This window comes from Barbus barbus (assembly GCF_936440315.1).
Source record: "Barbus barbus genome assembly, chromosome: 29".
NCBI lineage: Eukaryota > Metazoa > Chordata > Actinopteri > Cypriniformes > Cyprinidae > Barbus > Barbus barbus.
The window spans coordinates 8984116-9056204 of record NC_136757.1 but is presented as its reverse complement, the minus strand read 5'-3'; the positions used below and the strand labels follow the sequence as shown (position 1 = coordinate 9056204).

General features: G+C 36.4%; 2 protein-coding genes across 2 annotated transcripts in view; both read left to right on the top strand.

Moving 5' to 3' along the window:
- The first annotated feature begins 38959 nt into the window (after positions 1–38959).
- On the top strand, positions 38960–60868 carry LOC306849499 (beta-1 adrenergic receptor-like). The gene is made up of 2 exons (XM_079384578.1): positions 38960–40993; positions 58374–60868. Exons 1-2 carry the CDS (start codon positions 39669–39671, stop codon positions 58399–58401), a joined length of 1353 nt encoding a protein of 450 aa, XP_079240704.1. The 5' UTR covers positions 38960–39668; the 3' UTR covers positions 58402–60868.
- Positions 60869–64193: 3325 nt separating this feature from the next.
- LOC306848923 (aspartate aminotransferase, cytoplasmic-like) overlaps positions 64194–72089 on the top strand; it is a gene marked incomplete at its 5' end in the record, with an annotated part of 13265 nt that continues 5369 nt past the window's right edge. Inside the window, 7 exons of the mRNA XM_079383713.1 lie at positions 64194–64305; positions 64384–64466; positions 65054–65164; positions 65247–65340; positions 65866–65922; positions 66418–66498; positions 68933–69114. Coding sequence (XP_079239839.1) covers positions 64194–64305; positions 64384–64466; positions 65054–65164; positions 65247–65340; positions 65866–65922; positions 66418–66498; positions 68933–69114 — 720 coding nt within the window. The remainder of the gene's footprint in view (positions 64306–64383; positions 64467–65053; positions 65165–65246; positions 65341–65865; positions 65923–66417; positions 66499–68932; positions 69115–72089) is intronic.

Sequence of the window (72089 nt, the reverse complement as noted above, 5' to 3'; positions counted from 1 at the left end):
TTTAGATGAGCTCACAGTAATAGATGGATGGCAACTATTAAATGTTTTATAACTACCTGATTTAATCATGAATTACAGCAGGAATATGTCTTAATAAAGCATTTATTAACACAATGAGCAACTCTTATCATGTGTCTAAATAATAAGATTTAAAAAGTTTATTAATAATTTACTTACACTTTCTAAATGATCTTATGATCCACTGAAAACTCCTAAATAACTGGTTTGTAAATAACATAATAATTTAGAAATGATAAATTGATCATTAATAAAGTATGAAAATACAATTATTAAACATTATAGATATGCTCAAGAACAAAACATTTATAGCTGCATTTATAGACTGCTTACTAATGCCTATCAATGTTGGAACAATGCTTTATAAAAGATGAATTGACTATTTAGTACTGCTTAACTAATGATTCATAGTGTGTAGTTAATATAAAGTGTTACCCAATTTGATCACACTTTATTTTAAGGTACAATTCTCGCCAGTAACAAACCATTAACTATGACTTTTGCCTCAATAAACTCCTAATTTGCTGCTTATTAATAGTTAGTAAGTTAGTTGTTAAGTTTAGGTCATAGGTAGGATTAAGAATGCTGAAAATGATCATGGAGAATACTTGCTTTATAAGTACTAATAAACAGGAAAAAAGATTTAATCATAGGTATGCTAATAAGCAACTAGTTAATAGTGAGAATTGGTCCCTATACTAAAGTGTTACCAATAATTTTACTCTGAACATTTCAAAGGACCATCTAGCGCCTCGCTGGATCCCAGTTTGAAAACTCTTAGACTGGCATGAGAACAAATTGTGAAGCATACTGTAAAGTCACAATTACAAGAAATAAGTGGCTGATGCTTTTGATGTCAGCTGGACATCCCATTATGTTGGTTTGGGAGGCTATTTAAAGTTTCACAAGTGATATGAATAGAATGTAACTGTGCTTTTCAAAGTGCCACCGCTGACAAAGGTCTTACTGTAATCCTTCCAGGACCCCTTTTAAAGATCAACTTCATTGAGAGATGAGTTGTGTCCAGACAAGAGTTCAATATCATATTGCCATAAGTGCTCATTAGAGTGAAACATTAGCTTGTTCTTGGCTGGCTATATGGACATCTCTTGTTTGATTTGTGCGCACAGCTAATTGCCGACCTCCAACAGCAAGGTCATCTTAAGCGGACAGCCAACAGGGTTTTGACGGAATTTATGCACATTCATTTATGGCAACATGAATCTTCACAACACCTCCAAACGTCTTCACCTGTCGGCGAAGCACACAGAGACTGAAGACTGACCCTGGCGATAAGGGGACAATTAGCTTCAGTGATAAACATCTCATTAACACTCAATCTGAAGATGTCCTGCCTAATGAACACGGAGTAATCCAAGCTACTACACTAATTATCTGTGTCCCACCGGCAGCTGACATCACTGGATGGACTGAAAAATGGTCTGAAGAGACACTGTATATCTAGATACAGGAAATAAGAAGATGTTGGCTTTAATTCGTGTAATTATGATATTGATGAGGAAACATGAGTAAGTCATTAGACAAATTTGAACTGTTAGGTCAAAGTTCAAGAAGTCCACAGTCTGAATGTGTTTGGATTCAGGAGGGAATTATAAGGTATGACATCACTGCTGCTCCACCAACACCAGTTTTATATCTGCCAAATAAATAAATAAACTTTAATGACAAATGATTCTGCATGTTGCAATGTCTATTGATGTTTCTCTGACACAACAATCCCATTTATTTTGTAACTTATTTCAAAAAGTGAAACTTTCATATATTCTAGATTCATGTAAAGTAAAAAAAATTCAAAGGTTTTTCATTTTAATTTTGATGATTAGATCTTACAGCTTATGAAAGTCAAAAATTCAGTATCTCAAAATATTAGAATATTTCCTCAGATCAATATAAAAAAAAAAGGATTTGCAAAACAGAAAAGTTCAAGTTCTTTAAAATATGTTCATTTATGCACTCAATACTTGGTCGAATCTCCTTTAGCACAAATTCCAGCATCAGTGAGGTGTGGCATTGGAAGCGGTCAGCCTGTGGCACTGTTGAGGCACTATTGTATTGAGCCTTCAGCTCATCTGTATTGTTGGATCAACTGTTTCTCATCTTCCTCATGAAAATATCCCATAGATTCCATACGGGGTTCAGGTCAGGCATGTTGGCAGGCCAATCAAGCACAGTAATACAATGGTCAGCAAACCACTTGGAAGTGGTTTTGGCACTGTGGACAGGTGCTAAAGTCCTGCTGAAAAAGGAAATCAGCATCTCCATAAAGGTTGTCAGCAGATGGAAGCATAAAGTGCTCCAAAATCTCCTGGTAGACGGCTGCATTGACTTTGGACTTGATAAAACACAATGGACCAACACCAGCAGACGTCACGGCACCCCAAGTCATATCTGACTTCAGAAACTTCACACTGGTCTTAAAGCAGCTTGAATTATGTGCCTCTGCAGTCTTCCTCCAGACTCCAGACCTTGATTTCCAAATGAAATGCAAAATGTACTTTTATCTGAAATGAGGACTTTGGACCACTGAGCAACAGTCCAGTTCTTTTTCTCCTTAGCCCAGGTAAGTTGCTTCTGACGTTGTTTCTGTTTCAGAAGTGGCTTGGTAGCCCTTTTCCTGAAGACGTCTGAGCCTGGTGACTCCAGCTTCAGTCCAGTCAGTCCACTCTCCCAAGTGTTTGACTCAGCTTTACTTGTCAGTATTCTCAAGCTTTTGTTCATCCCTGTTGCTTGTGCGCCTTTTCCTTCCCAAGTTCTTCATTCCAGTCAACTTTGCATTTAATATGCTTTGATACAGCACTCTGTGAACACCTTCTGTGACTTACCCTCTTTGTGGAGGGTGTCAATGATTGTCTTCTGGATCATTGCCAAGTCAGCAGTCTTCCCCATTATTGTGGTTTCAAAGAACAAGAGATACCCAGAATTTATACTGTAGGGATTGTCATTTAACACTAGAACACTGATTTTCAAATGCACATAACAGGTTTTTAATAAAACATTCAAGTCCCCCAGTCTCTGACTTTTATTAAAATTGTGTAATTTACGATCCCCTGTTGTTAAAGTTTTTTTTAGATAAAACCAGATAAAAAAAAAAAAAAAAAAAAAAAAAAAAAACAGGGAATCAGTTTCATAAATAAAGTTAAAATGAGTAAAAGGCGGCGATTTATGGATGCTGAAGATGTTGGTAGAACTTTGGTAAAACTGTCTTTAGGTTTGCATGGTTGAAGTCACCGGCTATGATGAAAAAGCCGTCAGGGTTATTTGTTTGTTGTCCGCTGATGGCGCTGAACAGTTCACGAAGCGCGTCCTTAACGTTTGCACATGGGGGAATGTAAACCGCAACAATAACAATGGACGTGAACTCCCGCGGCAGATAGAACGGTTGACGCTTCACAAACATAAACTCCACCAGCGATGAACAGTGTTTTGATAACACCGCAGCATTGTTACACCAGTCTTTGTTGATATACACACAAAAGCCACCTCCGTGGGTCTTACCAGATAGTGATGAATCTCTATCCACTCGGAAGCTGGTTAGCCCGTGCTGCTGAATGGCGGAGTCCGGGATGTTGTCGTTTAGCCATGTTTCAGTGAAAAAAAAACACACAACAATCCCTTACCTCATGCTGTGTAGACCGACTGAGTTTAATTAGGTCCAGTTTGTTTTCCAGAGAGCGAACGTTTGAGAGCATGACTGTTGGAAGAGCCGGTCTTGTGGGGTTAGCTCTTAGCCTAGCTTGTATACCTCCGCGCTTACCGCGCTTCCGTCCTCTCTCACACCACTTGAGACGCTGCCTTGTGCGGGTAGCGTCAGTAGGCGAGGCCGCGGTCTCAAGGTCCAGCTTGAGCAGTAAACAAAGGCCTCGTAGCTTCTCAGTAGCCGCCGGCGAGAGTTGGTGTTTGTATGCGTTGCCGATATCCAAAAGACTTTGGCGATCATAGATGAGTTTTGGAGTGATTTCCTTATGAATTAGCGGTAAACTAACACTATTTGGAGACAAACAGACGACATTAAAAGACATAAAAGCACGGTCTTTGGGATCCGGAGTAGCCGCAAGCGTCTGACCGTGCCGCCATTTTGAATCTTAATTATGAAGAAAAAAATCTGATCTGATGTAATGAATAAAACAATTTTTTTATTACCCAAAGTTTATTGGTGTTGTTCTCTTATTCAAATTATGAATGATATAACTAAACAAATTAATAATTAATTAGGTGAAGCTGTGCTTGATTTTTTCATTGCACCATCCTATGCAATGTGGTGAATAATTATTGCTCATTATTGTCTATAGTTTTTTTTTTTTTGTAAATTAAATAACATATGTTATATTAAAATATTGATTAATGACATTGTATTATAATATTACACCACCCAAATATGTATTTACGTACTTCTAATTCTTGTTGTCAGTGCAGGCTTGTTTAGCTTAATATTGACCATTATGAAAAGTGACTAGTGTAGCCTGTATACAAAAGCCTTGAACATAAACAGCAGGACAAATATATAGTTGATGACTAGACACAATCATTTCATGACTCTAGGACATTTGTTTAAGACAGTGGCATAATACAGTGAAATAATGTTCTTTAGCCATACAAAAACAGTTGTCTTATATCATATATATATATATGTATATAATTTATAAAAAGTAGCATACACACACACACACACACACAATACAAAATATTACATACAAAAATATATGACATCTTTGTTTTAAATTAAATTAAATTATAATTTTTTTAGTTTTTTATTATATTAATAATATATTTTAAAACATTTTTTTAACTTTTTATTTATTAATTTATAGTGTAAATTATAGATTCAAATATTTTATTCTAGAATTTATACAAATTCTTTACTGTTTATAGTTCATGTGCTAACTAATGTCAAAATATAGACCATTTCAATGCGAAAAAGTATTAAAATATGTAGAAATCAAAAAGGTGTGGTTTGTTATCACAAAGAAAAGAAAAGAAAAAAGAAGAAAATTAAATAAATTTTGATTTGGAGATTTGGACAAACCATTACAAACCATTAAATTGGATTCATTCAAGAAATTCATAGCCGGAAATGAAAAATTCAACAAACAATTTATTCTAATTTACGAATACTGTCTGGCAATGGTTTAGTTTACACAGAACAAATGTCAGTGTCCTGAGAGACATTTCATACTTGATATCATACTTGATAAAGAGAGCTAGTCAGAAGCAAAGACAGACAGCGCTAAACAAATAATCTAAAAATACAGTACAAGTTGTGTGGTTTAGCCTTAAAGAGGATTAGCAGAAAACTACAATTCCATTTTTAACAACAGAAGCACACAGACATGTCCATGCTTGTGTGTTGCGCCTGCATCTACTGTTTAGAAATGTGAGCAATGTACCGCTGCAAAGTAAGCGGGCAGATGCAATCAATCAAACTTGCTGTCTCTTGTTCTTTTTTGCCCTTCTGTCTAAACAGAGCTATTGCCATGCTGTCCTTCAACTTGACATGGGTTTTTAACTCTCCCTTTTTTCACCTTTCCCATCTCTTCTTCACTGTCTCCTGGATGCTGCTGAAGCGTTAACCAGCAGGGCTGCATTCCTGTGGCTGCAGGTTCAAATCTTTTCAAGCAAAACACAGCAAGCCATGCAAAGGAGTTCCCATGGGCCTATTATTGGCACGTATTGTAGTTAGCTGTAAAAACACTTGCGAGTATTAGGAGACCACAGGCCATGAGAAGACACACTACAACTTTAGAGTCTCTTGCACTAGAGATGCACACTAGCGAGTCCACTTGAATGTAGTCTGGGTTACGGTATAAACACAAACCATCCGATGAATGGCAGAACTAGAATATGTGTAGTTTACCAACAATTCTGAAAGGCCAAAACAGTTGTTGTGCAACTAACTTAACATACAAATTATTTGATTTGATTTGATAAAATAAAATAAAATAAAATAAAATAAATTAAAATATGTATTTGGGGAAATCTGGTCCTCATGTCAGGAAAAAAAACATGCATTCTTTTTTTGTTTTTTTGCCTCTCTGTTTTTTTTTTGTTTTTTGTTTTTTTGGAAGCTTATCTGCAATCAGCAACTCTGAAAGCTCATTACAGCATGCAGGAGCCGGCGCCAGATATCAGCGCTGTTCACCAAAACTGTATTCCCACCAAAAACAGCTCCACACTAGTCTATGTGCACGCTTGACCGAATTACTATACATGCGGTGTTGATTAACAGTCTTACGATTTCAATAAAATAAACAGGTTGAGAAGGAGCCAGGGATAACATGCTGATTCTGTTGAAGGGACCTCACACTCTGATTCAAACAATCAAAACAAACCAGACAAAACCTACAATGGAGAGTAAACCAGACCGAAGGTGAAGCAAAGACAACAAACCCTGCTCTGTCCGCAAAACGCTGGACAAATATAGCACAAATAATCCCAGGGAAACTGCGCCAGAGTTTCCAATGCTTTCTGAGAATAATCTTGTTCTCTGAATGTAAATATATATATATATATATATATATATATATGACAAATAATTTACGCACATACACACGCACACATATAATATATAAAAGTCTTAAAGTCTTTACCTTCACTTTTACAAATTTAATGCATCTGAATAAAAGTATTTTTTATGTATCTATATGTATACATAATATTTGATAATAATAATTGTATTTACATTAGAGTTGCAATACTAATGTTCTAACACTCAAGCTTTAAACGTTTTAAACAAGGTTATTATCGTTAACTAAAACCAGAAAAATTTTGTTACTTGAAATTAAATAAACTGAAATAATACTGTCACGCTGCAATGCGATAAACACAAAGGCGGCGACCTTTAAAAACAGACACACAATCAGATGATCTAATATCCACTGGCAAACTATTCCATAGTTTTGGAGCCCTCACTGCAAATGCCCTGTCTCCTTTTGTTTTATATCTAGTTCTTGGAACTGCCAGCAATTAATTCAAAGAGGATCTAAGACATCTCCCTGTTTCGTACGGTTTCAGAAGCTCAGTTGAATACAAAGGTGCCAAGCCGTTTAAAGCTTTACTTGTCAAAAAAATAATCTTGAAATCAATCCTAAAATAAACAGGTAACCAATGTAAAGAAGCTAAAACAGGTGTAATATGATGATACGACTTTGTTCGTGTCAATAGTCTAGCTGCAGCATTCTGCAATAATTTTAAATGCAATAAATTACGAAGGTTCAGTCGACGACTGACCAAGGTGGAGCCAGAGGGACGAGGGAGGCTGGCCGAGCTGGTGGACTGACGGGCCACAGTGGAGATGAGGGAGCTTGGAGCCATGGTAGAGCAACTGGGTCGACGGGCCGAGATGGGGGCTCAGGGGGCTTAGGAACGGTGTGTGCTGCCCACACACACCACAAGGCCATTCCCAACACCGGGAGCACCAGTGGCAGGGGCAACGACCTTGGATAGCTTGGGGTAGATAGACAGTTCAGGGCAGACAGACAGTTTACACACGACCTCTGTGGTCATGATGGGACAGACAGAAGATGATGGCAGGAGAAGACAAGGCATGTCTGCATATAAATCTACGTTATGATCTACAGAGCTCGGCTCACCCTCAGCCATGGTGCGGTGGTAGGAGCTTACCTCCACGCTCTTGCTGTTCATGGCCAACTCCCTCCCGGTGAGTGCTGTTGCCGGCACACACAATTGCTCAGATGGCCCGAGAGGCTTGGGCTACGGGACGATCTCTAGCTCTGTCGCACTCCTCAGTGATGGCTCGTTGATCGTGGCAGGCATGCAGGGCTCTCAGTCTGCGGTGGGTTCGGGCTTTGGCTCCGTGCAGCAGGATGATTGTGGGCTGGGCTCTGGGTCTGGACAGGTTCTGGATCAGGGGTAGACGGTCTCCAGACACCTGATAATGGCTCCCTCTAGCTCAGTCCAGTGGTGTCTAGGAGGTCAGCGGGCCGATGGTGATTAGCCCCGATCCAGAAGAGTGAGTTCAGCATTGCGTTGTTGAACGCCATTAGGATAGCGAGCTGGCTGAACTCATCTGCATACTTGAGTATGCTACATACTTATTATCACGTTTCTCTCGGTTCGGTCTTCTGTCACGCTGTGGTGAGATAAACACTCGAAGAAGGCTAAGATAGATGCAAACAGTTTTTAATAATCCACAAGAGGGTGAAAACAGGACGGACAGGCAGTGTGCACACGTAGGGACATAGTAGACCGGACAAGGGAGCACAGGACTGAACACAACTTAAATACATAGGCAACTGAAGATAATTAACAAGACACGCCTGAACCAAATGACAATCATCAGACATAGACGGAAAACTAGGTCACACAGAGCACATGGGGATACAAATACAATATATAAAAAAAACAAAATCAGGTAGTTGACAAAGCATATTTCATTTTTATTTAGTTTAACCTGGTGTATTAAAATTATTTAAACCAAATAAAAAATAAAAAAAAGACAAAACTACAAACATTATTTAAAAAATACATTAAGTAATAGAAAAACATACAACATTACTAAAACTTTAAATGAAATTAAAATGAAAACTTTTTTCAGGATTCTTTGATTAACGGGAAGTTAAAAATAACAGCATTTGTTTGAAATATACATTTCTGTCACTCTAAATCAGTTTAATGCATCTTTACTGAATCAAAGCATTACTGACCCCAAACGTTTCAACAATAGAGTGTATTTTCATTTATAAAGTTTTTTTGTTTTTGTTTTTTTTGTGTTTTTTTTCCACAAACCTATATGCCAAGTTGGTTTTTAATGTGTCAGTAAATGATTGTATTGCATTGCAACATATTTAATTAATATGAAAATTAATTAATTAAACAGATAAACTTTGACAGCCATAAAAAAATCAACTTCCCTCCGCTCTCATAATCTTATCTGGAATGCCGCAAACATGGCCAAACAGTGAAATGTCTAAATATCAGCACTCATGCAACAGCCAATCGGATTAGAGAACCGGAACTACATGTTGCTTTATTGTACTTAGTATACTGAGAAAATGAAGGGGATTGTAAGCTCTACAAACTAAATGTTGGAAAAATGTACAAGTCTGAGTGTGTGAGCATACAGTATCAGTGTATATTTTCATAAGGGACTCGTATTCATTTGGGGCTTGTAATAGGAAAAGACTGAGGAAATAATTCAGCAGTGCAAGTGCAGCCCATAAAAGGGCACGTTTGTAAAACAAACAATGCGGCTACACAGAGGGCTATCAGGTTAGAGCACGGGACACCAAAATCATCTTAAGCAGGATGTGGTCGATTCATTGACAATTTATTTTTCCCACAGCTTAATAGCCTAGTTCTATAGTTGTGCTTCAAAGTGCCATTGACTACCTTACACTCACATGCTGTACTGCAATGAGACGCAACCGACACACTGGTCTGAGGTGGGACTCGTTTGGTCTCTGTTTGGTAGATAATTATCACGGCTGAACCACAGGCGGAGTTAGAGTCCGGAGAACCCGACAAGCTGTCAGACACTCTGCTAATCGCCTCCCACACAGAGCGAGATAAGAGTGCTCTGCCCTTCTACAGGGCCTCCATCACAGGGGAATACCCACAACACTTGCCTCGGTTAACCTAGCGATCCTCAAAAGTACTTTACAGCAGTGCTGAGGAAAACAACTGAGGAGAATTATAGTATTTAGTCACTGGTGGCTGGTGAAACCACTAAAGAAGATCTGTGGGATTAACCCATTTGGTACATAATTTCTAAGGCATGGTCAAAACTTTGCTGAAAACCTGTTGTACACAATCTACTACATGAGAGTTTATACGATATAAGGCCCTTTAGTATAATTGTAAAAACATCCACCTTCAAGTTGTGGTTCACGTGTCTTTTTGCTGTTAAAATGTAAAATGTTTTATCAAGTAAAATTGAGAATAATATTGTTAGTAATATTTCAAGGTGAACACTTACTGGACTGAAGCAATTTAGGTTTACTGGATTATCCATACATTATTTATTAGGAAAATTGTGTTAAAATGTGAGTATCAAATATAATACTTAAGGTTTTCGAGGAACATTTATTTGTCAATTTCCCATCCATTATTGTATTGCATTGCATTATATGTTTTGCCTCAACAATAAAAACTACTGAGCTTTAATCGGGGACTCACTCAAACTGAAATAGCTCTGTGTCTGTCAGTGATTGACGACTTACACATAAGTGTTCAACACTTGAGAAGGAGGCTGTCGGGTCTGCAACTTTATCGTCGAACACAATATAGCGACCCTGATTTTCTCACGATAGCTACAATTATGTCGTGAGAAAACGTTTTTTACGTTGAGATCAACAACTTTCGTTATGTCGAGATAACGACAAAACAACTTTCGTTATGTCGAGATAACGACAAAACAACTTTCGTTATGTCGAGATAACGACAAAACAACTTTCGTTATGTCGAGATCACGAGAAAATTAAGTCATGATCACAAGAAAACAAGACAGAAAAATTATAATAATGCATGGCCGCTTAGAACTTCCGTATAAATCAGGGTTTTTTATAAATCATCCAAGCACCCATTCCTGGCCATTTCTAATATACATTTGATATGACTAAATAGTATTAAATTGTAGAGAAATTCCAGGATCAGTTCCCTCTTCACGTAGGCTTAGTATTAGGGTCAGTCGTAGAAAAATCTGATTAGTTAATAACTTTTGACGTTTAATCCAGGTGTGAAAATAATTAATATCTAGTGCAACAGCACGGAGAGATGTGCGAGTGCACAGGACAAAGTTTGAGCGTGCACACGCACACTTGAACGAGAGGAGAGACATGTTTTAAGTGCGCTCACTCTCTCTGCACGAGAGCAGCGTATATCCGAGATATGTGTGTGCAGTTTTGTGCATAAATTATGTGAGATTAAGGCCTGGATTCACAGACGGAGTTTAGACTAAACCAGGACTAGGCCATAGTTCAATTAGGACATTTAAGTCATTTTTATAAATGTGCCCTTAGAGAAAACATTAATGGGGTGCATCTTGAGACAAAACAAAGGCACTGATATATTTTAAGATCAGTCAGTGCAAGTTTCTTTCAGTTGAAACAGCTCAGATTTACATTTTAGTCTGGGACTAGGTTTAAACCTTGTATATGAAACTGGGGGTAAGAGTGTAAGAGATTGAGACTGATATTTATATGCAATTTATGTAAGTAATCAGTTATACTGATATAAAGATCTCATTACGAGCTATCAGAATTTTGTTTCATCTTTCATTTTCACACAAAATGTACTGAAATCTTTATTTCTGTCTTTGTTTAGATTATCTTTTGTATTTTATTTAATTTAATTAATTTTTTTTTAAATATGATTCACGTGTATTGATTTTTTATGTTAGTATGATGTATGAAAGCGAAATACTTTGGTTACAATTCTTCAATGGTCGTGTAAAACAGAACCCTTGTTAGGTGACGCGTTACCATCAAAAACAAACCTATGTGTCCTCTGTAGCTGTAATGTCGGGAGAAAATAAAGACGCTTGTGTTTTGTAGTCGAATGTAAATGTTAACATAAGTACTGTTTACAAGACATTGCTGTTGCTAAAGCTGCTCGAGCGCAGAGAAAATGGCAGACAGCACACAACTGTCTGAGGGTGGAGATATGCTAATATGGAAAAATGGGCGGGGCTTGAACAGTACGACATCATATTGCTAAGAAAATCAAAACAGCTTGATAATTAAGATGGTTTAGGTTTTGGGGGATAAAAAAAAAAAAGCAGTGAATGGATTTGTATCATTGTAGGGAGGTTGTGTCCAAACACCTCTCACACATTTATATGCAAACACCATGTAAAATGAATTTTACATCTGATTTCGCCTTTAATAACAATTGCCCGCCTGTGGTTCTGACACACAGAATCAATGCTGCATCAAGACCATCTCTAGCATGGCTGAAGATTACATATTTTAGTACAAACACTGTTATGGAACTGAAGTGTATCAACACTGAACTGACCTGAGCTGAATAACAACTGTTGATTTCTATAGCTGTTTTTCGCTGAACAGAAATTGTCTAACAATTGATGAACTTTACACTGTTATTAAACTGGACTGAACAAACACCGAACTGACTGGAGCTGAATAATCACACTATTGTCTTTACATCAGAATTTGAATTTGTCTCATATTTGAAGTTTGCATCATTTATCCTGTTTATATCAAAACTACTATTATGTACTTAATTGTTTTAGTCTCTGTTAACAGCAAACATGCTGTTTCTGGCACGCACTTTCGAATGATCTGACAAAGAGGCTTTACTTTATGTGATCCTTCAACGGGACATTTGAGCTCAGTCACTCATAGTTATTTTAAACTGCATCATGTTAGTTTAATAAGTGCCACGATTAATAACTATCTAGGCAAATATATGTCACTGGAGAGAGTTTATGCTTGCTTTGTAGACCGTACACAAGGTTGGTCCACATTGCTGAAGTAAATAAAGAGACCACTTTGATGGAGAAACGCACCTCACCCTCACACACACAAATATTACACCATCCTCGGTCCACTCAAAGAGACCTCATGTCCTCACATCCCACAGGAGTGGACATTTAAACGAAGGTTTGGCCAATCAAAGAAACCTCTGTCTTTGACCAATAAAGGCATGTTTTGTCGGTGTGACTTAAATGCATTATTAACGGTTTATCACGTCTGAAGGCTGGCTCACGGATGAATTCAGACAAACAAACGGGGTGGGATCTGAGGGCCCAGGGACAGAGGTAAACAGTTTGTGTACATGTGTGTATGCGTCTAATAAGGGTGGAGCTGGTCTGGCTGATGGACAGGAATGATGCCGGAGCCAGACATTTCTGATGATGGCATCAGCTTTTTGACGGCAGACTGGAAAGTAAACACATCTTTCTCCTCCGTCCATCCCGGCCCAGCTCGCTAATGCAAGCCTTGATCACTAGCCTAGGTAACGTCTGCAGGGTATGAAAAAGAGGCCGTCCAGTAAAGCCCTGTGCGAAAACATTCAGGCTTATTTTGACAGCTCAGACAGTACATAAAGTCTCACCGAGGCTGTAAAAATAAAAAATATTTGGTGTTAATTTCAATCAAACTTCTTGACTGTAACAGCTACCAAAAGTTTGCTAATGCTGACAGGTCAGAATAAAATGCTTTTTTTGCTTTTCCTTGCTTTTTTCCACTTCTTGTTTGGTGCCTCGATTGATTAGCAGGACTCAAAGAAATTTGGGTGTTTAGGGAATTAACATTAGGGAGGCACTTTAGCTGCATGAATGAAGAGATAGAACAAGCTGTTTACTTCGGGTGCTAGAACCAGCACAAACCAGACCAAGGTGGTTAGCTGTAATGTGTTGATGGTTTAAAAGAGGGGTTTGGGAACTTAAGCTTCAGGTGGCTGACTAGATTAAAAACAACTTGGTTAGGCTGGTGAAATATTGTGTGAGATGATAGGAATGAAGCAACAAACCAGTGGAATCTTTTGTAAGTAGATGGACAGTATTATACTATTCTATACTATACTATACCATACTATTCTATACTATACCATACTCTACTCTACTATACTTTACTATACTATACTAGTACTAAATATATACAGTAAATTAATATTTATATATGAAATAAGAAAAATATATATTCTCTACACAATAAAGACAAAAAAAACAAAAAACAAAAAAAAATTTAACCTAACATTTATTGGAGAATAAGAATTTGAAATGGGAAAAATCTCATTAAAATACTTTTTACCTTTTATTCAATACTTTTTGCAACCTTTATTTGCCAAGATAACAGCTCTGAGTCTTCACCGGTAATGCTTGAAGAGTTTGAAGAACATCTGACAAGAGATCAAAGATCAATCTTTCAACCAGAATCTCTCCAGACCCTTTAGTTTTCCAGGTCCACGTTGGTGCTTCTCCTTTTCAATTCACCCCACTACTTTTCTGTAGGGTTCAAGTCAGAGAACTAGAACAGCCATGGCAGAAGCTTGGTTTTGTTCCCAGTGACCCAGTTTTGTTTTGATTAAGATTTTTGTTTGTGGATTAGTGTCCTTTCTAATGGGCTGTGCGTATTAATTTAGTTTTTTTTTGTTTTTTATCTGTTGGTATTTAATAGAATCCATGATGCTATCTATCTATTAGATATGGATAGATATTCAGGATCTCTGGCAGAAAAGAATAGGCCCTTAACATTAAATATACAGCCGTATATTACATGGGGTGCTTTTTATCCCTGTGTGCACAAACCCATCTTGAGTGTTTGCTGTTAAAATGCTCTTTTTTTTTTTTTTTTGGTTTCATCGGACCATAAAATTAAAGGAAACCCATTTGACGTTCCAGTAGTGTCTAGCAAATTAATATGCTGCAGTTTGTTTTTGGATGAGTGAATTTTCTTTTCTAGATTTTTCTTGAAACATTCCCAAACAACACTGTAAATAAATGCAACTGCATATTTTCCAGTTTTCCACTTTTGATACTAAATACTAAAAAAATGCTATTTTCTTGAAACTACATAAAACCCTTGTCAGACATTACCCCAACAAAATTACCCCAAATGTTGTCCCAACTAGTCAAACACAGTTGTCTGAACAAATAATTTCATATTGTTGAAATTGTGAGTTCCCAGCATACATTTCAGCATGAATAAATGATGCTATAGGATTATTGTTTTGCTCTTTGCTGAACTTTTTTGCTGCTGTTTTGTCATTAGTTTTAGTTATTTGTTGTACTGTGTTGTAAGGAGCTCATCTTTTAAACCGTTCTTGAGGTTTGTATGTCTAGTTTTGAGGCCTAAAGTATGTTCAACCACTTATATCCATTTCCTGGATATCTTAGTCTTGCAATATGTTTTATAAACAAAGACAATATTGTCTACACATTAGACTAAGTTATCCATTAAGGTTTCTATAACAATTCACTGTTTGTCATTTGTAAATATAAAACTGATAATATGGTGACTTTTTATATTATTATTTTTTTTTTATCCAGGAAACAGAAAAGAAATACCTCAACGACAGTAACTGTTTCAGTTGTATATATGACTTTTTTGTCATTACTAAATCTTTATGTAAATTAAGGCTAAACATTGAAAAACACATTAAAAATTATGTATAAATATAAGGATAATAAAGTAATTCATAATTTCTCACCAACAAACTAAACATTCTCTCTATGCTCAGAAAGTTGTTTGCACTAAATAGCCTAAAATGTTAATTGTCTAACAAAATGAGGTGAATGTGGACTGATAGAACACTGAGAAATGCTGACTTCCAGAGTTTGCAGCCAGTCAGTGGGATCCGACCTGATGGACTCTGTCTGTCTCAGCATCAATCTGTGTGGCTCGTCTGAGGCTGAGCATAGGTGTTCAGTGATAGAAACAATAGATTGCCTCTACACACTTGTCAAGACTGTTCTTTAAAATGGTTTTGTTTGGCAATATATTTTACTTGTTTCCCCAAAAAAATTCCAGATATTTCTCCTCTTGCTACCGCAGGAACTTCACAGTCCCATCTTAGCCAATAAACCGGATCTCTTTGAGCGGACATGCACTGACCACAACAACTTTAATCACAAAGCCAGCTGCACCCTCACATGAGCAGCTTCAGCTCCAGCAGGGTCATATCACATACGGAAATCATATTCAGGACTCCTCACGTTACCATCCAAAACATTCTCACACACATCATTTATCATCATCAACAAGCACTGCAACCTGGCTATTACAATATGTCATTACAAACATTATGCCCTATACCACTAAAAAGCAGTCTTTAATATTCCAGAACAACCCAAGCACGCACAAAAAATAGTTTGCATATGGTATGCTTGAAGGTTTCTTCAGACGTTAAAATGCAGAGAAGCACAGCAGAAGCATTCTCCATCTCTGATTTTCACTGTATTAAACACGGTCCAACATCTACACAGTGTGATCTTTTTTGCCTTTATTCAGTCTTGTGCTCAATTTGAACAGGCTTGCCACCATTTTGGACGCCATTTGCAGAGACACCACATTTACATCATGATACTCGTTGTGGCCCGTATTCAAACGACTCTCAGCAACGTGCAACTCCTGCATGTACCATAGCAGCTATCTCCTAAATTACTTCCACACACCAAATATCCAAGAGTGATGAGTGCTCTTCCCTGCCATACAATTGCATTTTGAGGGGAAAAAAAGATTTATTTTCAGATTTTCTTTCAGGGTGTTTTTATTATTATTATTATTAATTTCCATTTGTTTATAAAGCTATTAATTGTTAAGTACCTGAATGCACTAAACTCTCAAAATATGCATATAAAACAGTTCAAAATCAACATGTTCAAAGCAGTTGTAAAATGATTATAAATGCACACCTATGACTGCACATCCTATCAGTAGGCCAATTTGCTACATTGTCTAAATTAATTTTGGTCACACTTTAGTTTGGGGTCCAGTTCTCGCTATAAACTACAACTTTTACCTCAATACACTCCTAATTTACTGCTTATTAATAGTTAGTAAAGTATTTGTTATTTGTAGGATTAAAAAGTATGTAAAATAAGGTCATGCAGAATAAGGTATTAATATGTTTTATAAGTAGTAATAAACAGCCAATATGCTATTTGTTATGGATTCGTGACACTAGTAAGCAGCTGGTTAATAGTAAAAATTGGTCCTGAAGAAGTGGAACCTGAATTTTTTATAAATGTATTAATAAATAATAAATAGAAATTTATGAATGAATGAGAGATAGAATGTAATATTGTTATAAAATATTTATTAAATAGTTGTATAATTTAAGTTTATTTTAATCATTATTTTAATGTTATTAATCATCATCATTTTAATAATAATTTCATTGTTTTAATAATCGTTTAACAATTTTGATTTAATAACAATAATATGAATATTTTATACATATAAAATTACATATTCTAATATATACAGTATATAATTTTCTTATAAAATATTTATTATATAATTTATATGCTTTTAGAATTATTATTAAACGTCATTTTAATAAATTTAATAATGTCAATATTTTGATTTAATAACAACACTAGTAATACTAATATTTAATGCATATTATAAACATATTCTAATATATGTAATACTCTTTTTGTATAAAATATGTATTATATAATTCATTATTATTATTATTAATATTACTTGAGATCCATAGCAATTCATAATATGGCCTCTATAATCATATCCAACATTATCAAAAGCATCATGTTCACAGGACAGTGTGTTGTTATTACAGTGTGTTCTTACTTTGAGTAAGCAGTCAGTCAGTGTTATGATGAATGTGTACGAGGAAACAGAGCTCAGTTCATTCAGTCAGCTGCAGACTTTATGAATATATTTGCCATTTTAACACTATAACTCTGTGTTCAATTTTTTTTCTTTCTTTCTTTTTTCCCCTGTACTTCCCTAATTATCCACGTTTTTCTTCCACTTGATTTTGAAAGTTTTCCCTTCTTTCCACTGTGCTTTCTTTCATCTCAATTTACAACCTCGTTCTCTTTGTTTTTACACTATTTTGCTTTCTGTCTCTTTCTCTCATGTCTGTGCCACACCATAGCATTATTCCCAGCACTCCTGTTTCCTCTCCACCGGTGACACTTCAGAGGAAGGGCAGGGAGGCTACACATTCCCTCTGAGCTTTCTGAAACCTCTTGGGTATCTATTAAAATGTCATTCTAAGACAGGGGTTCTCAGCCATTTAGACTCCATGGCCCACCTCTGTCCACAGACATTTGTAGTTTGTATAATTTCACTTTCAGGATTCTAGAAGAGCTGAACCTGCTCTTTTCCATACAATGGGATTCAATGGTGACCAGTGGATGTCAAGCTCCAAAAGTGATAAAAAGCTGAATATAAGTATCATGAAAAGTGAAAGTGAAAGTGAAGTGACATACGGCCAAGTATGGTGACCCATAACGGAATTCGTGCTCTGCATTTATCCCATCCAACGTGCACACACACACCGTGAACACACACCTGGAGCAGTGGGCAGCCATTTATGCTGCGGCGCCCGGGGAGCAGTTGGGAGTTCGGTGCCTTGCTCAAGGGCACCTTAGTCGTGGTATTGAGGGTGGAGAGAGCGCTGGACATTCACTCCCCCCACCTACAATCCCTGCCGGCCGGGGACTCGAACCCGCAACCTTTTGATTACGAGTCCGACTCTCTAAGCCACGACTTCCCCTGTGGACCATATGATACCAAATACCTCTATATCTCTTTTGCAGAAGAAAATAAAATCATTGATGTTTGAAACAACATAAGGTTAAGTAAATAATGCCAATGTTTATTTTTGGGAGACCTGCATCCCTTTAACCACAATAAAACAGGAGGCAGGAAACACAAACCAACTTTACAAGCAAGACCCATTTTCATAGACCATGGCTGTGTTTCCCCAAAAGCATTGTAAATCTAAGTAGATTGAAACCATTTGCACCAATGCTTTCTATTTACTCTTATGATGCTTTTGGGGAAACGCAGCCCTGGTCTGTGAAAATGGGTCTTGCTTGTAAAGTTGGTTTGTATTTCCTGCCTAAAATTTGGCTAGTGATGAAATATTACTGCAATGTCATTCTGAAAATACCCCACTGTCCTGTTTAGTCCCCAAAGTGTTGCACATTCTTGTGAATCCAGGACTAATAAATAGACTCTGCTCCGTCAGCCTGCTGGAAGGCTACAGGGAAGACAAGCTGCATAAATAAATATCACTGCTCAAAGAAATCAAAACCAACGCTATGCACCATGTGAACTGATCAAAGAGACTGCCGCCTTCAGCTCTTGTTGGCCAAATAAAGAACATTTAGAATGTGAGGGTCATACACACATAAAAATGATGGTGGCATTCCCATATATCACATTACGCTTCTTTAGAGCCTTATCTCAGATTCATTTACCGTTTAGGTATTTGAATACAACTTGTTTTTAGACAGTTACTTCAACCAGTGTGTCATTTTCCAGGCTTTTTTTCAAATATGGTTCCAGACCACAAAATGACTGAGGAACAATTAGCTACTAAAATGAAACATTTAGGCCATCTTTACAGTGCTGCATCTGTAGTGACATTTAGTTGTGTCTAACTGTTTAAGTCTGTTTAATGCAGCTTAGAGGTGGCATGAATGCATTTACAGACCAATTACAATTACATAAATAATGCTGTGATATTAAGGGTTTATGTATAAAATGAAGTATATATAAATATTAAATCAATAAGAAATGAAAGTATATTTTTAAATATAAAACTCAATTATAAATTACATGCTCTTTCAGGCTGCTCTAATTCTGTATTTCATTTACAAAGAACCAAAGCAGCATCAGAACTGCCTTTGATACCAGAAGTTGAGGTGGGACAAAGCAGGCAAAGTTTAGTCTGTCTTTACATACAGTTTTGTGTAGAGCAATCTTAACTAAGCTGTGTAAATACACATATCTTAGCTGAAAAATTACAGAATCGCTCATGATGGTGAGCAGCACTATTGTCCATCAATTTCTTGACTTGGTAGAAGATTTCTTCAAATTTGGGCACTTAACTTCTATTTAAATTTTCTGTTAAAGATCAGACCTACATTTCACTGCTGGTTATACTCTGTATAACTGTGTATGTGACGAATAAAAAACTCTTGAATCTTGACTTGTGCACTTATGTGTGAAAAAACAAAGTGTGAATTTTTTATTGTTTTACTCATGTTTCAATTTCAATCTTTAAATGTTTAATGAATTTTAATAAATAAATAAATACATAAATACATACGTACATACATACATAAATAATATTCAGTTGTTTTTTTCCTTGTGTTTGTTCTATAGAAATCAATATACATTTCATTGTTTTATTGTTTTACTTTTGTCTCCAGGGAAATTGTACGTTTGAAACAATGACAATCTAAATTCACTCATATCATTTTAATGTTCATTTTAATGCCATTTGAAATTAAACTGTAATAATGTCAAAAAACTAAAAAACTGTGAAAATACTGTTTGGCAAGTGTGAAAAAAATGACAACATTCTGCAATGATGCATGTATGTCAGTGGACAAAATAAATATTGAGAGTGTGAAAATAATGAAATTAATTTTCATATTTTATGAGAGCTTATTTCCTAAAGTTAGGGCCATAACTGAAGAAACACATATTAAAGGGATAGTTCACCCAAAAATGAATATTCTGTCAAAAATTACTTTTTGAATGTGGTAGTTACGTTTCTGTCAGAAAGCTCTCGGATTTCATCAAAAATATCTTAATTTGTGTTCCGAAGATGAACGAAAGCCTTACGGATTTGGAACGACATGATGGTGAGTAATTAATGACAGTATTTCCATTTTTGGGTGAACTATCCCTTTAAACTTTATGTTTTTGGTTTAATATAAGCTTTAATATATGGAACAGCTTGTGTGTGTGTGTGCGTGTGGCACTAGAGCGTATTTACATGTGAATTTTGTATGCGTTTCAGTTCATTGAGTGCACAGCTTTTCAGCTCCTCATTCTACCTCATACCCAACAGTCAGTGCTGTGTGCCGTGATGAAGGGCCTTTCATATAAACTACGACTATGAGGATTTAAGTACATAAACTACAGCGTTTCTCACTATATTTCATATAAAGACTGATTGTTGTTTTTACTGGACTGGTGGCTATTTTATTCACTGTCCTTAGACCTCTTTAGAATTACACACATTTTAAACCCATTTGAAACTAATCATGAGCTGGAAGCAAACATGAAGCACACATAACCAAGCAGCACTTATGGAGTGAACATATGCAAAGGGCCTCATTTCTATAAGCATTTCCCCTTGGCAAGACTCAGGTGTGGGGGAACTTATCACTACTCAAGGGCTTTTAACATGCAGAGAGGAACCATATGAAGCCACTTACGAATTTATCAACGCACTTGAAATTTAGTCTCTTGCGTTCTTACATTAGGTTTCCACAATTACACAAGCTCATCAGTGTGATTCTGGAATAAAAGTGAAAAAACAAAGTGCAAAAACTAACATGTGTTTCCACTCTTTGCATAATGACAGCGATTTCCCCCGCATACTGATAGTTGCACTGCTCCAACCTGCAGAGTGTGTGTTAAACATTTGCTTTATGATCTCATTCTTTCTTCTACAGAAAAGAAGAAACGCTGGTGGGATTTCATAGGATGATTCCACCCTTTTCTCCACATATCTTAAGTTTTTTTTTTTTTTTTCTCATTTATTAGGTTATTGATTTTCTAAATGGTAACTGGGAGTTAAGAAATGGAGCCTAGCCCTCAAAACAATGTAATCCAACATACCAAGAAAAAAAAAATGATGAAGAAAACATCTTTTGGCTCAGGAGACACAATAGCAAAAGTACGAAAGGATCTAAAGTACACAGCAAGAACAGGATCATAAAATTATGAAAGGCTCAACTACAAAAATGCCATTTCTTAAGCATCCTGTATAAATATAATTAGTGCTGTCAAACAATTAATCACGATTAATCGCATCCAAAACTTTTCTTGCATCCAAAATAAAAGTTTTTGTTTACATAATATATGTGTGTATTGTGTATATTTATGTATTTCTAAATACACACACACAATAAAAAATATTTAATATTTAAAAATATTTACATTATTACATAGATTTATATTCGTATAATTTATTTTATATATAAATATACGTAATATATAACCATAACATATTTTTGTTAAATATATACAGTATCTCACAGAAGTGAGTACACCCCTCACATTTTTGTAAATATTTTATTATATCTTTTCATGTGACAACACTGAAGAAATGACACTTTGCTACAATGTAAAGTAGTGAGTGTACAGCTTGTATAACAGTGTAAATTTGCTTTCTTCTCAAAATAACTCAACACACAGCCATTAATGTCACAAAAGTGAGTACACCCCTAAGTGAAAATGTCCAAATTGGGCCCAATTAGCCATTTTCTCTCCCCCGGTGTCCATGTGATTCGTTAGTGTTACAAGGTCTCAGGTGTGAATGGGGAGAAGGTGTGTTAAATTTGGTGTTATCACACTCACTCTCTCATACTGGTCACTGGAAGTTCAACATTGCACCTCATGGCAAAGAACTCTCTGAGGATCTGAAAAAAGCATTGTTGCTCTACATAAAGATGGCGTCAGCCTGTCAGTGCTCAGACCATATGCTACACACTGCATCAAATTGGTCTGCATGGCTGTCATCCCAGAAGGAAGCCTCTTCCAAAGATGATGCACAAGAAAGCCCACAAACAGCTTGTTGAAGACAACCAGACTAAGGACATGGATCACTGTAACGATGTCCTGTGGTCTGATGAAACCAAGATAAACTTATTTGGTTCAGATGGTGTCAAGCGTGTGTGCCGGCAACCAGGTGAGGAGTACAAAAACAAGTGTGTCTTGCCTACAGTCAAGCATGATGGTGGGAGTGTCATGGTCTGGGGCTGCATGAGTGCTGCCGGCACTGGGGAGCTACAGTTCATTGAGGGAACCATGAATGCCAACATGTACTGTGACATACTGAAGCAGAGACTGGGCCGCAGGGCAGTATTCCAACATGAAGCTTCTTTAGCACTGCCTTTGCTAAAGAAGCTGAGGGTAAAGGTGACGGACTGGCCAAGCATGTCTCCAGACCTAAACCCTATTGAGCATCTGTGGGGCATCCTCAAACGGAAGGTGGAGGAGCGCAAGGTTTCTAACATCCACCAGCTCCGTGATGTTGTCATGGAGGAGTGGAAGAGGACTCCAGTGGCAACCTGTGAAGCTCTGGTGAACTCCATGCCCAAGAGGGTTAAGGCAGTGCTGGAAATTAATGGTGCGCCACACAAAATATTAACACTTTGGGCCCAATTTGGACATTTTCACTTAGGGGTGTACTCACTTTTGTGGCCAGCGGTTTAGACATTAATGGCTGCAAATTTTACACTGTTATACAAGCTGTGCACTCACTACTTTGTAGCAAAGTGTCATTTCTTCAGTGTTGTCACATGAAAAGATATAATAAAATATTTACAAAAATGTGAGGGGTGTACTCACTCCTGTGAGATACTGTACATGCATGTATATATTTATATATACGTAAAAAAAATATACACAGTACACACACATATAGTATGTAAACAAAAACCTTTATTTTGGATGCAAGAAAAAAAATACCCCATCTAAATATTCACAACAAACACCCTTTCAAAATTAAACCAAGAAATAAGACCTACACTTTCACTGCTTCTCCTCACAGCTTCTCAAATGTTTGTATTCCCCAGGATACGTTGCCTCTTTTAGGGTTAAGCATAAACATGCCAAACTTTTGTAAGATTTATGCTTAAAGGGATAGTACACCCCAAAATTTTAATTCTATCATCATTTACTTTCTTTTTTTGTTCTTTTTTTATTATGGGGGTAACTATCCCCAAAATAAATAAATAAGAAAGATATAAAGAATATATTGCTAATAGGTTTATAAAAAATACTAAAAGTAATGAACATTAGTTATAAGGACATTGGCGATGTGTGTGAAGGCGGCTGTTATTGTCATACCCTTTGCAACCTTCAGTGTTTTTACCATTTTTCTTGAGAAGACAGTGAAACATGAGAGGAGAGGAGGGGAATTGGATCAGGAAATGACACGAGCCAGGTTTGAACTCAGGTTGCTCGCAAAAGTGTCATCCAAGCTCTCAAGATCTGGCTAGTAAATATCACACCTACACCATCTGGATGCAAAAAATCTCTATTCAGCTGCATTCAACTGGCTATTCAACATGTAATTATATTATAGCAGATGTTATACCAGTTTCTGATTATTATTATTTTTTTTTTTTTTGAGGCTCTTGAAAGTGTGAAATGCACTTTTCCTTGTCTGCTGCCTTTGATGTCAAAGTAATGAAATTAGTGAAGTCATTTCCGCACAACTCCAAAGTAATACTTTACATGGCATTTAGAGCTTAGGTGACTGGCTCACAATAAGTGGGCGGCAGAACTGAACACCATGGCAGGTTTCAAATCACTTACCTTTGGGGTCCTGCACCAGCCAAACAATTGGCATTGACACAAATAGCAATGCAAACCGAGAGCTTTCTCCAGGTATTTTTCTTGGTGCAGCTACATGTAGACCACATCTCTGATATATAAACAAACAAACAAACAAAAGCAATACAAATATTTGGGAAATGAACGCAAATGCACTTTCGGTGCACTTCTGTGAATTATTACATAATAGAATGGACAACATCCTGAACAATGGTTTGGTTTTCTTTCAAAACTGAATGCAAGTGTACAGTCGAGACCGGAAAGCTTTTGCACTTTTCTAAGTGTGTTTCCTTGTTTTTAGAGGGGAATGTTACTGTAGGTAACATGACATAATGGTTTATACAGTTAAACTGTGGTCTTTTCTGAAGAGTGAACCACAAACTCATTTGACTCTGGTGTTGAAACTGCATTTCTCCCTGCTGTTTTGAAATGCGCAGACGGATTGACCAACTGAGCTCCACAAATCAGATTTTGACTCTAGCACGTCTCTGAGCAATTACTGGATAGATCTGCTTGAGTGCTTATAGATAGTTTGGCCATAATTCCCAAAGCTCCATTATGCAACGAGGGGAGAGGTGCGCTCCTGAACTTTGATACATTGACATGTTTCTTGCCAAGCTACAGTGGTTGGATCAGTCATGACGAAAACAAGGGTGAAACAAACGGTCTCATAATACCCTGTAGCGCACGTACATGTCCTTACTCTTATTTCAGGTCAAATTGTCCATGGACTTTGATTTCATGACTAAAGCATTTGTCCCCACATTTCAACCCATGAGTGTGCATCTTCACATAAATGCTTTTTTTGTGCTTTTCATTGATTAAGAAATAATAATATTCAAAATATATCATGAATATATGCAAAGTTTTGAATCAGTAAGTTTTTTTTTTTTTTTTTTTGTGTACATTTATTCAGTAAGGACACTTTTAATGGATCAAGTGATGGTTAATGCTACAAAAGATTTGTACATAATTTATCCCTCAGTTTGAAATAATTTATATTCTATTTATCAAAAAACCCTGCATGTTGAAAAATGTGTATCGTGGTTTCCACAAAGATATTAATAAGAAATGTGATTTGCGCAGAAAATCAGTATATTAGAATGATTTCTGAAGGACCATGTAACACTGAAGGTTGGAGTAATGATGCTGAAAATTCAGCTTTGCATCACAGGAATAAATTACATTTTAAAATATATTACAATAGAAAACCACTATTTTAAATTGTATTAGTAATTTACAATATTACAGTTTTTTCTGTATTTTTTATTAAATAAATGCAGCCATGGTAAGCATAAGAGACTTATTTTAAAAGCATTAAAAATGTTTATTATTATTATTATAAAACATATTATAGTAAAAACAGTTATTTTAAATTGCAATATTATTATTCACAATTCAGAATAATAGTGAATTAAAACCAATGAAATAACAAAGCTGGAATTATGGGAATTTCCATAGATACTTGTTGGCTTTGAATGAATGAATGAATGAATGAATGAATGAATGAATGAATGAGCAAGTGTGACTAAACTTTCAACTTATGTATGTTTCAGAAAGTAAAATGTTAATTCATGAATTAAATTTTTTTTTTCACAAATTCAAAATATCTCCTACTTTATTTACAAACAGTCCCTGCACTGCTCAGATTTAGAAAAGTTTAATAGTATTAAAGTATAAAATAATAATAATAAAGAAAAGTTACTGGAATAGCCGAGGCAGAGTGGGAGGGACACGCTGTTTTGCTCTGAACGTTTCCTATTTCCTTCAGCGCTCTTGATTAGCCTCCCATGCTAATGGAGAATTTCCTGTGTTAAGAAAATGCCACTCAAACAAACCGAGACAGGGCTATACGAAATTACACACAAACAGGCTAGTCACGACATGCAGCCTTGAAATATCAAAAAGAGAGAGATATCAAAATAGCATGCAACGTTTCAAGCCGACATTCTTTTGGACATATGGAAACATTGACTTTTCAGCTATTGAAGAAAAACTTTTTAATGTTTGACATGGATTAATAGACATTATTTATCTAGGTACTGTATCCGACTGATTTTGAGAGGAGCAATTTGGAAATATTAGCAAAGGTTTTATGCAAACAAACTTCAAAATCACCTGCCGCCGAGCTTCTTTTGATTCGAACTTTAGAAGTGATTCTCCAGATTATATAGTATTTTCTGTTCTGTTTACTTTGTAATATGCGGCTCACTGGTTTTGAGCAATCACCTGACTGACATATTTTAGATAAATCTGACACCGTTTCTGTTACATTTGCCATATATGATCATAGTATGTTGATTTTCATAGTATGTGCATTCCCAGAGAAGCTAAATGCCAATCATCCCTGAGAGGCCAATCAGAAGAGCTTAGTTGCGATATAATTTACCATGTCCTTCTCTCATCTATTTTTAACTTCTGTCCCTTCATTTTACCCCATTTGCAGTTTCCACTCCATAGTACTTTTTTCTCAGATGTCCTCTCTTGACCACATGCCACACATTCAAGTTAAGAAATCTCGCTCTCTAAATTGGATTTGAACTTTCCTTTCATCCCTAATTCCACTTTTCTCACTCTGCTTTTCCCCCTCAAGGAACGGGATCATGTCGCTGTTCCGCAAAGAGGGCCGTCTCTAATTTGATCCCGACGTGCGCAGATGTTTCCATGGCAATTAATTAAACAATCCCGAAACAAATTGGTGGCGGCTGTATGATAAACAGGCAGACTAAGGCATTCTGACTGTGCTCATAACTTACAGCCGAGCTTGATAGCATCTAGCAAATTCAAGGAGGCCTGCTCTTTGTAAACGGCATTTTCACCCTTTGAAGGACAGAGTTGCAGTCTTATAAACTTCTTACAATCCAGCTAGGCTCTTCTCAGGCAATGCTGAGGGATACCGGAAGCGGACAGCTGTGGGAAGGGTCAAGGAAATGGATCAAAACTAATTTACAAAGCATCAGGACTATGTGGATACTGAAGAGATTATAGCTTTGAGTTTGCCTGCAGTGATAAAGAGCTTTTCCTGAGTCATTACTGGAACGATGTGAATGTTCTAGAAGGGCGGTTCTCAAGTGCTTCTCGACTAATAATCAAGGCCCTTTTTGCTGGTGTCTTTGTGTTGAATTACAATAAAAATAGGCTTTTGTGGGAGTACCGTGATCAAGCGCACCACTTGAGGTTCACTACATGACCACAAGAATGTGGACACCTGGACACCACACTGAAATTCACTTGCTGAACATTTAATTTCTATAGCACTGGCATTAATATTTTACTCTATATAAAGCATTGGACTGAAACCGTTCACCCAAAAATGAACATTCTGTCATTCTTTACATTTTTCACCCTGATGTTGTTTCAAACGTTTCATGTACATTCAAAACATAAATGACGATATTTTTAATGAAACCTGAGAGAATTCTGTCCCGACATTGGAATACCATTCCACCAACACTTTCTGGCTTCAAAGAGTAATCCAAATAAATTGTGTGTTCTAATCCAAGTCTTCTGAAAAGACAATCATTTTACATGATGAACAGATTTCATTTAGGCTTTTATTCACATATAAATAATGATCAACATGCATACATAGAGAACATAAAATATGAAGCTCAACATATTTGCTTGATGAGCGAAAACAAACACTAAAAGCATGACTTTTAATGGAGGGACAGAAATCTTTGAGGTTTCATTAAAATGATCTTATTATTATTTGTATTTTAAAGATGAACAAAAATCCAGCTGGTTTGTAACAAGTGCACAAGTACACTGGCAGCGTTAAAAAATTAAAGGTTACACCTGTGATTTACACCTGTTGAGGGAGATGACATGAAGGCTATATCACTGCAACTCCGAAATCAGAGCACAGTTAAATTATTTAATCAAAATCTATTTATATCTATACAATCCTTTCTTTTATGTTTTAAACGGTCCAGATTGGTATATCCTTTAAAGATGCTGGACTTGGTAGTTTTGACTGTGCAAAATTCTATATTATGTTCAATATGAACTTCACGAAAGACTTAGTTCTGTGTGAAATTATAGAGCAACATGAAAGTAAGAGCATTATTGTTGTTGTTGAATTTTTTTATTGTCATATTATCATACAGAATGACACAGTTTTGACTGTCATGGTGTGTGCACGAACAAGTGTGAAATACCTATAATTACGTTGCTTATTCTGATCCCTTATATTGGGCACTTTTTTGCATTTAAATTCTGACTGTTGACATTGAAAATGATGCATGAGTTTTTCGAGGGTATCCATTCATTTCTTGATTGCCGATTTGACAGTGTCTGCTTGCATATTTATTTGGTAGTTCTCTTTAATGTATTTGCTCTGATTTGATCCATGGGAAATGTATCTAGCATTATATTTATATTATTTTGTCGTCATTATTTTGTTATAAGGAGTTAAAAATGGCTCTTATCAACCTTGATTTACATGCTATCACATTATTTTGACAGTTAAAGTTTTGGGCGGGTTTTTGTGAGCTTTTGGGCTGGAAATCGTCCATCCAATCTGGCAACACTGCTTTTCACAGTGATGCCATTAAAGGGGTCATCGGACTTTTACATGTTGTTTGAACTGAAATGTGTGCTGGCAGTGTGTGTACACAACCACCCTAATGATAAAAATCCACCCGTGGTCTCCCTAAAATCCCTATAAATAATATCCCCTTTCTCAAATCAAGCCGTTCTCAGCTTCTTGGCTGTGGGTCCGCCATTGTTTCGACGCCGGAGCAGCAGTGAACAAGAATGTCTCCTAAGCGATTGAAGTGCTTTGTTGTTGGATAATGAACACAGCAGTCGTCATTTACTCAGCTGAAGACGCAGAGGATTACATTTGTTTTTGAAGGGAATGCGCCTTCCGATCTACCTAAATGCGTCGATGTTCACGCGAATCATTCGTGATTCAGCCTCACCTACAAAAGAAGTGAGTATAAGGGTATTTTATGAATCTTTGCAAATCGCCTTTAGCGTGCTAGTTAGCAAGTTCCGTGGCTAGAGTAAACAGTAACATTCCGTCACCCCACAGAAGAGAGGGGCGGGGTGAGCAGAGCTCATTAGCATTTAAAGAAACATGCACTAAAATGGGTTACTGTGTGCAGAGCTGTTTTTGGCAAGGTAAAAAAAACGTTGTTTTACACTACCTTTGAGAAATTTTAAACAAAGTATGTTATAGACTTTTCATTAAGACCCTAAAGAACCATATCAACTTGTGCTAAAATGGGCATCCGATGACCCCATTTTCTGTGTTCCTTTAAAGAACCTTTTGTGGAACGGAAAGGATCCATGGATGTCAAAGGGATAGTTCACCCAAAAATGAAAATTCTGTCCTTAATTACTCACCCTCATATCGTTCCCAACCTGTAAGACCTTTGTTTATCTTCAAAACACAAATTAAGATGTTTTTGATGAAATGCAAGAGCTTTCTGACCCTGCATAGTCCACATCAGTGGTTCAACTGTAATTTTATGAGGCAATGTGAATGCTTTTTGTGCACAAAGAAAACAAAAATAACTTTATTTAACGATTTCTTCTTTTCTGGGTCAGTAAGGCACACTATTTTAACAATATGCTTACTACTTTTCTGGGCCTTAAACTTGGTAGTTGTGTTGTTGTCTATGATGGGTCAGAAAGCTCTCAGATTTCATTAAAAATATCTTAATTTGTGTTCTGAAGATGAATGAAGGTCTTGCGGGTTTGGAACGACAAGGTAATTAACAGAATTAAAAAAAAAAATTGGTTAACTATCCCTTTAAAGCATTGGTCTCAAACTCAATTCCTGGAGGGCCACAGGTCTGCACAGTTTAGCCCCAACCCTAATCAAATACACCTGATCCAGATAATCAAGGTCTTCAGGATTATTAGAAAATTCCAAGCAGGTGTGTGTTGGAGCTGGTTAGAGCTAAACTCTGCCGAGCTGTGGCCCTCCAAGAATTGAGTTTGAGCCCACTGCTTTAAAGGTTCTTCATGCGATCATCAATCCCAAAAAATAACCTTTATCTTTAAGAGAGTGCACTAAATTTTGGAACATGACTCTTAGGATTGAATCTTATTCAGACTCAAGAGTTTTAATGGTATTATATATATGTGTTCTCTTTCATTGTGTTTATTGCTTTGACAATGAAACTTGGATACAGTGGTGAAATTCCTACCTTTAGAGTTTCCTATCTATTGAATGATTATAATCTATATGTATTTCCATTTAAGTTTTTATCATCAGATACTACACTGCATGTTCAAAGAACATCAAAGAGGTCAGACACTGATGTTGAGTGAAGGCTTGCTGTTCAAATTCATACCAAAGTCGTTCAATAAGGGTTCCGGACTGGGTTTTGTTCAGATCAGTCAAGTTCTTCCCTGAGTGAACCATTTCTTCATGAATGTTGGTGTGCCCTGTTCCAGTATGTTTGATTTTACGCATTGTTAGTTAAGGGTGTAGCTAAAACAGCTGAAATGGATAGCTAAAAGTAGTAGTGTTCACATACTTTTGATCATGTAGTCAAATATTTGATGATAAAACTTAAATAGAAATATATAGATTACAATCATTCAATAGATGAAAAACTCTAAATGCAGGAAGTTCACCACTGCATACAACTTTCTCTGTCAAAGTGATAAACACAATGTAAGTGAACAAATATTGGCTCATTTAAACAGTTACAATTACCAAGACCAATAAAAGTGAAGGAATCTGACTGCAAAAGATTATCAGATGTTTGCACCAAATATATTCTGGTTTCCAACGATTACTGTGCTTATCAGTCATTGGCTCAGAAACCCAAACACAACCCAACTAATGGCTAGATTATTTTGGTCACTGTTATCCAATCAAGAATAAGTTGTGTCAGTCAGTGCCTCAATGTATTCAAAACTTTAATTTAGCCGACTTGATCAAAGGCTCATTTGATCAATGGACAAAGACTAACTAAATTAAAATGTAATTTTTCCAATATCTGTCAGGAGCCGTATCTATTGACTGTTATTTGACAAGCCAAGCATGCCGCTTCTAAAAGTTTATTTGGGCATAAAAGCAGCGAGGTGAACTTTTTAAAGGACCACTGGCCGTCAACACCTCAAACTGTGCCAGTCTTCACCCCAGCCCTCTGGACTACTACCACAGCCAGCTATGGCACGTTCTCACGCACAGACTAATGAACATCTGCCAAGTCTGTCAGCTCCGACACTTACTGCTGCAGTTCCCATTGACAACCCTAAAACATACACAGAACAAGAAAACACTCAGATGAATGAGAACACAATTGCAAATATGTGCTGTTTCTATATACAGCGAAAAAGCAATATGCCCTTTATATGTGGTCTCAAAGGATATCCCCTCAAACGCTCCCGTTGGAGAAATACTGCCCCTCCTCCCTTTTCACTGTTTCCTTCCAAGGGAGTGTCCACCGTCGTCCAAAAAAAGGTGTAACGAGTGCTGACAGAAGCTTTCCAATTTACATAGTGTTCGCTGCTGCCTGCACACTGAGCAGGGGACAACTGTACATTTGGTGACTCACTTCACTTATCTTGCTACATCAAACACTGCTAGTTATGCAGATTAGTGAATACGAGTATAATGAAATAACACAGATTAACATATTTTCCTGAATTAATAAGTCATTTTTTAAATTTTATTTTCAATAAAAACCAAGGTAAAAAAAAAAAAGTATTATGCCACAGTAAGTTATTATTTTTATAGAATTTATATTTATATATTTCATCAGAATATTTAAAAAAATCATTATTTTAAATAAAGGTCTACATTTTATTCGAAAATTCCATCGCTGTCATTTCCTTTACAGAAAGAATGGTTCTCAAAAAATCCATCCAGTAATAAAGGGCTTTCTGACAATCGAATTGCTGCAATCATTTCATGAGCATTTATGTAATAAGGTACACATTTTAAAGAAATATAACTAGTGAACAGAATACTTGTATTTTTGTGTGTATATATATTTTATTTTTATTTTTTATTTTTTCAAAAACAGTATTTTAAATAAAACTGTAATTTGTTCAAATAATATTAAAAAGTGTGAAAATATTATTTAGTTCATTATTACTTTATTCAAAATGGCTTTCTAAAAATCCACCCAGTAAGATGTTGTCCACTGTAAACTCGTTTGGTAATTTTTACTAATTTCTGCAATTGTTTAATGTTAGTGACAGCATGGATAATTAAATAATAATAAACACTGCATATCTGATAAAAAAAATTGAATAGTACGTTTTGATTCAATGGTGACTTTACACTAAAAAAAATAATAAATCCAGACCCTTGACTACCTTTTTCGTGTTTATTTTTGGTATATATGCTTGTAATGATGTTATTTCGACATTCGCAGTGCCCTTCAAACATAAACACTCCCTACAAATTGAAATCTCACCTAAGAGAAAAAAGTGGAGCGAGAGAGAGACAGAGGAGAGGGGGCACCTGTGCATTGTCATCAATCAAAATAAGAGACTGTAGAAGAGCTTTTATTGCTCAATCCAATTAAGCCCTTAACAAGTTCAGATGAGCCTCTCGTTAATGAGTCACTCCAATTCGCATTCATCACCCCGCTTGCTAATGGACTCGGAGCCAGCAGTGACCATTCAAACCCACATGCCCCGTGCCACATTGTGAATATTGTGTGAGAAAAGTGATATATAATGAATTCTACAAACTTTGTGTCAAGCTTTTTTCTGTGTTCTAGTTTTAAAGTTTATTATTAACTCTATACATTTCCTTGAGGTGATTCAGTATGCAATGGCATCACTGTTGGTTAGATTGTAAATGCCAAATATACCATAATAATAAAATAACTATTATAACTATAATTAAAATATATTTATGTCATACTAAGTATATTTCAAATCTGTTAACATATTTACTGACATATCGCTCGAGACTTACTGATATTAAAAAAATATAATTCAACTTTATTTGGAGTACTACTTTTACTATTAAGCCTAAAATGGGTTTTAAAGTCAGTATCGATGAGGACTGATTGATCTTTGAATAATTTCAGTCTTTAAATGAAAGATATTTAAGTGTACCTGAAGTATACTTGCAATAGTCCCACTTTAGCACAATCAAATATACTTCAATATATCTTCAGTTGGACTTCAGCACTACTTCCACACAGTTAAAGTGTATTAAGTACAAAACTAGATGTTCCAGTTTAGCAGACTTTAAGTATACCAGTTTAATAAATATATTTTTAACTAGAGTTCTTTTTAAATCTTAAAAGTAATCTTATATGGAGTCTTAAAGGGATAGTTCACCTAAAAATGAAAATTCTGTCATTTACTCATCTCATGACATTCCAAAACTGTATGAGGGTTTGTTTTTTTTCTTCTGATAAACACAAAAGAAGATATTTGAAGAATGCGTGTAACCAAAAAAAAAAAAAAAAGTAAATGGTAAAATCAACAGGGAACAATAGTCAACAGGGTTTTGCTTTTACACATTCTTCAAAATATCTTCTTTTTCTTCAAAATAAGAAGAAATTCATACAGATTTGGAACAACTTTAGGGTGAGTAAATGATGACAAAATTGTCTCGAGGTGAAAACTTTTCACTGAGGAAAAAAAACACACAAAAAAACACAATCATCATAATAAACCATAATGCAAACATACTGAATTTAACTCTCATGACTGCAGGTATGAATGATGTATCTGAGAACTAACCAATAGGTTTCAGTCGAAGTCTAAGCTAACATGAAGCAGAATCTTCTGACTTAGGACATCAGTGTTTAGCAGTTTATATGAAGCCTCTGCCCAAACTTATTTAGAATGGCATGAAGCTTGTGGGTCAGTGATCATTCTGAAAGCTAATATAATACTTAAATCACATCAGGGTTTACAGAAGAATTTCTCTGAAGATAATTAGCACTGACAAACTTTCATAGTGCTCAGATGGAGACACAATACACTTCAGGTCGTCTGAGTTGTCTGGTGTATACACCTTTAGCTGCATTTGACCACTTTCAAATACCTTTATGTCAATAAAATCTTTAACAAAATTTATTAGACTGTCAATCCCATAATTTCGCCAAGTACTTCATTGCTTAAAGGTCCCAAGAGAACAACAAAAGCAATAAAACCTCACTTAACTGAAAAGAGAATAATGCTGCCAAGTCTTTATGGGGAAAGAGAGGAAATACAGTTTGTTTTTATCTGTGTTCATCTATATTCAGCACCGTGTGACCGAAACTAATTGTGAGCCTTGTTTTCAATATTAGACTGTACTCTGGCAATTTCTTTGACAAAAGTTAATATAACATGATTCGGTTAAGACAATCTGGGAGGAAATATTCTTGTCATATGAACACATTTTTCAGAATCAAATATAATGTGATCCCTGGGTCTAAATATTCAATTATTCTATCTATATGTGTGATGCAACCACTAACATGCAGTTTGTCAGGCCACACTAAATGTGCAACAAAACACTAGTCAGTGGAAGACAGTTAATGTTTAAAACAGCCAATTAGATTTCTGTGAACCAATGAGATTTCACCTTGAACCCAGCTGTCGCACCCAGTTAGGAAAAAATCTCAGATATATATGGAACATGTAGCTTTAAATGTCATTTTATAGCCTCACACCTAGTTAAGACAACAGTGTTAGTCAACACTTCCCTTTTCAAAATGAAGTGCCCTTATTTGTATTGACCATGCACTTTAGTGTACTTATAAAATTTTAACTTAAAACTGTACTTGTATATAACATAAAATTAAAGGCAAATTAAGTGTACTAAAAGAGCAATTATGAAATTACTTATAAAGACGTATTAAGTCCTACTTAAGTGTGTCAAAAACACTCTAAAATTCAACTAATTGCATTTAATATATTTAATCTATCCTATATTTTATTTTAATTGCAGTTTGCACCTCAGTATATTCTTCTAAAGTGCAATAATGAGCACTCTATTTAAAGGAGAAAAAACGACTTATTTTTACAAGGGTTTGCAACCGAGAGCACACGCTAACGTATTGAGTGGTGTGAACAAAATAAGATAATGTCAAGCAGAAAGACAGAGTGGAGGAAAAGAGACAGAGGAGGGAAGGAAGTACTTGATGACAAAGACCTTGGTGACTACTCTGCCCAGATTTTCGCAGCTGAATGGCATGCCAGGCATTTGTCTTGATTGTTCTTCCTGGTTGTGGCCGGGTTGGCGTGAGTCGCAGGCCAGATAAGCATCTATTATTTTTAGTGCTGAACAACGGCCTCAAGGGAGCTAGTATCCTGTTCTGTTCATATCGCGAAAAATTGCAACAGAACACAGCAGAATGTGATCGTAGAAGATACGCCACAACAGGTTCGGATGTAACATGACAGATTTTCCAGCGGTTCTCGCAAAAATTGGATTTGTGCTTTTGTTTAAAGTACAGTAGTTAACTGAGCTACTGCAATAATTTTCTTATATATAAAATAGGTTTTATTGCATGGTAATTTCATTATAATAATACTTATTATTATTTTATGTAATTTTGTAAATGTGTAACATTGTAAATTTTGGAATATAAATTATTTATCACATAAATTATAACATTATTATTTTGGGGGTTACAAACTACTTCCAATTAAAGCCAGACTATAACAGAATCCACAATTAGCAGACATGCACTATCAGCCATCAGTTTGACTCTAACTAATCTGAGCACAGAATGATTGACAGAGCCTTAGATAGCCTTGTGACTGAATTCTTGACATACACAAACATTTATGACTTCCTTTGAACATGTAACACCAGGACAATACTGAAGGAGATGGGTATGAACAGATAGCTCCGTCTGAACAGGCCTGTCTGGTTGTGGCAGCTGCCCTTAGGGTGAGATGGAGACCTTGACATGGGACATTAGACATGGAAACATGGGATAATTATCTGAATCTCTTTGGAAATTATTACTTCAATGCCAACATAAAAATTCATTTTGATATAAAGTGTCATGTCATTTTTGTGTTAATCCTCAAACTGGCACTGGTACAGCAGGAGGAAAAAAATAATAAGAAAAATAAATTATATATATATATATATATATATATATATATATTTTTTTTTTTTTTATAAATTCAATTACAATAAAAATTTTCTTAGGGATACAAATCTACCTTAGCTTCTGCTCTAAACCAATGGTAGCCCTTTTACATCACTATAAGGTTACAATTAACAGCAGCCCAAAACTTAAGCCCAAACTTAAATTCAATTTTGAACTATAATAATCAACACTCAAATTAAGAATGCGTATGTACACATGTAAATTGCACATAATGTAGCTTCTAAATTCTACTATTTGTTGTTGAAATATCATTTACACAGTGGCTGTCATAACTTGTTTCATGAAAGATTTATTTAAACATATTAAATAATTAAGACATCACTAACAGGTAAAGTAAAATATAATTAATTATATAGTCTAATATTTCTCAAAATGCGCTTCTCTAGACTTCAGTTCTCTAGCAAATAATGAGCTGTATACACTGATGACTTGCCTGAGGTAAATTCAATTCTGTGTGACATTTTGTTTACAAGCTGTTTTAATGTAATCTTTCTGCAATTGAAACACTGATTGAGCAATTATATATATTACATATAAAGTGCTGTCAATCGAGAAAAAAAAACAAACAAAAAAAAACATTTATTTCTGAAATTAATCGATCACAATTAATTGTGATTGTGATTAATCGCGTTATTGATTTCCTCTTTTTTTTTTGTTCTTTGATTAACAGACAGCAGCTGGCTTATTAGGTTATTTGGCTGCTATTACTTTAAGAGCTGCCACGGCTGAACGTGACGTGGATCTGACACGCATGCTCATAGTTTCATTCATGCTTTAATGTGAAAAGATGCAGGTTACAGCGTGCGCCGCCATATTTGTGCATGCAATTGAAGAGCACACACGCAGTATAACAGCTGACAGGACAGGAACATTTGTTTTTTCTGACACATGACCTGACAACATCTTATCTGGCCATAGTTAATGTTGTATGGAAGATTCCTCATCACCTGTACTGTTTCCGTGCTTGTTTGACTGATGCTGAGGTGGAGTGTGTGCCTGAAAAGTCTCTCGTTTGATGTGGTTGTAAAGATGTTCTTTGTCTAAATAAACCAAATTCTTTTTGAGAAAATAGAGACAGAAAAAGTAGTTGTGAGTGAGATGGCCAACACTAGCTCGGCCCCTGCATTAACACTAATATAAAGTATTAATATTAATATTTTAATATTTTTAATGTCATTAAACTGGAAAAATGTATCTCCTGCATTAACACGCTAATTTTGACAGCACTAATATACACTGGACAAAATTATAAATGCAACACTTTTGTTTTTGCCCCCATTTTTCATGAGCTGAACTCAAAGATCTAAGACTTTTTCTATGTACACAAAAGGCCTATTTCTCTCAAATATTGCTCACAAATCTGTCTAAATCTATGTTAGTGAGCACTTCTCCTGCCGAGATAATCCATCCACCTCACAGGTGTGGCATATCAAGATGCTGATTAGACAGCATGATTATTGCACAGGTGTGCCTTAGGCTGGCCACAATAAAAGGCCACTCTAAAATATGCAGTTTTACTGTATTGGGGGTGTCCGAAAACCAGTCAGTATCTGGTGTGACCACCATTTGCCTCACGCAGTGCAACACATCTGATCAGGTTGATGATTGTGGCCTGTGGAATGTTGGTCCACTCCTCTTCAATGGCTGTGCGAAGTTGCTGGATATTGGCAGGAACTGGAACACGCTGTAGTATACGCCGATCCAGAGCATCCTGGGCTGGTGTGCTTACACGTGGTCTGCGGTTGTGAGGCCGGTTGGATGTACTGCCAAATTCTCTGAAAGGCCTTTGGAGACGGCTTATGGTAGAGAAATGAACATTCAATTCCCGGGCAACAGCTCTGGTGGACATTCCTGCAGTCAGCATGCCAATTGCACTCTCCCTCAAAACTTGCGACATATGTGGCATTGTGCTGTGTGATAAAACTGCACATTTTAGAGTGGCCTTTTATTGTGGCCAGCCTAAGGCACACCTGTGCAATAATCATGCTGTCTAATCAGCATCTTGATATGCCACACCTGTTAGGTGGATGGATTATCTCGGCAAAGGAGAAGTGCTCACTAACACAGATTTAGACAGATTTGTGAACAATATTTGAGAGAAATAGGCCTTTTGTGTACATAGAAAAAGTCTTAGATCTTTGAGTTCAGCTCATGAAAAATGGGGGCAAAAACAAAAGTGTTGCGTTTATAATTTTGTTCAGCGTATATACAGATATTTACAAATTGTTCCTTTAATGTTAATTTAATAGTCAAAATAAATAATACTGCTTTAAAATATTGAAGTTAAATACTCAAAATTCCCTTTGTATTTCATCAACGTGTAAAGACGTTTTAGTAGGTTCACTTTACTGACAGCCTATTTGTTTTTTTTGTTCTTTGTTTTTTAATTTAGCTACATTTGTTTAAGTATCTTTAGTGGCATCTATGATCCCATAAAAAACCTTTAACATCCATAGAACCTTTCCATTCCACAAATGGTTCTTTAAAATGAAAATTGCTTTGAGTGTTAATGTTCTTTACTAAGAAAAAGTGGTTCTTTTAAAAACAGTTCTTCATGGGACCCACAAATGTTTTTTTTCTGCTTCGAAACCCCTCATTTAGAAACCTTTATTTTATACTGCAAATAAAAAAAATAATAATTTCTAATTCAATGTGTTATTGGCGATTTCTTTGAAAATATTTGTGAAATTTACTAGCAATTTTTGAGTGGAAATAGTTACAAAGTAGTTTTTCAGTGGAATGCATGGTTTTCTGTTGTTTCCTTGATTAACTTCACTTTAAACATGACTATTTTGGGGGTATATATTATTACATGTATGTGTATTTCTGATGCATGACAGACGAGATAAAGTGTTTTATGTTTGCTGATTGTGTACTTGTTGGAGAGACAGAGAGGGGGTGTGCGTGTGTGAGGCACTCTTTACAACTCCACCCCTCGGGTGAAATGTGACTGCAACTATAGCATGCTGAAAGCTCAACTCCAAAAGAGAGAGAGAGCGAGAGAGAGAGCAAGCATTATCAGAGAGAGAGAGAGTGTTTTACCACTGTTGACTGTCGGCAGTGTCCCTGCTCCTTTGAGCTTTTGGCAGAAGAGGCAACTCCACTCGCCCGCTCCACACACGCGGCTGTAACACGCTGACTGAACCTCCTCCACTTCAGCTCAAACTCCACTTCAGGGGACTACTTCAACAGGACGGCTGCTTATCTGCCTTTTCTCTGGTGGTTTCAAGAGCTTTTCAAAAATTTCAAATGCTTTTTCCCCTCATCTCTCATGGAACAGTTTAACTTCGAATAAAAGGGACTGTTTTCCCTCCTACATCTGCAGTTCAGATGTGTGGAACATGACAGATATGCTTGCTTCAAATGCTACAGGACGCGGGATGTGCACGAATTTCAGGATGCCTGAAGGAGAGGTGAAACAGAATTGATGCTGTTGTTCAAGATTTGGAGATACGGTGGTATAAAATGCAAGATTAAATGCAACATCATCATGGTATCTCAACTGCTTTAGACGTTTCCAGCACCTAGCTATGTCTGCTATTTGTTTCTTATATTCAGTTTTAAAAAATTGCATGCCTTGATCTCTGAATTCTGAATCATGGAAACTCTGATAAGCACCACTCTACCAACCAATGTGAGCAGCAATCTATCGACCAATGCAACTATGACAGGGAGTGAAGAACATGAGTTGATGTTGTGGCTGCTGTTCATCATGGTTATCATCATCCCCATTATCATCGTAGGTAACCTTCTGGTCATCATCGCTATCGCACGCACCTCGCAGCTGCAGACCATGACGAATATCTTCATCATGTCGCTGGCATGTGCTGACCTCATAATGGGGGTGCTGGTGGTGCCACCGGGCGCCACGATAGTCGTAATGGGGGAATGGCAACTCAATAAGACTTTGTGCGAGTTATGGACATCAGTTGATGTGTTATGCGTAACCGCCAGCATAGAGACCCTTTGCATCATTGCGGTGGACCGGTATATTGCAATCACGTGGCCTCTGCGGTATAAACTGCTTCTGAATAAGTGCAGGGCTCGAATTATCGTTTGTGTCGTGTGGCTGGTCTCGGCTCTAATCTCCTTCGTCCCCATTATGAATCAGCACTATCGTGCAACGGATGATGAAGCAAAAAAGTGTTACAATGAAACCAAGTGCTGTGATTTAGAAATAAACATGAACTTTGCTATCATTTCGTCAGTGGTTTCGTTCTACATCCCACTACTCATCATGATTTTCGTCTACGCACGTGTCTTTATCATTGCCACACGACAGGTACAGCTCATCGACAAGAACCGTTTGAGATTCCAAAATGAGTGCATGGGAAATCAAGTACTGCCGACGCTCCACGGCAACAACAACTTGCCTTCGATGTGCAATAACGTCGGAGGAACAACGGCAAGGCGGAAAAGTTCCCGAAGGCGACCGTCGAGATTAACCGTCGTCAAGGAGCACAAGGCCCTCAAGACGCTGGGCATCATCATGGGCGTCTTCACACTCTGTTGGTTGCCTTTCTTCGTGGTGAACATCATTAAGGCCTATGATCGAAACGTGCTGGACAATAACATTTTTCGTTTCTTGAACTGGTTAGGCTACATCAACTCCGGCCTCAACCCCATCATCTACTGCCGAAGCCCAGAGTTTCGTGCGGCCTTCAAGAACCTTCTTGGCTGTCCCTGGATACCCTCTCTGAAAATGAACTTCCTTTACAAGGGGCTTCGGACTCGATGCCCCTGCTTCTTGGAGACTGCGGAGCCAGGAATGTCTGGATCGTTCCAGAAGCCCCCCATATCGCAAGAGACACTGCCTGAGGTTGGGAGCAGCCAGAGCAGCTACAAGATTGAGGAGCCACCAGGACCGCCGCTCTCTAACGGAAGCACCTTCTTCAATGAATTCTCCGAAGCTGAGGCAGAGTTGTAAGTTTCCGTCACTTCTTACTTCAGTGCTTTTAGCTGTAGAGTTTTACATTTTTCCTTCTCAAGAATTATTTTAGTACTCACAATATGTCTGATCAATTTTCCAAGATGTTCAGAAGAGCAAAATTGTACTTTTTTGTTAATGCATGTAATGTATTAGGTCTGCACTGATGAACAATGAATCAGTGCCATGTCAGTAAGGTCAGCTTGCACTATATCACATGTCAGGTGAATTTCAAACCTGCTGTAATCATATGACCTAAAGTTGTAAATGCACTACAACTTTTATCAGGGGGATGAAGACCTGTGAGAAGTGCATCAAGGTTGAGCCGGGCAGTGTTGTAGTTGTCTTGGATTACAGAGCGATTGGACCCGTTCATCATTTCACACAAAAATTAAAAACTTGTTATGGTACTGCTTATGGTGGAATGTGAAACAGCCAGGTGAAGTTTGTACAGGGGGAAAAAAATGCAAGGCTTAGGCTCATAATTGCTCGTGTTTATAGCTGGGATACACAGAAACAAGAGGGCCAGTCAAACCTAATGCAGATGAAGCTTCCTCGGGGGAGCTACAACACAATGTTCTTGAGGGAAACTGGCATGGGGAAGAATTTTTACTTTGGTTTGACCATTTTGGCATTATCTTTAAAAGAACGTGTGTCAGAAGAAAAGTATGAGGAATGGAACAGGACACAAGCTCTGATATGAAAGAGAAACCATACGCTCTAAATCTGGTCTTTTCTCTTAAACGCTCAAGAGAAATGACCATCTTAAAAGAAGCACACTTGCCCTTTTGCTTATTTTCATTGGACTTTAAATTGTTGATCATAGTTAAAAGTAACTTCTTTATTATAAAAAAATTATTTTAACTGTACAATTACTTTAGAGAGAAAAATATGAAAAGTAAAAACTAATATACTAAATACACTGTATATTATCATAAAATATACAGATATCCAACTTAAAAGTAGCCATGACACCAGACTACACAGTCTACACAATTAAATATATTTTTAGTGTCACTTCAATGAAAAGCAGAAACAAAATCATGCTGCATTCTCTAGAAATCAAAAATGAGAATAAGAAAAAAGACACAATGCCAAATAATGTTCTCTTATTTGATTACAGACCTCAATTTCTTCATCCAGACCAAAATTATAATTAATCCAACACTGTCCACAGGAACAAACACTTTTTATTTTATATTACAAACACAGTATTATTTTGTTTCCTAATGCATTTGCATTAGTCGGATTTACAATGCAAATAGTGATCTGATAATTGTGGGTTTTTATCCAGTACGGTAGTTATTTTAATGACCCACTGCAAGTGGCCAATTGTAAAGTAGTTGTGTGTTTGTGGTTTTTCAATTGTATGAACTCTTCTTCTGCAACACAGGAACTAAATACTTAAACTACACCACATATTTAAAATAAAAATACATTTTTGGTGTCAAAATACATTTTTGGTTAACATGTCACAGATATTAATAACAAAAATCAACGTAGGATTTTGAATTTACTAAAATTACTAAAACTGGTCTGTTTGTAGAGGCTTTCCAGAAAAGATTTTTCCGAGAAGGGGGGAGACACACTTGACTATCACAGTATAGGGTTTACAGTAGCTGTTACAGGGGTCTGGGTGGGCAAGCCCTGGAGACATTTCCAAGCCACAATGAAGTGGAAACAATGCACACGCATTCACATCCAAACACAGTCATGTGCACCAGACACTACAGCAGAGACCATTTTTTTAATCTTGCGTTTTGAGGAAATAATAAAAGAGCACAATGTCAGATTTCTCTCTTTAAAACAAAATGACCAAAAATTGGTCAAATTACTTTTCTGTTGGTTCGATACAGTCCCGCTATAAAGAGAAGGCACTTTTATTGTGCATTACAGATTTACATCAAACCACACAAGCCAACTGAATTGTTAGATTCATTTTTTACAAGCTGTATTGTTAAGTCTTTATATGTAATTTCAAATGATAACATAAGAGACTTAACTGATCTTGCTCTATTGAAAAAAAAAAGGGGGTTTTAATTTTATTTTACAAATGTTAAACTCATTTTTCTTGATGACATTAAGTTCGAGCTGCTGAATCCACAGCAGACTTCATGTAAGGAAAACAATCTTGTGGTGGAAACCGAAAGACAGAAGCAGAGAGAAAAGAACAACTCAGAATTCAGTCATTCTGCGCGACTTCAATCTCCAAATGCTTAAAGCAGCGAGTTCACAGGTGCCAGGTAGCCCATTTCAACAAACAAATCACATTATTCAGCGTATAGCTCACCAACTTACGAGTACACTGAGTAAAATTTGATCAGCCCTGTGATGTCTGAGGGCCTTTTACGTAAACTGTGTACTTTGGTTTTCGTGCACCATGACCAGGTCTCCAGTGAGATTCATTAAACACGAGGCAGCTCGATTATTGTGTCTAGCACAATGTAATAAGGCAAAATGAGCATTTTGACTATTTTTAGTGCAGCGTATTATGAAATTTGCTTTTGTAGACATACAGTAATTCAAATAATGACAGATGGGAGATAATGGCAGAGTGTTTTGTTTAACGGGAAGTCAACATTTTGCCACTCCGTGCTGCTGATGGGTACATTGTGAGTTGCCGGCAGTAAATGAAGCCACAATGATTGCTTTGTGTTTCAGAGTACATTGAGAAAGGGTTGAAATGCTGTGTATGTGTATTGATTAACCGTCCATGAGAAAGAGCACTTGTTGCAATTGTTTTCTGTGAACAAGCATGCATTTTTCATGCAATATGAATTTTGGAAGCACGATGCCAATTGTATATAACTGATGTAGAAACTAAATATGGATTGATTGTTGCTTGTAAATTCGTTGCTACCACTGAATTAACTTGTATTGGTGAGATTGGTTTGTGTAGTGTTTTTGGCAAGTTTTAGGGCCTCTCTGTTGCTTCTCCGACACCCCTAGGAGCTGATAAACTTTATCACTGAAACACAACACTTCCGCCTTTGAGGAGAAGCTGTTTACGACTTAAACAGAGCAGGCGCAGTGAATGCTCAAAGCGAGGGCAAGATCTTGCAAGCAAAGTAAGTAAAACTCTTGCAAGCAGTAAGCAAACTCTTGACACGAAACCTCAATTTCTTCTTGGAATGAGAGATTATTTTAAAGATAAATTAATGAATTAGTTACGTAGATTATTAAAAATTAAAGATTTAATTTAAATATAAATAAATCAGAAGAGGGAGCCACTGGATGCTAAAACGAAAGGCTTTTTTAATATATATATATATATATATATATATATTTTTTTTTTTTCATAAATTACATGATCACTGTATATTAAATCTATTATGTAATATTTACTATATTATTATTATCTGTATACGTTTATTATCAAATATAATTAATTTATCAACAGAAAAAACAAAAATATTTTTGATAAATGACTTTAATTAAATGTATTCGTTTATTAATCTGTAAATAGAGTCTCAAATATAATTCTTATTTTAAATCGCACATCTTTAAAAAACAAACAAACAAAAAAAATTCTCACGGTTCAGTGAGGGAGTCAGCCGTAAACGATTCACTGATTCACCACTTTTTCATAAATCATGACTGACTCATTGAAAAGAACTTGTTCATATGAGTTACTTCATTTTTGATCAGAAACATTGGCGTAATCATTGATGAAACCTTTCATAAGGGTGCTTACTTAGTTTTCCCAACTGTTAAATTATTATTGTGACTACATGTTAAATTATTATTGCCAATTTGCATTTGTCACATTTGCAACTATTTTAGTCAAAGTCTGGAGCCCCTTCTGTTTGATTTGGACTGTATTTGTTGTTTTTTCATCACAGTGTTGGTTTGTGCTTGATCTTGACATATCATGTGCAAGTATCAAAGGTCAGTAAACACAGCCGTAAATGGTAAATGCAGAAATTACTTCTCCAACACATTTGCAAGTCAAAGTCTGTTTTGATTGGAGCTCATCCAGTTGTTCTCCTGCTGATGATTGGCCAAAAGAAATAAACTGTGTTCACCTATCCATGCAAACTTCAAGTTAGATGGACACTTCCCCACTAGGGGAAGTCGTGGCCTAATGGTTAGAGAGTCGGACTCATAATCCGAAGGTTGCGGGTTCGAGTCTCGGGCCGGCAGGGATTGTAGGTGGGGGGAGTGAATGTCCAGCGCTCTCTCCACCCTCAATACCACGACTGAGGTGCCCTTGAGCAAGGCACCGAACCCCCAACTGCTCCCCGGGCGCCGCAGCATAAATGGTTGCCCACTGCTCCGGGTGTGTGTTCACGGTGTGTGTGTGTTCACTGCTGTGTGTGTGCATGTTGGATGGGATAAATGCAGAGCATGAATTCTGAGTATGGGTCACCATACTTGGCTGAATGTCACTTCACTTTCACTTCAAAAATAATGTTTTGTTGGGAAAATAATCAAATGAGTTAATGTAGACGGAGACTAGAACATAATCTACACTGCAGAGCATTCTCACTGCATTGCTCCATAAGATTACAATGTTCTAACTCTGAAAAGGATCAGTTGTTTTTTTTTTTTTGAAAATGGAACAGCTTTAAATCAGGATATTCTTTCATTATGAGCAAGCCTGGAAATTTCCATTTGCCATGTTAAAAATGCGCGTCATGCCGTATGACATTCTACAAATTAGGATGTCGGTTCCATCTGATCGTGACTCCACTGATTTACAAACCATTTGCGAACCAGGCTGTTAAGGTACGGGTGTCTGACACATGTGTGCGTATTTCCCTGGAGCCTGACTTTGCAAACAGGTGCTTAATCACTGAATAGGTTTATGAGGAAGAGTACAATACAGTTGACAAGCAGAGGCTGGTATAATGGCTTATCTGCTCCCATCGCCTTCAATGCTGTAACAGTGGGACACCATGTTTCCACAGATCACAGGTTTATCGCCACCATCAGCTACTGGTATCGCTCTCTGGCTACTGTTGATCTTTACAAGAAAGAAGAGCCAAGATTAGTAACAGAGTGGCGTAACAGGTTTCGGTTTGAGATCTTAAATCAAGGAGCGGCAGAATAGTGGGAGTTAAACACCTTTCTTTATTTCCCCTTTTCCATTTAAGTGACTACAGACATTCTAAAACCACAAAAAAGGCAAAAATAAATGTTGAATGCAAAAGGAGAAATTTCAATGAAGGTGTTGGTTGATCTTTTCCATGTTATTACAATAAATGGAGACTGAAGCATTCAAGCCTCATGTAGGACCTAAAGCAGATTATAGAAGTAGCCCATGTGACTATATAAGACATTTTATGAAGAAATATAAAGCTGTGAATGATTTGTGAACCTTTTAAGTTCATTTACAAATCAGACTGATTTGATTCTCAGGTTCAGCTCACCGGAGCAGAACATCATAGTTTTTTTTATAAATTATAATTTTAGTGTTTTTTGCATCCACAAAACAAACAGTGTGAGTAATGAATAATTATACTGAATTATAATCATGCGAAATTAAATTTTTGAATGAACTATTTCTTTCAAGTTGATGAAAGTCGCATATAACAAAAGTGTAATGACCATTAATATTTGAGCAATGAATATGCCCGGATGGCCTTCGGTTTCATAATAACGCTCTGATCTTGGCCTTCTGAACATGTGCATTAAGCCACATGTTGTACATCAGCACAAGCATGCCTTCAAATGATTGCTCTATCATTCTCAGTGAAAAAAAGAGGGAGAGCTGAAGAAAAAAGAAAGAATGACCAAAAAAAGTGCAGACAGAATAAGCAATGAGGTAATTCTCTGCAACAGGATATGAACTCAATATGGAAAAGAGCTCTTTTAGCCACAATATAGAGCAAATCAGTAAGATCTAGCCATCCCTATCTGCCTGCTATGAGATGACCTCAACGTTATTCTCATTTCAGGAGATCATCTCCTACTGAGGCCACCTGAGTCTAAGCTTACAGTGGTTTATCAGCAGAAGCTGCATTCAGTTTATGGAGTAAAATTTTCATTTTTGGGCATTTTAAAACAAGCTACTTCAACCCTCATGTTCTTTTAAGATTGACTTGTTTTTCTTACCCCAGTGATGTATTTATAAAAAATAATTATAAAAATAGTAATGCTGAGTTTAACCTTTTATAGCTGCATTGGAAGTCTTTTAGTAAGTATAATATAATATAATATTAAAAATACTGCAGTGGTTTGCTTGCACTCAGAAAAGTAAAGGTTCTTTGCTATCAGTTCCATGAAGAATCTATAACATCCATGGAACCTTTCCATTCTGCAAAGGTTCTTTAAATTATTCAAATAACCTTCACTCTTTAAAACTCTTCTCTTATATGGCATAACTACTAAACCGCTCTTTTGGGACCTTTATTGTCAGGGTCACATTGGCTCCAGAAAAAAAATATGAATCAAATTAAAGCACTAGTAGGAGTCTCTCTCTACACCAGTAAGATAGATTCATATGCATATTATATCATAAGTATAGATATTAAACTATTAAAATGGCCTTGGCGTCTCTCCCCAAACAGATAATGGAAGCATTATGTTGACAAAAGTGGAATTAAAATAATAATTCCATATTTGCATGACAATTTTCTAGATACTACCACTCAAGTCGTGAGAAATCTTCTTAATCATGACCAATGCTGCACAGCAGAGTGGAGATATTATAAGCTATAAGAATACATACTGAATGAAATAATATATACACAGTCTTTTAAAAGTTTGGAATAATAATGTTTTTAAATGAAGTCTCTTATGCTCACCAAGGCTGCATTTTTTTGATCAAAAATACAGTAAAAACAGCAATATTGTGAAATATTATTACAATTTAAAATAAAAGCTTTCTATTTCCGTATATTTTAAAATGTAATTTATTCTTGTGATGTGAAAGCTGAATTTTCAGCATCATCACTGCAGTCTTCAGAAATCATTCTAATATGCTGATTTGCTGCTTAAGAAACATTTCTGATTATAACTAATATTGAAAGTAGTTGTGTTGCTGGAAGCACTAATAATCAAGTGTGTTTTTTTTCTTTTTTAAGAAATGAATACTTTTATTCGGCAAGGATGCATTTAATTAATCAAAAGTGACAACAAAGGCGTTTATAACATTACGGAAGATTTTAATATATTCTTCTCTGTTCTTTTGAACTTTCTATTCAAAGAATTCTAAGGGGGAAAAAGTAATTACATCTAATGATCAAATAAACAAGTCAGCCTTGTGTCTACAGACAAATCACAACAGCTGATCTTTGGACAACAGTACTCTTGCTTGAGTGATGTTGCTTCAAAACATCTTAAAAAACCTTGCCTCATCTATATGCATCAGGCTCCGCTGACATGCAGAACGTGTTTAATGATGCATTGGCTTGTCCATAATAGGCACGTCTTGATTTTGGAAAGCAAACATACACTTTTGCTTCAGCATTGAACCCTGTGAACTCTATAAGTAGCAGATGAGTGAATTGGAGATCACATTATAGATCCATTAAAGCTTATTACAGACGAAGTATCACAGCGGTTTGTTCCGAAAAGTCATCTGAAACTTTGCACGCTGCCTCAGCAAACAATCATTTGTTGAAATTTGAGGATGAAAATGATGATTTTCGAGCGAACGAGCTAGAGAATAAAAAACGAGGGATGTCATGGGGTTAAAAGGATAATGATTCAGGCTGTTGAAAAAGGATTTGTTGAGTGTCAGAAAGATGTGGTTTCGCTTGTTTTGGATGTGGTGCTGCTGAGATCAGAGGTCTCCTCGTGCAGGAGAGATGGAGAGGGCTTTCAAACAGCAGCAGAATAATAACCCAGACAGCCACCAATGTCACATTCTGTTATTGAAACGAACACACAGTACTTTTAAACCCTCAGGAATAAAAGAGCCGTGTTTGAGAGCATAAGAGTTGGTTCCTTGTAACCTGGGGAGGGTTTTCTTTCCAAAGATCTAGGTATGGCCCCGTACCCATATCAACACCTTAAGAACGCTTTGCAAGCCTGTCACGTATACAGCAGGCGAGGGGAATGGGGGGAAATGGAGTAAATGTTTCCCATGGTTCATTTGCAACAAATAAAGCTCTTTTTCAAGCCTCAAAAACACTTCTCGACAGCTAAAAGGAAATTCCACCAATTTTTCAAAATGTCCTCAGTATGTTGGTGTGCGGACGTAGACAAGGCCACTTTGTATAATTACAGGCACCTCACTAATCGCTGGCCATTCAACAACAGCTTTTGAAAACAAAGGAAAAGAAAAGAAATATATAACTCATAAGATATGAAGGATGTGTCACATTAACTGAGCTCCTTCAGTGGAGGGCCTATTTTAAAACAGAAAGAAATTCATGTTATACAGGCAATAAATGAAGCCAGCTGTGAAACCTTCTGATCCACCTGCTGGCTTTACTGTATTTAAACTCTTTTGAAGATAGCAGCCTGAAAGCTGGATAAAACAATTACACACATGAACATCTGTCGCCAGGGGAGGTGATAATGCGTGGAGGATTATGGGTCATTTATTTTGCTTAATTCTTAATTCTCAGTAACTTCACTGCCCTCAATACATTGCTTTATACATCTGTTCATGTCCGTATAAATGTATTTCGTTTCCCAGAATAAATATCAATACACAGTATAAACAAATAAACATAGTATATGTTTTTATTTATGTATATATATATATATATATATATATTAGTATTTATACTTTTTAATTATATAATTTTTTTTTTTAAAAATTTTAAACCTTGCTATTATTGAATTATAAACTATAGTTCATTTAAACTTTTTGTTTCTTATTTAAAGTATAAACTATAACTAAAAAGTAGATTTGGTAGTTTTGGTTGAAAAAAAACTATATAGTTTTTTTGTGGTTGTTTTTGTTGTTTTGTTTTGAGAATTTGAGATTATGGAAATTGACAAAATGGAAATGATGATGATTTCTGGAGATTCAATGTTATTAATAGCCATAATTTAACTTCAAATAAACTTTTATCAAAACCTTAACTGATAACTGGACAGTGACGATGTTTTGTACTCTTAATAATAATAATAATAATAATAAATTATGGTGTGTTTAATGTGGTTATGGTGGTTAATGATTCATTTTCATGATCAATAAATTGTTACTGTAAATGATACACTTTGGACACATATATTTATGAGTAACAACATCAGCACTGAAATACCACCAGATCAATCTTCACACCCTGAATTCAAGATGATTTCTTTGAAAACAAGTTGCCTTATCTTAAATGAAGAAAATGTTATTTCAGGATTACTCTGTTTTTTATTTGACAGAACCAGACAAATGCTGCAGAAAGGAGTAGCTAATGTGTATCTCTATTGATTTGGATCACACGTTGTGGTGGTTCTTGTACAAAGTCTAAAGCATGGAGATATTGTCCATGAGACCGATATCTCCTGCGGGATTGCAAATAAACTCACCAAAATTAGTTTAAACTATCATTGGCTCAGAGTTTAATTCAATCTTTGGTGACATGATTTGCATAGCCGGTCGTGGATGATCTTTCTCAGCTGTGCTTGGCTCCCTCATTCTGCCAAAACAGCTGCGTAATAAAGTCAATATCTCTGCATTTCCAAATTTCTCATGAGAGGCAAGAGTCGAGTTGCTTTCACATCAAAAGTAGAGAAGAGCAGCTGCTCCCGTCTCACAGACAGCTTTGCTACATTTTTTTTTATATTTATGATACAGTGTGATTTTTCAGTCTGCGGCCAGCAGCAGCAGTGGATTATGGGCCGTTTATGAGGTGATGACATTCACACCGAAGTCTCGTTCACACTGACCTAGATTGTATTGCTGCAGGTCATCAAATGTCTTTATTATTGGTGGCCAATATGTTGCCACTGGGAGACGTAATGTTATATGATTTGGTTAAAAAATCATATTTGAGCCTTATTGATGTGGCCGTGAGGGTTCATATGGGGGGAAAAAAAGGATGGTAAACACTGCCCTGTGGTATGTCTTCACGCGAACATTGAGCACTCAGTAATTCACTATTCAACGCCTCATCGAAACAAGTAACAGCAAGATTGTTTTGTGTTTGTACTCTTCAGAGCCTAAAATCAGCGGGTGAGAACATCGATGTTCTGCCCTGTGAGGCTTTCAGTCTGTTTTTAAAGTTTGGCCTATGATGAATGTCTCAGAGGCATATTGTATATCAAATCAGTTAAGGCTCATTCGGTTCAGAAAAGAAAGTCAGGGGAAAAAAGCACTGGAGGTCAAAGGGCAGCTCTGTGGTTCAGCTATGCTATGATGGAATAAAAATGGAATAATCACCATATAAAATGAATTGGCAGATGGGACGGGTGGAAATATTTGTTCAAACCATTGTCATTCAGCTGCTGATGTTGAAACAGCTTTGTGTGAGCTCAAGCTAAATATTAAATAACATTTGACCGGGTTGGAATAGGATTACTAAGCGCTACTTTTAGAAATGTTTATTCAGAACAAACTTAAAATGATAGTTCACCCAATATCGAAATTCTGTTATCATTTACTTACCCTCGTTCCAAAACCCTTATGACTTACTTTCATTCTGAGGAACAAAAAATTATTTATTCTGAAGAATGTTTAGTTTTGGTTCATATCGTGAAAGTCAATGGGGTCCAAAAAAACAATAGGGGACTATTAATTTAATAAAATGGACATATCTTTTAAAAAAAGTGTGTTCCTTAGAAGAAAGTCAAACAAGTTTAGAATGGACTTATTTTAGAAATATTTATTCAAAACAAACCTGTAAGACTTAAATTATTTATTTATTTCTGAGGAAAGGATTAGAATGGCATGAAGGAGAGTACATAATGACAGAATTGAGATTTTAGATAAAATATACATAAAATAATTGTTTCAATCAAAATATTAAATATTTAATGGGGTTGAAATAAGAATACTAAGGACTTATTTTAGAAATATTTATTCAATATTTATTCAAATAATTCTGTGGGAATTTGTGGGAAGTCGTGGCCTAATGGTTAGAGAGTCGGACTCGTAATCCAAAGGTTGCGGGTTCGAGTCTCGGGCCGGCAGGGATTGTAGGTGGGGGGAGTGAATGTCCAGCGCTCTCTCCACCCTCAATACCACGACTGAGGTGCCCTTGAGCAAGGCACCGAACCCCCAACTGCTCCCCGGGCGCCGCAGCATAAATGGCTGCCCACTGCTCCGGGTGTGTGTTCACAGTGTGTGTGTGTTCACTGCTGTGTGTGTGCACTATGGATGGGTTAAATGCAGAGCACGAATTCCGAGTATGGGTCACCATACTTGGCAGTACATCACTTCACAAACAAACCTAGACTTCCATTATTCCTTTCTTTCTGAGGAACATAAAAGTTATTCTGAAGAATGTGGTTTGGTTCATACAGTATAATGCAAATGACATTGAACCCCTTTGACTTTAATCGTATGGACATCTTTTAAAAAAAAATGTAAAAATATATTTTTGTATGTGTTCATCAGAAGAAAGTCAAACGGGTTTAGAACGGCATGAACGTGAGTAAATGATGACAGCAATTTTTAGGTGAACTGACAGTTTTGATGATCAAATATGCACAAAATAAATTTAGCAGACTTTCCTAGTCAACAAACTATATTGCATTTGTTCAATCCATTATTGTAGAGGCCTGTAATAGAGTAAGTGTAAAACTGTGAGAACGTTTGTTGATTGTGAGGTCACTTCCTCAACCATGCCAATACTGCGGTTTGATTTAAGTGGCTGAAATTATATCAGCGTTTTGAACTCAAGGCTTTACAAGTTAATTTACAGTTAAACTGTGTAAATTAGATGGACAACAGGCACATTACAATGCTGCTGGATCTACAGGACCTTCGGTTCGTATAACTGTTTGGTATAGCTGGTATTTGAGCATGAAATCAGCCTTGGAAGAGCTCCATTTTACTGAATGATGGGACAGAACTACATCCATGGAAGCACATAATCGGAATACGACTTCTTATCACTCAAAATGACTGCACAAACATTTATGTACACATATAATGACATCAAATTTCCTTGACAAAAGAGATGGATGTGTCTGTGACAAAAAGCAAACAAACGCGGGCTGGATTGCCATGAATTTAGCTGATGAAGAGATGATTGGGCTGAACTAGGGCCAACTCGCTGAGATTGGATAATGTAGGGGTTTTTTGGAGAAGGCCATATCTGGCTGGAATGCTCAAGAAAAGTGTCACCCGGTCCTGTCAAGACTTAGTTCCCAGTGTAGCGCTCACTTCCTTGATATTTGTCGAAAGCCTTTTCCTCTGATACTGGACAATGTCTCTCGTCAATGCTTGTCAGCAAACATGGGCGTTTTTCTCACGAGAAACCAAATGGTGAAAAAATTATAAATGGAAGTTGTTGTTTCTTTCACTTGTATGCAGCATCTATAAGAAGAATTCCATGTACATGAAAGGCCATTTGGACATCCAAAAGCAGATTTGATGAATGGGCTAAAGCTAAACAGGATACTGATATTCCACCCATAGTACAAGCTAAACCTTTCTATTTAGCCTGATATAAATCATGCTTTCTACTCCTGGTTTACATTTTATTACAATGGCGACCTCACTTTCCCTCAGGCACTCTGTATGCCAGGTATTGTGCTATATAAATGGCTGTGATTCATCTGAAATGGAAACACTATGGCCAGTGAGGGCTAAGTGCAGTAAATCAAGGTAGAACTCAATGGAGAACAAGATATGAGAGCGTATAAGTGACTGCGTTATGTTTTAGAAACTTTTCTTTTTATAGGTGTGGTCAGAGGGGCTATTTTTAGTATGTTTTCATTTTTAGTATGATCATAACAGTTGGAACATTATGTCTCTTTACTTGTTACCATGCTGGATTGGAAAAACAAAGTTTTATAGATGTCAAATCGTGCTAACAAATTTAGTTTGATCCTGTATGAGTGACTTTAAATCAAAAGGAAATACTTTTTAAGATTCTAAGGCCTTGTTCAGACAGGCAGACAAAAAAAGATTGCCTATCCAACTCAGATCTGTGTCTTTTTAAATTATTCGGAACAGGGGAAAAATACACTAAATGTGAACTTTCGCAAGAGCCTTCGTAGTTGGTTTAAAATCTGATTAAAATCAGATCTGTGTTTTGCGTTTTGTCATTCATTGATCAACAGGATGTTTCATCACATTCCCATCAGTCATTCATTTAGCAAATTAAATTTGAACTAAAATCAAGTAAAGATTTCTGTCATAACATTACTTAATGAATTAAGTATCATGAACTAACAATAACAACCCTGGATGAATAGATGAATGAACATTTGGTAACAGTTTACAACAAGGTTCCATTTGTTTAACATTACCATGAGCTAACATTAACTAACAATGAAAAATACTTCTAAAGCATTTATTAATCTTAGTTATTGTATGTTTCAACATTTACAAGACATTATTAAAACCAACATTGTATCTGTTGAATATCATTGGACTTGAACTATTCATTGTATTTTTTATTAATAGCGTTAACAAATGTGAATACTACTATTGTAACAAATGCTCATTGTAAGTTAATAATGTTAACTAATTAGACTTTATTGTGAAGTATTGTTGTAACTTTAATTGTAATATTAAATTACACACTAGACTTAAAATTGACTGTAAAAAGTACTTTTAATATGTTAGTCAACGAATTATCAAGTATGACAAAAGATTATTAAATAATGATTTAAAATGTACTTTTAGGTAAAACTATTAATTTGACATTATTAAAAAGTGTACTTAAGTTAACATATACAACCCTTAAGAACACTTAAGCGTTAAGTCATTTTATTAACATTAAGTACACAATTCGATACACATTCAATACAATTAGGCACACTTTTTCATAAGGGGAACCTTGAATCTTATAAAAGACACGGGTTTGAAAAATGGAAAACCGGCAGGAAGATGATGAAGTTGATGATGATGTGGCTGTCCGAAGAACATTACCTTTTAATCAAATGTGCAATGGAAATGGAACTCTGCGGCCTTCTTTTCATTGTCCTCACATGGATATGGATGGCGGCAGACAAAAAGAAGCTGCACATTCTGTCAGCGCATCAGAAACCAAAGGTTAAAAATACCCCTCGTTCCTATGATTCTTTATGATGCAAGCAGAAATGAATTCATCACAGCGGCAGAGAGCTGAATGTGATGAATGATCGGGGTGCCACGATGAAACAATTCTGATACAGCAGGATATAATAATAGTGTGGATATGAATATTGAAATGGCAAAAATGTACAGTCATGTCATGACATACGTTCGATGATTAACTGGAATAATTATACTGGGAATAGTACACCCCCAATTTGAAATTATAACATAACAGACCTCTTTGACCCCTACGGTGTCAGGTAACTCCCAAAGTTCTCGGTTTTAATGAATAGCTTTGTAAGAAAAACAGCAGTGGAAGCATGACAGGAGGGAACTGCTCGAGCTGAGTTAGCGAGATCACAAAACAAAGAAATTCAACACGTGTTCCAGGTGGCCTTTTTGGGTATGGCAACAAGTCCAGATGTGATTAAAATATTTTTAGGTCATCAATCATTGAAGTTGACCATGTTTTACATTTGACATTTCACTGGACCCGTTTCCCAAATAAACCAGTGTCCAATGTAGTGGCCAACATAACCACATACCTTTACTCAGAAAAATACATTTTAAACTAAATACACAGAATTTGAAAAGATGGGAAAATATCTCAATTTTTCACACTTAACAACTTCTCGCAGTCTAACCTGAAAGGACCGGCCAAACTCGAAACAGAAGCAAGACTGCGCTGCCACTGACCTGTGCTGCTAGGGGTGAAGGGGGCTTCCGGCTGATGAGGCCAAGGATAGGGCTGTGTATTGTTTAATATAGCAAGATGGACAATGAATCATGGAGATAATTCCATTTTGGAGCTTGCAATGGAACATTAGCCTTGGCTGAATGTCGATGCATACACCAATGTGGTGGATCGTGATATGATGTCAGTGTCAATCAAAGCGGATGATGTTGGTCAAGGTTAAAAGACAATATAGCAATAGTCAAATCCCCAAATGAAAACTTGTTCTTACAAATAATAATTATACTAATAATATTATATATATATATATATATATATGTGTGTGTGTTGAAAACAGCTTTTGTTGCTTAATATGTTTGTTGAAAGCATAATATATTTCTTTTTAAATGTAAAACTTTCACAACATTATACATGGCTTTACTGTTGCTCTCAATTTAATGCATCGTTGCTGAATATTTTATTTATTTATTTATTTAAAATAAGTTTTAATAAATCAAATTAAATATATATATTTTTTTCTTCCATACCCCAAACTTTTTAATGGTGGTGTTTTTTGGTTTCCTCAAAATATTAAACAGTAAAAACTGTTTTCAACATTGAAAAAAATATGAACTGTTTCTTGATGAAAAATAGTCTTTCAAGAACATTAAACCTAGCTTTACTGACCGGAAACCAATAGGAAACCCAATATTCATGACCTTGTACTGAAAAATGAACAGAAACTGCAATGTAGCTACTGTACCTTTCAATTAAAAGAGCCAATTGTCAGGCCTTAAGGTATCTGCACACTGAGTCCGAAATTCATTTCAATTCATGAGTTCGCATGCATTTTTTCGTATTCGTAATCCTAAAAATTCGTCACGCACAGAAACCTTGCACACTGAGTCCGATGAGTATTAATTAATCTGTTTGCGAATAAATTCACAAAATAGTAGCCTACTAAATGGAGTCTTCTAGCATTGAGGATGAGGTCCTCTCGCTTCTTAAAAAAAGAAAGGAAATATTGGGTTCATCCAATCCTGAGATATAGAGAGGACGGAGAGTTCCCCTTCCTTAAGGAGCAGTGGAATTTTCAAGGGTGATTCAAAGTTTACTTCAGGATGTCAGTGGCTCAGTTTGATGCTTTGCTAGCGATACTAGAGCCACATATTTAAAAAGAAGACCACCAATTTCGGTGAACTCATTGTGCAAAGATCTATATACAGTGCTTTGTGCTGCAAGACGACGTGGATGAACTTGGCAATCACCATTCTGGATTTTGGCGTTCGCTTATACAGTGGCTCCGATCTGTCAAAACACCTCTCAAAATGCTTGCTACAGATGCGAAAAATGTAAAAAAATCGAACCCGATCCGAATTTATTTATTTTTTCGGAGGCAGTGTGTAAACGTGAGGTCCTATTCATTTTTTAACGTGTAAAAATTTTGGACGAATTTTCAGACTCAGTGTGCGATGGCCTTTACTCTAAACACAATTTCTTATACTGTGTTATTCTGGTTGTTCATTAAACCTAGAACCTTTAAATGTGTCCGGTCATTTTATATTCCATCACGCTGGCCCCCTGAGGATGGAGCGGTGGGCCGGGTACTCTCAGAACATTTCTCATTTTGTTTTTTCCTCTTCCCTCAGATAGCACATAAATGCTCTGTATTGTTTATGTGTTCCTGTGGAGACATGTACAGTAGCTAAGATAGGATCAGAATCTCAGGCATTTAAAGCAAAAGAAAATAGTGGAGAAGAAGAGGTAGGGCTCACAGCAATTTGACAAGGTTAAGGAGAGGCCGCTATGACACGAGGGATGCTTAACTGAGACTATAACTGTCACTCGGCCAGTCAGTCTGTATTAGAGAAACACAGAGTGGAATGAGATTGAGGCATGTTGTAGACTGGTTTAAAACATGCTTTGGCCATGTAAGAGATATATGTGCTATAACTGCTGAATTCACAGATCCAACCGTCAAGTCAATTCTAATTAACAGAATGTCTAACATCTGCTACAGATTACCCACCAATCTGAGGCTTCATACATATATTTTTTATTAGGGGCACCAGTTTGCACTCCTAACTCATTTGCTGCCCGAGGCAAGATGAGACATGACCAAAGAGGGAACCCCCCCATAAAAAAACACTGCAAAGGAGACATTGGGTTCAAATTCTGACATGATATATGAATGTTTAAAAGTTTGGGATCCGTGAGAATGCTTCTGAAAGAAGTGTCCTAAACTCCTTACGCCTGCAATTATTTGATTAAAAATACACACACACACACACACACACACACACAAAAGTAATATTTTGAAATATTATTACAATTTAAAATACATGTTTTCTAATTTCTCTGCATCAGTTGTTGGTCTCCATTGACTTCCATAGTATTTTTCCCTACTATGTAAGTTAATAGGGACCAGCGACATTCTTCAAAATATCTTCTTTTATGTTAAACAGAAGAAAGAACAACTTGAGGGTGAGTTAATGATAGCACAATTTTCATTTTTGGGGTGTACTATCCCTTTTAGCTGGGAAAACAAAAAGTATTGTAGTAAGCATGATAAATAAATACATATTTCAATCTGATCTTTTTAAATATTTTTCTCCAGCTGTAACCTACAGGGGCAGGATGGCTGAAAGTCTCTAGCACAGCTGAAAGAAAAGGACTTTGAGGAAGAAGCAGGCAAAAGAACTGACCTACGTCACAGTTGGATGGACTTCCCCAGCAGAGACCACAAGGGCCCAGCAAAATATCCATGAAGCCATCAGGGGAGCCTGCTCCAAAAATGAAAGACAAAAGAGTGCAGAGATATAACCACAGAGAGACAAGCGCTGAGAGAAATTACTCACAAACAGCCCCGTCTATGGAGAGAACGACTGAACTGGTACTGCTCATGGAGGAGTGTAGCATGGAACGATCCGAATCCGTTTACTTCTATCAAGCCGCAGAGTTCTGGCGCGAACCACTTCAGCCCGGTTTGGTCTGGTTTGTTTGGCAAAAAGCGAATCAGACCTGTAGGTCCTCCAACATGGGTTTCAGTGCTACGTTCTGAGAATGGACTTCTTCAAATACACGGACACAATAACTCTGAACATACTCTTTAAGCACAGTGTGTTTTTTTAAATAGAAAAAAGTTTAGATTTTGTACAATATCCTATACTAGATTATAATTATTTATTTCACTTCCCACATTTTAGCTGTGAATGTGTAAAATGCTTGCAACATTAATATATCCATGTTATACAGGTAAACACTTCAGCAGTCCACTGAATTTTTCATTTGTTTTTCAGTCAAGCCAACTCAATATAAGCTACAAGATTTTCCGCTCTAAAACCCATCTCCACTCCTGAGAACGTTGAGAGCATGTGGACGGCTTCACCAATTTGAATGGGAGCATTTGGATTTGGTTGCTGTGCAATTGAGTGTAAACTGTATAAAGTTATAAACAGGGAACAAGAGTAAGGCCAATTCTTCGCTCACTCAAAATAAAAAAAAAGGATGCACTGATACTAATAAGCTAATGTTAATACTAATAAACCAATAATTATTTTCATGGTTCAGCCAATGACCAATGAAAAGCTGATGTTGAAATTATACTCTATTTATATTTAATAAATAAATTTGCTGAATATTACAACTATTATAATTTTCTCTCAATACAAAATAAAGATGGTAACACTTTAGTATAGGGATCAATTCTCACTACTAACTAGTTGCTTATTACCATTATACAATTATTAACATATTGTGCAGCACATATTCTGCATGGCTGAATTCTACATCCCTAATCCTATACCTAAATTTAACAACTACCTTTCTAACTATTAATAAGTAGCAAATTAGGAGTTTATTGTGACTAAATTTGTAGTTAACGGTGTGTTAATTGTGAGAATTGGACATTAACATAAAGTGTGACCATAAATGTTATATTACAATTAACAGTGATTATGTAATCTTGAAGATGAACTTTAAGTTGATACAAATGTAATCAAGTATATACACAATTACACAAAAAAAGAAAAATGGTATAGAAACAATTTTCCCTCAGAAATTGCTAGTAAATTTCACAGTTGTTTATAAAGAAAAGGCAAATAACACATCGAATTAAACATGAAATTCTGAAGAAGAAAAACTGAAATGTTCTAAAATGTGAAATATTTCCTTGTAAAACATACTCTAGTAATCTGTTATTTTGAAATATCACTTTTTACAGTGTATATATCCAATATTGAAGGGTACCAATAAATAAATAAAAATATCTAAAATTATCAAATAACCTATATATTATATCGTGCATCCCTATTCAAAAATAATGTTTTATTTGATTTATCGGTTTCGCTGGCTCATGTTCAATGCTGACATTTTATTTTTTATTTTATTTTTCAGTTTCTTGTATTCCTTCAAACATTGCAATGTACAGGACTCTACGCACAATATTGCTTTTATTATAGGCCTACAATTTAAGCAAGCACCTGAACCTCATATTCTAGAATATATTTTTGACCTGGTGGGCCGAGAGGGAACACATTCACCAATTTGTTGTATAATATGACTTCCTCTGCTTAATGTGATACATGCCAAAAAAATAAGTTTTGGTATTTTTCCTGTTTGCACTGATCACAATGGCATCTCATACCAAGTCGAAACAGACCACTTCCTCTTTCACTTAATTTCCTCTGTAACGGCTTGAATTACAGTCTATCAAAAAGTCTTTTCTAGCAAGGATTGGACAATTGTGGCAACTTTAGCACTATTATATTCGATGATGGAGTTTGGATGTTATGTTAACAGGACAAATGAGAAAAGGAATTTAGGTACATTTGTCTTTTCAGGTTTTTGATCAGGTACAGTGCTAGATATAAATGCATTATTTAAGTGAGAGTGCAAAGGGAAACCAAAAATGAAATGTCAGATGAATAGCCTACTGATTGATATTAAATACATGTTAAGCAATCAAATATTTAAGAAGTCTGCTTTTTAAACTCTGTACATACAACCCTCCTAAATGTATGTAATTATATGTTGGGCAAAAGAATATTTGAGCTGACAGAAATGCTCAAAATTACAAAATAAAATAAAATACAATCTCTTAATTTGTTCATTACTGATGTATATTAGTTACTCTCCCTATTACACAAAGAAATAAATCACTTAAAAAAAATAATAAAAATAATTCATGTGCACATGAAATTACAAAATACATTTAAAAAAACTCTACTTGCAGTAACAAGCCACTTAATTGTACTTTAGGTGCACTGTCATGACACGCTTAAGTACTTTTTCTACATTCAATTAAGTGTCCAAATTCATTGCATTCAGTTCACACTATGTGTTATACTTGTTTTATAAGTATGCTAATGTGTACTTCCTTTTCACAGGGGATATCAGTAGCCTAAAACAGCAGTTTTATTTTAAATGTAGTAGGGCATCACATGGTGGGGGGGGGGGGGGGGGGCAACATATTGAGATCATAAAACCAGCCAACTCACTTTATTTTATCAAATCCTTCTGACTGCCTTCACAATTGTTAAATTACATTATAGTGCATACTCACCACTAGATGTCAGTATAAGTGACAGACTCTGGCAAGAAACAAACAAACAATGACTGAGTGCATCATACTTCAAATTATTTACAGCTCACCAGACAGATGTAGAGTATGCGTGCATGAGCATTTGTTTACAAGCTCATTTGGTGAATGCAACAAACCAGGATGTAACAACACCCTTATCTCTGCAGCTCTACTGGCTGGAAACAATCAAAGGAGAACTCTCATTCGCAGTACAAGTTGAGCTATCAACCAAAACATGTGTATACAGAGCAAGGCAAAACAATAACCTTGCAGCATTTACACAAGGAAAAATGTCCAAACTGGCATTTAGACTGGCACTGGGTATTTGAAGATACTTCAACGCTAGCACTGTACCTACTCCCGGTCAATGACCTGCACCAAGCAGATACTGATCTCCAAACCTCCCATGCCGCTCAAAGCCATAATAAACAGCATCATGTCAGGAGGGAAGATGAGTTTTCCTAAAGAGGAATATCAGATCATGGCTGAAGACAGACAGAGTGGCTCAGAATCTCTAAAACAAATAAATGGTGGATTGAAGGGGATTCGAGATTCAACTAAAGGGTATCAATCCACATAACCAAACTGTTACAGATGTGCTTAAACTAAATGAAAATACAGCACTATCAAAATACTTATAAAGGTTTCAATGTAGGGTTCAAATATTTGTTTAATGTAAAGTAAAATAGAAAAAGGTAATTTAAGTGGTTCATAATAACCATAATTTCAAAACTTGCATTATTAAAAGTCACTATCAAAATTGTTTTCAATAAAATAATAAAAAATAACTAATAGCAATGAATCTTAAAAATGATCAATTAAAATTAATGTATTTTTTAATATTAAAAATGTATATGGTGCAGGGAATTAAAGAAGAAGAAAATATTAATACTAATGAAGCTTAAATTATCAATAATAATAGTAATAATAATAATAATTAAAACCCATATTTTTTATATAATTTTTAATTAAAAGAAAAAATAGATGGTGCAGGGAATTATATAATAATAATAATAATAGCTGAAAAATTACCTAAACAATTTTATATAATTTTTAAATTCGAACTACGAAGGTGTAGGGAATTATATGTGATCCGTTCTATTCATGGGCTTAACCCAGTTTACACATCTAAATTCTAAAATACCTGAATATTTCACTTCACTGACTAGTCTCAACCCAAACAACTCCATTAATTCCTATTTCCTCCATAATTCTACATAATGTTGTGCTCGTTTATGTGTTTGCGTGTTCCTCAAATAAACTGCAGGTCTGGGCAGGGTGCCGATGCCAAGATAACAGGGGCACCGGAGATAACGAGGATAACATGGAGTGTGGAGTGAGTGGCTTGCTCTTTTGGGACGTACTAAAAAGAGAATGTGCAGAATTCCTCAGAAAAGAAGAGGTAAAAATGTCATAGAGCAGGACAGATTGGTTAGGCAGCTGATAAGCAGCTCAGCCAACAGTCAGACTCACCCGCCAAAACAATGTGTACAAGAATTTCACCCTGCAACAACAGTGGGAGGCATGTGTGAAAATCACAAGACAATAAAAATCATAACAGGTTAACTAAAGGTCAGAAGAATTCAAATGTAACAAAATATTTCTATTTCAAATAAATGTTGTTCTTTTAAACTTCATCAAATAATCCTGAAGAAAAACTATCATGATTTCCAAGACAAAAAGCTGCATAACAGTTTTGTACAATGATAATAAAAAGAAAAGAGGCATATCAGCTTATTAGAATGATTTCTGAAGGATAATGTTACACTGAAGACTGGAGTAAAGATGCTGAAAATTCAGCTTTGCGTCACATGAATAAACCACGCTTATCCATGTTGTTAAAAAATAATATAACATTTGAGTGACATACTACTTTATTTTATCCAATTAAATGAGCAAATTATTTTATTTTAATTAAAGAAGAATAGTGTCTGTGTGAGACAGTCTAGTAAGTGACTGTGGAAAAGCAAGGAGCATTCACCTGCTTTAGACAGAAAGATGAAATACAGAGAGAAAATGCATAAGTGCTTGACATATGAATCAGAAGTCAATAGTTTCATTTTAAAACACAAGTCGGTCATTTTTAGAGTGATAATAATCTCTCAGCGTGAATCACATGCTCTGGCCCCTAGACTGATACATATTTAAAAGACAGCTGTCATCTGAAAGATTATGATTTAACCTGTGACCAAAAGTAAAGATACTAAAGTCAACCTAGATACAGAAAATAAATGCATCAAACATTTTCAATACAGTGAGAGAATAATTTGAAAACAAAAAGTATGAACATAAAACAAAAAGTACGAACATAAAGCACATACCTGCCACCCCATTAAATTATTCCATAAAATAAATACACCTCAACAAAAAAAAATAAACCGCATAAAACAAAAAAGTTACACATAAAAATAAAAGCAAGCTAATTGAACAGTTATTCAAAAATTATGTATTTTACAAATGATGAAGGATGAAGTTTCCTCAGGCAACAAACTTGATCAGAAGACCTCGCGCGCCCTCTAGTGTCTGATGAAGCGCGTCACGCGCTCAGGAAAAACACCTGAAGTTCATCATCACCCGACCCAATTTATCCGCTATCTGCGTGCAGTGTTTTTCCTCGCTGTTTACAGGTGTGCGTCAATGTGAATGGCACTGTCTATATTAAAACAAAATAACTGTTTTGCTCCAGGTGGTTGATATACTGATCTGAACCACACCTCGTTGATTATTTTACCAGGAAAAGGAATATTAAGCGCCCCTTTGTAAACAAATTTACGATTGGGGTCGAGTTGACTAGTTTAGGTGAAGAAAAGGTACAGAAAGATTCTCTTGTCACGCCGTTTCACCCGAACAGCGTTCATGCTGATTGAAATGACAAGCTGTTTTATCGAAAATGACTCTGTAGCTTCAATCAGTCTGTCGGAGTTATCCAGCTCATCATCTGTGTCGGACAGGGCATGTGTTCACTGGGGTAAGTCCTGTACAACGAGCCTGTGCAATTGCCTGAATTGTTTTAGTCGCTTTTAACTTGCACTTTCTTTCCTGAAAGGTTGTGTGCTCAGTGGTTCAGAGACCACAGCTGTCTTTCAAGCAGAAAATGACCTTCTGGAGAACCAGTTTTTCATCAAAACGGTAACCTAGATTTGGGGCTTCATACCTCGGCATGGAAAATGTCAACGTTTACTCACCTACATGTCATTACAAACTTTTTTCTTCTTCCATGGCGTATGTTATTCAGCTTGCAGAGTTGTTAGTCGTTGTTGTGAGTGGATCAGTCGATTTAATGATCTGAACTCGAGTACTGGATTTGTGAACGAAGCATGGCATTATCCAATTCATTGAATCCATTCTTTTAAGTAAATTGCTTGTTGATGAGCAATGTTTGATTCATAAAATAAAGTAAAGGCAGCCATGTTTGTCATTTATTCAGTAGTTTATTAATTAACTCAAGCCTTAAAATAACGTGCAGAATTGATTAAAAACTAATGCATCCGCGTTGATGCTTTTTATCATTTTGTAGTCCACCTTCTCTCTCATTATAAATGATTGGCCAGGATATTTGGGAAGTTCACCTTGAATTTATGGGTCATTTAAATTTTTAAAGATTGCATTTATTGAATGATCTATTTAAAAACCGTATGAGTGAGCCTGATAACCTCCACACACATCTTCAACAGGTTTGTTATTACAGTAAAATTGCCTGACTTCTATTTTCACAGATATGTCTTAGTGAGGAGGCAGGAGACGAGATGCATATAGTGGCCGTTTGTGACGGTGTCGGAGCTTCCAAACCACTGCCCATTGCCACCCTCCGCCACTGTATGCCAATGGTGAATTATTGGGGCCAATAGTTTGATTGAAAGACTTCAAAAACTTATCTCATATAAGACTGGATATTTTGTCATGTTGCAGATCAGTTTTCCTGGTTTGGAGCTTATTCCCCCTGTTACCTTTAAACTGTGTTCGGGTAAAGGACCTGTGTTCATCTCTGCTCAGCATATAACATGTAAGAGCTTACATTGGAATTCTTGTATTATTTGTTTGTTTTTCAGGGTTGGGCAAAACTCTATTTTAGCTCCTTGCTAATTCACAAGTGTGAAAATGGCTGGCTGGAAATTTGAATTGCAATGACTGGAGGATTTATAAATTTCAACATGGTTACACAGCTTCAATAGTCCAACACAAGCATTTTTTTTTTTTTTTTTTTTTTTTTTTTTTTTTTTAGTTGATTGTAAACATTTCTTTAATACTATGAAAACAAATAAAGCCGGCACCAATATTGATTTCTGTTTGCTATATACACTGCAAAATATCCACCTCAACACGGTCAGATAATTTTAGAAATATTGACATGAAAAATTTACTTGGTTATTGTAGTTTCCTGAAATATTCCATGATTCCCATGTATGTAAATATTAGTATTTTAATATATTAAAAAAATACAAATACTTTCAGTTTTGTATTGTAATTCTAAATGGTGCTCAACCATGCTATTGCTAAAAATTCATTTCTGCCTTTTTTTTTTTTGCAGTGAATCCCATTGAGATGACAGAGGGGGAGGAGGAGGATGAGGAGGATGAAGATGATTAAATGCCTGCGATGAGAGCTTATTTTGACTGTGAACCATGATGGGTCCTGTGGGACAATGATTGTGCCAGTAGTTATTACTGAAGCGCCACAGTGTTTGTAAAAAAAAAAAAAAAATAGTCTGTGTAAATAATACCACAATTTTATCCAATGTATTTTTCCCTATCTGTAGACTGAGATGCATACCTAATTGTACACAGAATGTAAAAAAAAAAAAAAAAAGTGAGAAATAAAGTATATAGTGTAGGTCAAATATTTGTGAATCACACTTTTGGCAGCATGTTAATTATAAAATTTATTTTGATTTCTAGCTTGGTGAGGGTATAACATCATGACCTATGGCAGAGTTTATATGAGCTGTTGCTAGGAAACAGTCATGCATCTTAGCAACAGACAGTAAACAAACCCTTGCACATTGTCATTGACATAGAGCTGCAGAATTAGTGCTGTTTACAGTGAGAAAAGATGTCTGCTTGCTCTGTATTTGATGGTGCAGTGTTCATGTCATCTGAAATGAAGCGTCTAGAGGATTTCAAGCGAGACACGCACCCCGATAAAGTGAATCTGGCAGGGAGGGGTGAGTGATTTTACTGCCTCTGCCCCACACTGGACACGGACTACGGCCTGTAATGACGATGGCACACAAAAGAAACCTATGAAATCAAAATTGAATTTTAGTTGTGTGTTAGACTCTTAAGGTCATTTACATGCTAATGTACTCATGAAATGTTAGAAATACAGGAAAATAATATTGATACACCAAACATATTGATGATGCAGTCTGCAAAAGTTGCCAAATACCACCTACTTTTTACAAACAATAGCTTTTCAGTTTCAGAATCATAATCAGCTTTATTGCCAGGTATGTTTGCACATGAATTTGATTTAGTGGCAGTAGCTCCACAGTACGACAGAATGACAGCAACAGGACAGGACACAGATAATTAAAAATAAAATAATGTACAAATATACAAAAATGGACAATGTGCCAAATAGCACAAACACAATATACAAAATAGACAATTTGGTATGTACAGGTATGTTAGGTGCAAATTTTAAATGTAATAAGTATGTGTGTAAAATGAAAATAAAAAGTATGATAGTGTTGTGTGTTTCATGTTTATTGTTAAGAGTGCAAATGTTCATGAGATGTATTGCCTGAGGGAAGAAACTGTTTCTGTGTCTGGTCGTTCTGCTGCTCCGAGCTCTGTAGAGTTGACCAGACGGTAACAGTTCAAAGAGGGAGTGTGCTGGGTGTGAGGGGTCCAGAGTGATTTTACCATATCTTTTGCTCACTCTGGATGAGTACAGTTCTTGAAGAGTGGGGAGGGTTGTACCAATGATTAGCTCAGCAGTCCGGACTACCCTCCGTAGTCTTCTGAGGTCAGATTTGGTAGCTGAGCTGAACCAGACAGTTACTGAAGTGCAGAGGACGGATTCGATGATGGCAGAGTAGAACTGTTTCAGCAGCTCCTGTAGCAGGTTGAACTTCCTCAGCTGGCGAAGGAAGTACAACCTCTGCTCGGCTTTTTCACAATAGAGTCAGTGTGAATGTCCCACTTCAGGTCCTGAGAAATTGTGGTGCCCAGGAATCTGAATGACTCCACTGCAGTCACAGTGCTGTTCATGATGGTGAGTGGGGGTAGAGCAGGGGGGTTTCTCCTGAAGTCCACTATCATCTCCACAGTTTTGAGCGTGTTAAGCTCCAGGTTGTTAAGACTGCACCAGACAGCCAGCTCCTTAACCTCCTGTCTGTAGGCAGACTCGTCGCCGTCCTGGATGAGGCTGATCAGTGTGGTGTCGTCTGCAAACTTCAGGAGCTTGACAGAGGGGTCTTTAGATGTGCAGTCGTTGGTGTAGAGGGAGAAGAGCTGTGGGGAGAGAACGTAGCCCTGAGGTGCTCCAGTGCTGATGGTGCGGGTGCTGGATGTGTATTTTCCCAGCCTCACTAGCTGCTGCCTGTCTGTCAGGAAGCTGTTGATCCACTGACAGATAGAGGTGGGGACGGAGAGCTGAGTTAGTTTGGGCAGGAGGAGGTCTGGAATGATAGTGTTAAAGGCCGAGCTGAAGTCCACAAACAGGATCCTCACATAAGTCCCTGGTCTGTCTAGGTGTTGTAGTGTGTAATGCAGTCCCATGTTGACTGCATCATCCACAGACCTGTTTGCTCTGTAGGCAAACTGCAGGGGGTCCTGTGAGGGTCCAGTGATGTCCTTTAGATAAGCCAAAACCAGTTTTTCAAATGACTTCATGACCACAGATGTTCTTATTGTTTGATTGATTTTTCCAAAAACCATTCTATTCTCAAGGAATACTTCACCCTAAAAAATGACAATTTAACACTACTGGTTAAAAGTCTGGAATAATTATGATTTATAGATTTTTTTATGATTTTTTTTATAATTTTTGTAATATTTAAAATAATAGTAATAATAATAATAATTTAGAAACTGAATATTCACCAGCCATTACTCTGGTCTTTAGTGTCACATGATCATTCAGAAATCATGTTAATATGCTAATTTGGCATTTAAAAATAATAATAATTATGATGAATATTTTTGTCAAAACAGTCATACATTATTGATCAACATATTGAACAAAATTCACATAATTTATTTTAAATTTAAATTTTTTGTAACTTTACAAATGTCTTTACTGTCACTTTTCATTAATGTGTCATTGCTGAAAAAAAAAGTTAAATTCTTTAAAAATTATACATTTTACCGCAAACTTACCTCAAAATATTAAGCAGCATAGCTGTTTTGAACATTGATAATATGAAGAAATGTTGTTGTTTTTGTTTTTTTTGACGTTACTGTTTTTACTGTAATCATACTGTAATTGTAATCAAATAGAAACAGCTTTGACGAGCAGAAAAGGCTTCTTTCAAAAACATAAAAAATCCTTAATCATTCCAAGCCTTTGACTGTTAGTATACAGCTTACTTTCTTCTAATGCATACAACACTGCTAGTTTATAATCATATGTACATTTCTATCTTTCTATAGAGTATGTTGGAGAGCATGGACACACCACATGGCTTCCTCTTGTACGAAAAATCAAGCAGCAAATTGCCACAGACCCGACTCTAACCCCAGAGTACCCACCCATCCTTGGGATCCCAGAATTCACCAGAAAGGCAACCGAACTTGCATTGGGCAAAGATAGCCCCGCCATTGTGGAAAGCAGGGTAACATCCTCTTAATTATTTTCAGTAACCGACGTCACTCTGTAGACCATCTTTAGAAAAATACATTCCCACAATTGTTGAAAGCCCACGTCAATTCCCAGTGCCGACTGTGATCAACAGCGACTTGCAAGCTGAATACACTGATAGCGCGGAGGAAGCTTAGTACAAACCCACTGTGTAGTTTGCTTGTAGACTGTGTAAAGCCGATCGCCTTCAACGCTATCTGGAAATGTCAGTGCAAGCTGTAAACTACATATAGCTTTTGATTATTGAACTATGGAGATTATGTGACGCAAATGGGTTAGTCATCCACGTCAGATTAGAGATGCTGGTGCTGAATAGAAACTAACCTCCACTGGTCGATTTACTGTTATTAAACTGATTAACACTAAGTGTTAATATTCCGGTTAAGACAGTTGAATGCCTGATACAAATCCCAGTCTTTACATTTCCTTCAACCTTAAGCTGTTGGAACCAGATGGAACAAGCAAATCCACACGATTTAAACGAGCAATGCAGAGCAATGATTTCCTACCAGGGGCATGTTTACCCCATGGGGTACTTAAGGTTGTGAAACCTATAAAACAGAAATTGTGACTCATTTGGTTTGACATTTGGTCTTTCTCAGAAAACGTTTCTCCATGATTGTCCCCCAGAAATCTCAAAGCTTGAGACAGACAAACAAGCTCAGGTGTCTTATTATGGCGAGTCTGTTTTTCACACACAGTCAGGATTGGCCATCATGCCCAATTGAAAGGAGGTGACGTGATGTTTGAGCAGAGTTCATTTCGAATGCAACTTCCAAAAATTGTATATTTGATTATTAAAATGCCAGATTTACAGTACATTCAACTCATTTATCTCAAGAGCTGATAAAATGTAAAAACTGTAACTTGAATGCAATGTAAAAGCGTCTTTTGGATAAAAGCGTCTGCTAAATGCATAAATGTAAATGTACATTTATCTAAAGTGATTTACAATGCATTTAAAATAAAAAATTTGATCAGTTCCTGCTTTCCCTGGGAACTGAACCCATGACCTTGGCGTTTCTAGTGCCATTTTCTATGGTGCTGAGTTACAGGAAGGCTTAATTATTAGATGATTATGATAAAGTGTCTAAAATTGACATAAATTACCCATTGATATCTCAAGTCCAGTTGTTGCACCTACTGCAGATTATTTGCTTTAAACTATAGATTCCGCTGGCATCAACTCATCTTTTTTTCTATTAGAACACGTTATTTTCTATAAATTGAAAATACAAGGTGATCAGTAACTGAAAATATCAACTGCAGTTTTGCTTGTTTGATAAAATATTAATTATTGCATGTTGCGTTTTTAATCTGGGTCCCCTTGCACACTAAATAAAAATATCTACCATGACACTGCTTACAGTCTGTTAGGTCAGAAATGTTTCTTCCCCTTTTAAGTCTTAGGAGCTGTTCACAGATATGTGTTTTGGCATTTACTGCACTGCTTTTTCAGTGTTTTGTCTTTTTCGTTCCATTGTTTGACCATTGTGCATCTTTTGCAGTGTCTCGCACATGACAGCATTCTAAAATACAATACTCAAAAAAGTTCAATCATGACAACACTTGAATAGTTTTAGCATGTAAATTGATATGAAAATAGTGTGAGTGAATGAATGAATGAATGTAGCATTTATATAGCGCTTTCATTGTGTATTGTTGTTCATCCAAATTGCTTTACAATCATATGAGGAATCTCATGTTTGTATTTGGTTAATGTATACGCACACTGCTGCTGCAGAGCAAGTATGGAATTGCTCCTGCCAACAGATACACAGTAGGGCAGGGAAAATAAAATTGATGCATCGTGAATCGAGAAATCATCCTGCATCGATTCAGAGATTTTCTGAATGCAAAACAATTCTGTCTCAAATGGATTCTGAGCTTAGTTTTTAACAGAAGATGGCACTGCATGCTTTAGAAACAGCAGTACTCTGCTTGCTTCCAATTCCTTACACACACCAAATAATCATTCATAAAGTTTGAAAAGGTTAAAGTGGAATTACAAGGGTGTTTACAATGGGCTGTGTTTGAATGAATGAATGAAAAAAGCAATTGAAGAGTTGAAGTGCAATTGCATGACTCCGCCAAAAGCACAAGCACACTTCAGCCCTCTTCTTTGTGAGCATTTGAGTGTGTTGTAAAAATCTAGATTAGAGCGCCATCTGCTGTTAAAAACTAAGATTCCAGAGAGAATTGCAATGTATTTGGAAAATCTCAGAAACAATCCACGAATTGCGATGCATCGATATATCGTTGCAGCCCCAATACACAGACAATCTGCTGTGAGCATGTACAGCTACCAAATAAATCATGTTGCAGATATAGACAGGTGGAGCTGGGGGAGGTGGAGGGTTTCAGAGAAACTGCACTGCAGCTTATAGTAAACACTGAACCAGACTATTTAAATGTTGAGCAATTTCATTGGACAGGTTATAGGCAGAGTTCCACTCTTATGCGTGGGGGTACCCACTGGCAGATGAGCCATGAGCATTTTTTTTATCTGTTCTGCATTTCATATATTTATGCAACATATATTCTACATTAAAGGGGTCATATGACGTTGCTAAAAAGAACATTATTTTGTGTATTTGGTGTAATGCAATGTGTTTATACAGTTTAAGGTTGAAAAAACATTATTTTCCACATACTGTACATTATTGTTGCTCCTCTATGCCCCGCATTTCTGAAACGCGCCGATTTCTACAAAGCTCATCGTTCTGAGAAGCGAGGCGTGCTCTGATTGGCCAGCTATCCAGTGCGTTGTGACTGGCCGTATACCTCACGCCCCATAACGTATTGCGATGCCGTGTCCCGGTGCGATGACACAAAAACAATAAAACCCATTGTTGCATCCAGTGGGGACATAATTATAATTACTGATTATAATGACTTATACTGGCATTTTACGTGTCGCGTTGCATCGCGCCGCGTAAACATTACCAT

Bases quoted from the DNA above. Each gene is read 5' to 3' on its own strand.
- LOC306849499 (XM_079384578.1), top strand. From the start codon at position 39,669: ATGGAAACTCTGATAAGCACCACTCTACCAACCAATGTGAGCAGCAAT. The intron at 40,994-58,373 runs GTAAGTTTCCGT...ATTTTTCTCCAG, and splicing joins TCCGAAGCTGAGGCAGAGTT to CTGTAACCTACAGGGGCAGG.